General features: G+C 36.0%; 1 long non-coding RNA gene across 1 annotated transcript; it reads right to left on the reverse strand.

The window, feature by feature from the left end:
* Positions 1–13,711: 13,711 nt before the first annotated feature.
* On the reverse strand, positions 13,712–28,724 carry LOC149783946 (uncharacterized). Its single transcript, XR_016414078.1, has 3 exons — positions 27,389–28,724; positions 25,548–25,576; positions 13,712–14,694 (listed from the first exon to the last, which is right to left on the reverse strand). It is a non-coding gene; the product is annotated as an uncharacterized LOC149783946 (long non-coding RNA).
* Positions 28,725–72,089: the final 43,365 nt, after the last annotated feature.

The following is a 72,089-nucleotide window of genomic DNA, read 5'->3' on the forward strand; positions in this document are numbered from 1 at the left end:
ATATTTGATATCTTAGTACGTCTACTGCTATTACGTACAAAACTCACCGATCTCTCTGTCTTATATCCAGTGCATTAGTGGTTTCACCATTGATTTGTACTTTGGAATATATATCCTTATATAAGGTTTTAAACCATTTCTGTAATGCTTCCCAGAAGCGCATCTTTTCCAACTTAGGGTTATTGACATATCATATCGAAACGTCTCCCTAATCTAAATATGTCAGCTGTGTACGTTTTAACTGTAAACCCATGTGAACAGGTCAAAAGGTACCCAACCTGAAACGTACATAAAGCAAAACGTGCCCAAGTCAAAAGGTACTCAAGTCAAAAGGTACTCAAGTCAAAACGTACTCAAGTCAAAAGGTACCAAAGTTAAAACATGACCCACACTGGCTTTAATTAATGACAATATTTCTTGTATCGTGTTTCATATGACCGTGACCGACCTGACGAGCAATGGAAACCTAACTTGCATGACTGTGAAATTAGGTCTCGTGTTTTATAATTTTGCTTCCAGGAGGAAACAGAACCTGTAATTTTCTAGCATTCAGTTTTAACATTTGTATCACAAGATTTTAAAATACGGCTCCAGATGCTGGGTGACAAAATGCTTCTTTTTGGTTCACGATCTTCGTGTAACTCATTTAACTCATTCATAAACCTTGTACAATGTATATTTTGAGAGGACCACTGCACGCTCGAAATGCGTAGTGAATTGTGGAAGAACAGAATTTAAATAATTTTAATGTAACAAAAATTATTAATAAAAACTGTGCTTTATTATCTTAGTTTTTAGGTAAATAAATTAATTTTCATTTCTTCCAATAATTAGAAATCTGGGAAATTTTCTATCCCATAAAGAGCTTTTAAGAAAATAAAAAAATTCTAAGTTTACAAATATTCTAAATAAATTTAAATATAGAGCGATAATATTCGACACATGCATACAGGCACACGTTTGATTACACGTGAACTTAAATATAAAGAATGCACACATCTATGCTTATATACTTACATAGCGCCATACATTTAGGGATGCCTATGCCATTATGCACTTGTTAGTCTACATACACAGACCTTTGAATAACATGAATATAAAAAAATGCAAAACAAAACTGCCATAATTGCCTTCAGAACTTTACATATATCAACAAAAGCTTTCAAACATTTGTTAATTTTCAGTGTTCGCAATTTAGAATTATGTCTGTATCAAAATTATTCCCTACCATTTACATACATACACACACACACATTGATACATACATACATACATACATACATACATACATGCATACATATATACATACATACGTACGTATGTACATGCGTACATAAGTAAGTACGTATGTATGTACGTACATACGTCCGCACAGACAGACAGACACAAAATCAAACGTAGAATGTATGACTTGAGACATTCCTTTGCAACTGTATGTATTACATCATCCAGTTATCACTCCCGTGAACAACGTAACTCCTATAAAAAGGAAGAAAAGGTTCAATCTTTCTACATATCTGGGCGGTTGCCATTCAATAGTCATGATCTGATAGGGACTCTGTCATTTCGTAGTACCTTTACACCCACCACAAAGCTAGTATGTTCTAATCCTATTAGCTTTTTCAGAACCTTCATATTCTTTGACTTCGATATCGCTTTCACATCGCTTCCTGTTTACCTTGATGGCGTATCTTAGAACAGAATCCACCATCATATTCTCTGGGGGCAGGATAAAACCAGACATAAGAAATTTGCACGCAAATAATCATTGATTCAATCTGATTCAAACAAGACTGCTGCTGCATGATTGATCACTCAGATGGGAACCCTTCTGCATTTGGTGTTATTTATGTTTAGTATTTGCATAAAGACTCATTAAACATAATACTCATTTCTAACATTATAAAATATTACTCCCATTCATGCCCTATAATAAAGCCATGCACCCATTCATTTTAACAGACAGAAGAGGTCAGTCCTTTTATTTCTAAAAGTAGCATTTATGAATTTTAAGATAAATGATTTGGTACATTTATATACAAATATAATGCAGAGAAAATTACACAAAACATCAGTTATGGGCAGATTTCAGCCTGCGTATGGAGATTAGTTCAATATGTAATTGTGTGCGTATGTGTGTGTGTGTGTGTGCACGCGATTTTGGTTTATAACTTGGCTTTAACAATTGTTTAGTCATATCGCTACGATGTCGGCAGTGTGGCAGCTTATACTGATGTCTAGCACTAGCGTATCATGTCTCAGACATGTAACATCATGTACCACCCATTCACATTATCCTGACACTTGGCCGACCAGTCTTTACATAAACGTCTTAATGTTGAACACCAAGCGAGGCAGCTGCTAGTAACATATTTGTAGGTCTATGGTATGTTTCGGCCGGAGTTCGAACCGCGACCTCCCGCATCCGAGGCAGACGCTCTAACCACTTAGGCTATAAAAATGTCATTGAGAAAAACAATTAAATTGAGTCTAAGACAACTGTGATATGGCAGAATAGGTTTCTGTAACGACTCAAGAAATACAGATTAAATATTGCCTGATGAAGGAACATGCATATATTTATAAATCGGAGCTCATCACGCCATGAAGAAGTATATTCGAAATTATAAATAAAGGTCTAATTAAATCTACTGTGATACGTTGGGGTGTCGGGACACAACGTATTGGGGGCCATTGCAAATTAACAAGTACACTCTGAAAGCAATCCATAAACTGTCCTTTACATGTGTTGTTATGGATATTGAGTTTACAGTGTTTGTTAGTTTTTATATTTCATTATATGCTATTGTAGTGTAAAGTTGTATGCTGAACTTGACCTTGTGCATTAACGTTCTGCGCTGATTACGTCACCAAAATATTGATTCCACCAGGGGTCCATATAAATCGGAGTAGAGTCCATTTTCATAATTACCCACTTCAGACTTGTCGGCGCGCACGTTTATATAGTCAACTATTTTTTTTTTTTTTTTACCTTATGCTGTAGAAATGCCAAATTCAGTCTCTATAGGGAAAAAAGATTTAATCCAAACTTGAAACATGCAAACAACTGATTATGTGTATTCGTGCAGAAATCCACGATTGATGTATGTTGATTAGAAATGATCGCATTTCAATTTGCAATGAGCATAAGCGTGATATTTAAAACAGAATTTCAGTAACGTAAGAGTGGCATATTCAAACGCGGTATAATGTGGACACAAACAAATCCCATTAATTCCGGCTAATGAATAAAATAATATAGCACACCATCTAATGCCGATAATGAAATCTTTAACTCTCGTTCTATAACAAAATTGTTATTTGCATTATATTAAATCGTACTCTCATTAAATAAAAACAAGTACTCTCATTAAATGAAAGCAGTTAATCTCACTAATGGAAAGCAAGTACTCTCATTAGATAAAAATGTATACTCATATTAAATGAAAACAAGTACTCTCATTAGATAAAAATTAGTATCCTCCGCAAATGAAACTTAGTAGTACAATCATTAAATAACAACTTTTTCTCTCCTTCAATTAAAACTTGTACTTTCTCATCGAATGACTAACAGTACTCTTATACTAGTTTTCTCATATAAAAGATTTTTGCTCTCATGAAATGAAAGATAGCACTCCCATCAAATTAAAAATTGAACTCTCATTAAATTAAAACTATTACTCCCCTCAAATTAAAATGTTTACTCTCATTAAATGAAAACTAATTCTCTCGTACTACAGCTACACATAAGTGATCCTTTGTATAAAAAAAGCTAGAAACCTTAGACAGTACATGCATCTAGTGCAAACGACCCATTTCGAACGCTGAGTTGAGCTAATGGCGCCATTGAAAACAATTAGCAACCCGTATCCTCGTTACAGCGATAATGTAGAATAAGTGCCACTCTTTGGAGCCGCCACTAGAGTACATTTTTATCACTGGCAGATTTAGATGACAATACAGCGTAATAATAATGATAACAGTCACGTGCAAATATATATACATATATATATATATATATATATATATATATATATATATATATAATATATATATATATATATATAATACACACTTAATTCCTAAGATTTATCACATATAACTGAACGTGCAGAGGATAATCGGTCTAGTGTACACGTATGATTGCACTTTGTTAAGTATCCATCGTGTCATGTACAATAGGTTATATTAATGTAGCACCTTAGATAGATATTGGTAATTAAGTAAATCCACACAGAAAAAATAAACACATTTATTTGATTGGTCTGATATACAATAGTTACGACTAGAATGATAAGGCTGATATGGTCTATTTTTAACCTATGGTCAGAGCCGATTAAAGGAACACAACAAAATAGCAGTAAATCCATATTTAGAATCTTAGCAAAAAGATTGAAAAAATGTATAAAAGAAATCGCTAATATCAATCAAACATGCGGGGTAAATATTTATTCTGATTCAGATTTATTTTTATTCGGATTATAATAATTATTCTGGTAATAATATTGTGTATTAGTTAGATTTATTTTATTCAGTTTATAATATGTATCATGTAAGTTTGTTTTCAGTAAGATTTTCATATTTGTGATTACTATTTACCCCGTCAAATTATAAAATATGACTGCTTTTCACTATTTTGACTTTGTTAATATTCAGTATCATTTACCTGAACTCTGACTAATGATCCGTGAAAAATTGCGTCATAATATATGCATTTGTTCCTTGACAAAGTCAAGGGTGAAATCATTATGATTTTTATTATATAATTTTTTCTTGTTTCTGTTTTCGATGAGATTAATATTTTTAAAGTACCATTTACCCCATTAATGTTATGAAATATGTTGATAATCTGACAAATTATGGACAATATATCCGTAAAATCTGTAAAATTAACAAGCAATCTGAAATAATAATAATAACGATAAAATCCCTATAAAATCATTGGATATTAAACTGTGACTGCATTTGACAAATAATCTGAATTAATTTGGGTAATATACCCAACAATAATAAGGAATTGTTTGATATTCTGAAAAATTATGAGTAATTAACCCATCAAATTATAAAATCTGACTGATTTTTACAATTTCTAGTAACATATGCCCCATCAAATTATAAAATCCAACTGCCTTGACTTTGCCATGGTTGAGTACCACATGCCTAAAAACTAACCCATGATCAAAAAAAAAAAAAAAATATTGAAAAAAATTATTAAAATATGTTAATGAAATTGTAATGTTTTATTTTTCTGTTTTCAGTAGGATTTTAACACTTTTGAATGTCATTTAAGTAAAATCTGAAAGAGAATAAGTAAAAACTAAATTCTGTTATAATATATTTTGTTTCCCCTGATTAAGAATCAAGATTAAAAATCAATCACGAACGTGAGGATCTATAATCTTACATATAGATTTATATTCAAATTTTCATGTGCAAATCAGGCTACTGTATGGTCTGGTTGGTACGTTTGAAATGATAATAACGGATTATGACATTGCAAATAGACCGTATTAATGGATTCTTGTACGATCAAATATCCTTGAAGTAAATGAGGTGTAAATGTATATAAAATACGTTCCTGCTGAATCTGACTGTATCTACTTGACAAGTGCCATCAGTTGCATCACATACAAGATTGACAGCGATCGTTGACGTGATATTTACAACACCTGGTGATATATGACGAACTCCACTGTATGGATCATTAATGTGTTTGAAAATATTCGGAGGATGTTTTTTTCTCTCCATACTTCAAGTACTTTGGGAAACTAATCATCGATGATATCGTTGACCGATCCATGAACTTTAAATGTCGGTAGATCTGCCTCTGACAGTTGATTTATTGCAGTCGAATATTTGTCGATTAAATATTGTTCATATGTGTAAATTGTTCTTGTGAACATCATGTCAAAACGATACTCGGTGAATAACTGGTGCAATATGTCGCGATAACGTTTTTGATCGAAACTAATATCATCAAATGTAATCTTGATATCATTGGCAATATATGGCCTTTTGAGTGTCCCATACATCCACCACTTTTCACTGGCGATAAGTAATTCACCACTGTTGGTTTTAGCTTTTTTAGCTCGTCACAGAGGAATATTCTTATAATTTGAAGTATTTTCCCAATATAAGCGTTTGTCTAAACATAATCAGATCGTTTCGACTGAGATATTGCTGTAAGTACCTTTGGTTGTACTTCTGGTCATCGTAACACAGTTCTAATCGATGAAGAATATATATAAACGGCATAATCTAGCAACTTTATTTCCATTGCGAATGATGTTGGTTCGTAAAGAATAATAGCGATTTTAGATTCTTTCATATATTTAATTCTGCGCTGGAATTCATCATTGATTTGTTCAATTTGATAACTCCTTGTGGGAATACTGATAACTTGCCAGTCGGGAGTTCCTTTGGGTATATTTTTATGTGCAAATATCAGTTAAGTGTTTGCTTACAAACCACCAAATGAATTGATCTAATATTTGGCCGACTACGACATAATGTTACTCTAGATGCTACCGTATTTGCTACACTATCGGTATTTTCTTTTATGCCAGAGAGCTTAATGTCGATACTGACTGACTCAAAAAAATTAATTAATTGATCTATTTATGTTGCTACGAAAATTTAAAATCGTTTGTACGTGATCAGAATATTCAGAACTAAATGTGGTCATTCCATCAGTAATTGCAATTAAAGAGTTCATCATTGGAATGTTGCTATCATCGATAAATTTCTTCGTTGCAGAGTCATCACTTGCTTCTGGTTCTCCAAGACCAGTATTTGTATTATTAATAATACTGAGAGAACCAGTCATTGTATCACCTGCAGTTAATAAGCGATCATTGATCTCATTTCTGGTCGTGATGTTGTTGCTGTCTACATATCTTTTTGCTACTACATCATCATCTAATTTTGTTTCTCTGACATTAATAATTGTATTTTTGTTCATATTGAGAAAACAATACATAGTATCTCCCAATTCTTCCGATACGTTTAGCAATTTCTCCCAAAAGATTAGCGAGTAAATCCTTGACCTCGTCAAGGGTTGCATATTTAGATAATTAGCCTTGCTGAGTTTTATTCTAGGTAAGACTCAGAGAAGCACTTCCATAAATATATACCACAATACTTTAAGATCTGTTTAAAACGACGGTGGATGGTTATACCGTCTATTTGTATACTCGTGCACATCTTTATGAGGTGGTATTGTTGACGATGGCACAGCGTCGATTACATCAATTACTTCACGGCCACATATTGGCAAATCGGTTACTGTCTGTGTTGGTAATGTTGAATAACAGACTGGAGTGTTTTAAAGATGAGTTCTTTGCACTCTGCCGACATATTTTAAAAATTCTTTTCTTGGCACCAACCCATAGGAATCGAATTAAAAAATTCCAGGTCGATCAAACGCGTATGCATTCCAATGGGTATCTGGACCAGAACTCATATCCAGATTAATTATATCGGTTTCAAAATGGTTTGTTTATTTTGGCAATTGATCATGCATAAAAACACCTCTGACGTTCTTGATGTTTAATCGCTTAGCAGCATCAAGTAAATCAAAATTTGACATAGGAAGGAGACATATTGTGTTCAACGAAGTGTCCCGAGAAGTCTCAGAACTTTTCCGAAAGACTTAGGCCCTTCCCCAGTTTTTGGAAGTCTTTATTTCGTGACCTGCTGCTTTCTTTAGATTCATCCCAGCATCAGTTTCAACAGCGCCAAGTGCATCTGCTTTTTCAACAGCTGGGACTGCAGCGGTATTAAGGCTAATATAGCTGCAAGAAGTGGAAATATACCACCCGTCTTGACTGCGTCTTTCATGGCATCCGCTAAAAGATCAGATCCAACACAGATATATGATCGTTTGCCGTTATTGAAGGGCTTGAGTTGACGTTCAGTCAGTGACAGATTATTTTGACCACCTCTGATCTGACCTTTTTTTAGTTTTAATTTTGTTCCCGAATTTTGTTTTGATACTGATTGTATTTTTTTTTTAAAAATCTGACCAGGAGTCAGACTGATACTAACAGAATGACATGACAGTATAATATCACAAGCGATTAAATTACATGTTTTCTACTGGGACATCAATGAGTCTCATTTGTCTTCCAAAACTTTCAAGTAACATCGCTGTATCTGAAAGCATGACAGCGATTGATCTATAATCAGTAAACCAGCTGATAGTGCACTTATTCGAGCTCGAAAATATAATTCAACGACTGACTGTCTAGACAGGTCTAAATGTTCTAGCGAGACTTAGTTGATCGGATACAACGTCGAGAAATTCTACTAAAATATTTGCAAACCAGAATCCAGATTCCGATCACGCGCCATGAATGTCATCTAATGATGATAAGCACATGCAACGTGATTATTTTCAAAATCCAGGAACACTTCTTTAGACGATTCTTGATGTCCATTTTTTCTTAAGGAAGCTTCATTAACTCCAAGTTTGTCAAATGCCATGTGATTTCATATTTGAGAATCTGTCGTCGGATATCTTGAAAAAGCTATAAGTACATGTCGTGGTGCTGGAACTCTCTTCTGTGATGCGATCTGCCATGCAAATGCGATAACATTTGTACTCGTGATCGAGTCTATAGTCATTGTCAATCATGCTAGAGTTTATTTACTGCCGCTGTCTATAAAAGAGAGCAGCTGTTGTTCTTCAGCGCGTGATGGTGACATTACTGGTATCTACAACGACAGTTTTGTCAGTGTTACATTTCCATAAAGTGCCACGGTTCCAGCTTGATCAATCCATTCAGCGTGCCAGATAGCATCGTCGTCCGTGGATTTTCGAACGAGAACATATGTATGTTTTGCCCCGAAGATAAACTTTCTAACATTTCTGCTGACACCAAAGATATGTGACAGTAGCATTGCACAACTAAATCTTCCCTGAGCATTAATTTGAATTTTACGTGCTGCGAATCCCAGATTAAAGTTCGCATTTACAAATCATAAATCTTCAACGTTGATGTTGGCAGCCGCATCGTGATTTATCCGAAGAATATAAGGTCTGCCATCGGCGCTATCAACAGTATCTTTCTCAAACATCATCGACAGACCAGCAGATCGTAAATAATCACCTCTGTATCGGGATAGCTCCAATATTGTCGTAGCAACATCATCACTATTATGACAAACCCCAATCTTCCGACCATCAATAATATATCGTGCACTGTTAAATAATGCCACAATTCCGTTATTAACAAACCCACCCTGCGCACCACTATAATGATTACCATCTGATTGTACAAGTCTACCCTGAAATTCAGTAAATGCTTCAGCAGGTAAGAAATATCTCCTTGTATCCTGAACTTGTAGTTCGATTCGTCCAATTTGGTTTGGTTCTCGAGCGTCAGAATAATATTGATAATCGCACACAGATTCATCTTTTATAAATGGCGTATCCATGTCAAATGCTTGATCAGATATACGTTTAAACACTTTATTATAATTGTTATTGTCTAAAAGGAAGACCACTTCCTGCTATTAGACTAGTAGTTATATCTTCTTTTTGTTATACACCAGCCAACTGTTTTATTTGCTGCTTGAATTATCATTTTACTAACATTGGAAGGCATGAATTCAGTGCTGGGTTTTTTTACTGGTTGTGTTTTTGATCGTATTAATCGTACTAGTATGTCCTTGAATACTGAGAATGCTTTACCAGCAATACCACTAATCATGAGTGTCTATGAAACCACCTGCAAATAATCATTGACAAAAATCGGCTGCTTCATTAATATGTCCTGGGGAATTATTATCGGCTCGTCTTCCGCTAATCAAAATTTCAAATCATTCAACATCTGCAAGGCGTTATTGGGACACGTAGTAATACGACCACTTCCTCGAGTAGCAAGACCACTTCCAGTTGCTCCTATTCCTCACTTTTGTTTTATCCGCTTTTTTCTTCCATGCTCTTGAGGCTGATATCCTTTCTACTTTTGCTTTTTCCAGTTGCTTTCTTCATTTCTTCTTCTTTTAGTCTCATTTCTTGCTTTACTTGTTCAATATACTCATATCTTTTATCTTTAAAGCTGTCAAAATCATTAATATCTTCCTTAGATTTGACTTGAGAAATATCATTATTTATGCGATATACATCCCTAATCCAATCGGCAGCTTTTAGAGTTTAAACATATTCGGGTTTTACATACTTATCTCTATCACGATATCCTCACGGGGCAATATTAAATATTTGTATTGTCCTTCGATATCGGTGATACCTTCAGGTTTGAATTTATATGTAATCTTAGTTCTAACTCTTGGCAGAGGTTGAACTTCCTGTGATTAAGGTGGATGCTGGGGTGGTGGTTGAGTTGCTTGAAGACGGCCGACAATATGAACAGGTAATGTCTCAAGAGCTTTTCGAGCCGCCTCAGTTGATGTAACATTTTATTTTTTGGTTCGACAATTGGTTTAAATACCTATTCTGTACCTTCTGTAAATTCCGTCTGAGACACCTGGCGCGCTTGTAATTTTTGTCTGACAGAATCACGAACTGGAATATATATTTTAATTGTTTCTAATCGCTCTCGAGCTAATCTATCTGGGCGAGATTCCAGTACTGATATAATAATGATTAAATTACGCATACAATGCATCAGTTGTGAGGGTGCGACCAAACATAAATGTCCGAAAAGTAAACAAAACATACATACAAATTTAAAAACACAAACTACAAAAGATAAAGTAACAAAATTAGCCAACCCAATTAAATAAATCTCAGTCGGTTAGATGCTTCGATTTACGTTATTGACCTTGTATTTTTATTCTTTTCGTAAGAATTTTTTTTTTATTTTATAAAAAAGACTTGCTCCAAAATTGGTCTGTTCACCCTCCTTGTTGCTACTTTTATGTACAAAGATGGCTAAATATTATCTTCGTATTTCTCCATATAACCGACAAGCAGTAATAAAATAGAATTCCTTTTTTGTGTCAACGTTACAAATTTGACACAATTTTTTCTCAGAGCAAATAATTTCATATCTTCCTGTGTTACCTCTAATTGGCAAGTTTCCCCACTCTAAGCAAGTTATTGTATAACACAAATCGCTATCTCCAAACAATACTAGAAATCTTTGACAAGAGAATTTTACTTTCAGTATTCTTAGCCATTATCTCAATATACTTTTATATATTTTACACTGCATACTAATACTCGTTATATTAGAATGGATTTGGAGTAGATTCAGATGTACCAAAACTATATTTACAAAATGACAAAAGAGCTTACACCCAAACGTCATCCCCAGTGTTACGTATGGGAGCTATCCGTGCGATAAAAACAGACAAATCAATCCGGTTACGGTAATCTGCCAAAGTTTGAAAGCCTTTTGTAAAATTATGCATAGCCATCAGCATCTGCCAGGAAAGAGTTTTCATTCACATATACTAAGGGTTATTTGTAAAGAAAATATGCATCCTAAATGCTTATAATATGTTTCAATCTTTACTTCTGTATGGCCAAAGTGCCACTTTTCGTAACTTCTGAGATAGACACCTCTCCGAAAAAACAATCACCCTTGTATTTTCATATTCAAGTTTAATATCTACTTTAGACAATATTTATACAGCCAATTGAGCATGTTTTGTAACTGGTGAGCAGTGTCAGCAAATACAATTAAATCGTCTGCATGCAACAGTAAAAACAGTTACAAGGTTTTTATTGATACACCCCTGCGTCTTTGTCACGCTTAAATAATTATAAATCAACTAAAGCATTTGTCGCGCTTGAATAATTCTAAATCCAAGGAAAGACTTTGTCACGCTTAAATAATTATAAATCCACTGAAATCGTTGTCACGCTTGAATAATTCTAAATCCACTAAAGCCTTTGTCACGCTTGAATAATTATAAATCCACTAAAGCCTTTGTCACGTTTAAATAATTCTAAATCCACGAAAGCCCTTGTCACGCTTAATTAATTCTAAATCCACTAAAGCCTTTGTCACGCTAAAATAATTCTAAATCTACGAAAGGCTTTGTCACGCTAAAAAATCTAAATCCACTAAAGCCTTTGTCAAGATTAAATAATTCTAAATCCAATAAAACCTTTGTCACGCTTGAATAATTCTAAATCCACTAAAGCCTTTGTCACGCTTAAATAATTCTCAATTCACGAAAGCCTTTGTTACGCTTAAATAATTCTAAATCCACTAAACCCTTTGGCACGCTTAAATAATTCTAAATTCAATAAAGCCTTTGTCACGCTTAAATAATTCTAAATCCACTAAAGCCGTTGTCACGCGTGAATAATTATAAAAACACTAAAGCCTTTGTCACGCTTGAATAATTCTAAATCCACTAAAGCCTTTGTCACGTTTAAATAATTCTAAATCCAAGAAGCCGTTGTCACGCTTGAATAATTCTAAATCCACTAAAGCCTTTGTCACGCTTAAATAATAATAAATGCACTAAAGTCTTTATCACGCTAAAATAATTCTAAATCAACTAAAGCCTTTGTCACGCTTAAATAATTCTAAATCCACTAAAGCCTTTGTCACGCTTGAATAATTCGAAATCCCCTAAAGCCTTCGCCACGCTAAAATAATTATAAATCCACTAAAGCCTTTTGTCAGGCTAAAATAATTCTAAATCCACTAAAGCTTTTGTCACGCTAAAAAAATATAAATCCAAAAAAGCCTTTGTCACGTTAAAATAATTCGAAATCCACTAAAGCCTTTGTCACGCTTGAATAATTCTTAATCCACTAAAGCCTTTGTCGCGCTAAAATAATTCTAAATCTACAAAAGCCTTTGTCACGCTGATACAATTCTAAATCTAATAAAGCCTTTGTCACGCTTGAATAATTCTAAATACACTAAAGCATTTGTCACGATTGAATAATTCTAAATCCAATAAAGCCTTTGTTATGCTTGAATAATTCTAAATCCACTAAAGCCTTTGTCACGCTAAAATAATTCTAAATCCACTAAAGCCTTTGTCACGCTTGAATAATTCTAAATCCAATAAAGCCTTTGTCACGCTAAAATAATTATAAATCCAATAAAGCATTTGTCACTCTTGAAAAATTATAAATCCACTAAAGCCTCTGCAACGCTAAAATAATTCTAAATCCAATAAAGCATTTGTCACGCTAAAATGATTCTAAATCTAATAAAGCCTTCGTCACGCTTGAATAATTCTAAATCCACTAAAGCCTTTGTCACGCCAAAATAATTATAAATCCAAATATGCCTTTGCTACGCTAAACTAATTCTAAATCCACTAAAGCCTTTGCCACGCTTGAATAATTCTAAATCCACTAAAGCATTTGTCACGCTAAAATGATTCTAAATTTAATAAAGACTTCGTCACGCTTGAATAATTCTAAATACACTAAAGCCTTTGTCAAGATTGAATAATTCTAAATCCACTAAAGCCTTTGTCACGCTTAAAAATTCTAAATCCATGAAAGTCTTTGTCACGCTTAAAAAATTCTAAATCCACGAAAGCCTTTGTCACGTTAAAATAATTCTAAATCCAATGATGCCTTTGTCACGCTAAAATACTTCTAAATCCAATAATGCCTTTGTCACGCTAAAATAATTCTAAATCCAGTAAAGCCTTTGTCACGCAAAGATAATTCTAAATCCACTAAAGCCTTTGTCACGCTTGAATAATTCTAAATGCACTAAAGCCTTTTTCACGCCATTTATTTAATAGAATATGTGATAGTCTCGCAGATAATCCCTTGCATACAAACCAACATAGATCGTCATGTTATGTTTGTCCTATGAAAGGCCCTGGTGTTATTTTGGTGAATATGACACAAATTGCTGTTATTTTGTGCTTATCGCAAAAAAGAACAATTTTTAAGCCCAAATATTATATGAATAACTTGATCGCATAACACAATACTCACCATTAATCATTGCCAAATCACAAAGAAAGTTTCTTCTGATAAACTTTTTATTAGACTGCATACGGGACAATCACGTCAAGCTGTTTTATTGTGCACTACGGTAACAATTTTCTGACATTTGATGAAGCCGTTGTGCAAATAATAGATCAAGTTGCACAAATAATAATAATTGGAATCGGGAATGGGAAGTGTGTGCAAATAACCAAGAGAATCCGAATCTTCGGTCTATTCAATGTTACATAAAAAGAGCTGTGAAAATGCAATGGTTTGAAATACATTAAATTTGAAATAGAACTATTTAAAGTAAGTTGATGTAATTCAAGAAATGATATGCCAGTCTCCATTATAAAATTCCCCGTCATATATTGTGTTTTCCAACTTTTGTCTGTAGTATTCACGATTTGTTTGATACGGCTGAAAACAAAAACCATGTGTGTAAACTTGATCGTATTTACGTTCTTTTGGGATATAATTTTCCACAAATCGCACGCATAACTCATTAGTAATTTTAAACCCTATAAATCAGCATCTCACAGTTGCCAAATATATATCTCCATAAGAGACCTATTGATTAAAATGGGAGTATTTGTGAATAAAAAGCCACGCAAGCATTAGTCTGCCTGTTATAACTCCTTATTGAGCATTGCATTCATCAAGCATGCACTGCGGGGTTTTTCCCTTCTTTTTTTGTAGAAAATCCATCTTCCAGGAATGGTTCTGATGATCTAGAAGCAGTACAGTAGTATATTTCACGGCTGTTAGTAGAACTTATATATAAGTCACTGATATCCATAAGCAATCTGAAAAGAGAAAACTGTCTCGTTAAGAGCTGCTATCATCACTTACGATCATAACTTCCTCACCATTTTCTGAATATATTGCTATTATTATTATTATTATTATTATTATTATTTCTTTAGATCAGTGCCAACACGATTGCAGATATTCTTAACCTTCATTCTGTACCATGTTTGCGTTGTATCATTGTTATTTCTTGTTCAAAAATAAGAGATAATACCAACTAATTAATTTACTTATTTTTTTCCTTAATCACATATTTAATATCGTTCCAATCCACATTATTGTAGTATGCATTGGAAAACATGGCAAGGACAGCACAGTTTAGTATTTATTTGATGATCTACCCACTTATCCTTTTCTTCAGCGCCAACACCTTCAGAATATTTCGTTATAACGCCTTGACATTATATCATTATAACATCTTGAGATCATGTCCGTATAACACATTGGGATCTTATATCCTTATGACACCTTCAGATTATATCACAATATCACTGATTATATCGTTATAACACCTTGAGATTATATCACAATAACGCTGATTATATCGTTATAACACCTTGAGATTATATCACAATAACACTGATTATATCGTTATAACACCTTGAGATTATATCCGTATAACACATAGGGATCTTATATCCTTATGACACCTTCAGATTATACCACAATATCACTTATTATATCGTTATAACACCTTGAGATTATATCCGTATAACACATAGGGATCTTATATCCTTATGACACCTTCAGATTATACCACAATATCACTTATTATATCGTTATAACACCTTGAGATTATATCCGTATAACACATTGGGATCTTATATCCTTATGACACCTTCAGATTATATCACAATATCACTGATTATATCGTTATAACACCTTGAGATTATATCATTACAACACCTTGTGAGTATATCATTACAAAACTTTGAGATTTCATATCCTTATGACACTGTCCGATTATATCACAATAACACTGATTATATCGTTATAACACCTTGAGATTATATCATTACAACACCTTGTGAGTATATCATTATAAAACCTTGAGATTTCATATCATTATGACACCTTCAGATTCTAACACTATAACACTGATTATATTGTTATAACACCTTGAGATTATATCATTACAACACATTGTGAGTATATCATTATAAAACCTTGAGATTTCATATCATTATGACACCTTCAGGTTCTAACACTATAACACTGATTATATTGTTATAACACCTTGAGATTATATCATTACAACACCTTGTGAGTATATCATTATAAAACCTTGAGATTTCATATCATTATGACACCTTCAGATTCTAACACTATAACACTGATTATATTGTTATAACACCTTGAGATTATATCATTACAACACATTGTGAGTATATCATTATAAAACCTTGAGATTTCATATCATTATGACACCTTCAGGTTCTAACACTATAACACTGATTATATCGTTATAACACCTTGAGATTGTATAGATTCTAACACCTTGTGAGTATATAATTATAACACCTAGAAATTATATAAATATAACTTTGAGATTATATCATTATGACGCCGTGAGATTAAATCCTTATAACACCTTGATATTACACCTTGAGATTACATATCCTAACGACACGTTCAGATTAAGGGCACCGAGTGCCCGAGTGGTCTAAAGTGCTCACCGTTACGGATCACTTCCATCTCACCATTGTCTGTGTCACCGTTACGGATCACTTCCATCTCACCATTGTCTGTGTGGGTTCTAAAGCGATTACCGTTACAGATCACAGCCATGTCACCTCTGTCTGCGTGGGTTCGAGTCTTACACTCTGTCAATGTGGGTATTGAGAAAGCTTACCAGTAGCTTCTCGTGTGTTGTTTGTTCTTTCCCAGGTTTTACCTGATTCATCCTCCACCACTTATAATGGCCGCCATGTATAGCCGATCTTGTGCTAATAATTGGAGTTAATGATGATGATGATGATGATGATGATGATGATGATGATGATGATGATGTTCGTCCATCGGTGTCTATGAGGACCATCTAATGTCATCGATTCACCTGGGGTGGGTCCGGAGATGGCTGATCAGTCCAATCCGGGCCCGGAAAAGTCTGTTGCAGTGGGGACATGGATGTGCAGGTTGCTAGCCGGAAGTTGCGGAACTGATGTTCCTGAATTGCTCAGATCACGTTTTTCAGCTGCGTCCACCAGTCTTTTCTGCTCAAAGGCTTCCGCACCAGCGTTGACTTGAATGCGCCAAGCAGATCGGTGAGCAGCCACACTCTCCCAGGTATCAATGCCTAGGTTCTTCAGCGAAATCTTGAGGGTGTCATTGTATCTCTTTTTTTGACCACCGTGAGATCTTTTGCCTTGTTGTAGCTCTCCATAGAAGACCTTCTTAGGTAGGCGTTCTACCGGCATGCGGACAACATGGCCAGCCCATCGGAGTTGTGCCTTGCACAGCATGGTGTGGATGCTTGTCATGCCGGCCTTAGTGAGCACCTCTGTGTTTGGTACTTTGTCCTACCATCTGATTTTCAGTAGTTTCCTCAGGGAGCTCATATGGAAGTGGTTCAGTTTTTTAACATGACGTCTATACACAATGGAGTTAAATCCTATAACAACAAAAGCCTTCAGATTATATCACTATAGCACAGAGTATATCATTATAACACCTTGATATTATATCATTATAACACCTTGAGATTATATCATTATAACACCTTGAGATTATATCATTATAACACCTTGAGATTATATCATTATAACACCTTGATATTTTATCATTATAACACCTTGATATTTTATCATTATAACACCTTGATATTTTATCATTATAACACCTTGAGAGTATATCATTATAACACCTTGAGATTATATCATTATAACACCTTGATATTTTATCATTATAACACAATGAGATTGTATAAATATAACACCCTGAGCTTATATTATTATAACATATTCAGATTATAGTGTTATTATTGATAGCTGATATTTCCTAATATATTTTCTTCGCAATTATTCACTATCACGCGAATAATAGGAGAAAGGCATTTTCACTGAACTTTCGGTTTGCCATGGACTTGCCATGAAATGTCATGATATGATAAGGTATTGTTTGTTTGTTTGTTTTCTTTTGTTTTTGGTTTTTTTCCGGAAGGGATGTCATGAGCTGAAAAGAACTTTTCACAATAATGATGCAAGTGAAATCTATACAGAGAAACAATAACAACAAAATAAACAATAGGCAACACATCAAGCAATAAATTAGGTATATACCTTTATTTTCACGAATATAATTCAAATTAAGTCTTACATATGTAACTAAGTTTTGCGTCCGTCATTATTGTCCCTAAGGAAAACAGTAATATAATATTAATTATTTCCTGGAGATATGCTAGCCAGTGAAGAATGTTACTTGCTTTGAGCAGAAAATAGAATTCAAGCCTAAACAGAAAATATCATGTTTACTGAGTTTATTCTTTAGACTTTTGCGAAGAATATCAAAGAAAACAGAACTGATTCGTCCACTTGCATGCATATCACATGCACTTAAGATGTTAGTAAGATGTTAGTAATTTCATACAAATGCATATTTTCCCAGAAAATGCAATATGACTGATTTATTTTTTTAAAAAATATTTTACATCAAAGTTGACCCAAGTACGATAGCCTATTTGCATCAGTACGTATAACCAGTGTCATTGATATCGTCAACGATACAGAGAAATGAAGAAAGTATGTAAGGAACACAATTATTATTATGGTACGTAAATGCATTCACAGCAAAATTAACGTATACTGTTCAGTGACAGAAGTTCATAGATCATTTATTTGGTGCAGACTTGATGAATGCAATACTGAAAGAATATACTTGTTTCCTTTTCGAAGTTGTGAAGTATTATATTTTGAAAACATTCATATTTAACATATGTACCTATTATGAAAATTAATTTGTCACTCACATTGATGACTAGCTTGAACTGTGTTTAAGACTTCATATATTTTCAAAGAAACTGTAATACACAGTTATATATTTTTCTATAGAAGCGAGTTTAATTAGTTTAATCAGGATGATAGATAGAGCCATGCTAAGGCATAAATCATGGCTCCTGATCTGGTCAAATGTATCAATATGACACAAAAAGCCACGATAAGGCATGAATTGCGGCAACTTATCTGGTCAACTGCGTCAATATGACACATAAAGCTACGAAAAGGCATAAATCGTGGCTCCTGATCAAATGTATCAATACGACACATAAAGTCATGATAAGGCATGAACTATGTATGACTCCTGATCTGCGTTATTATGAAAAATATAGCCATGATAAGTTATGTATTGTTATTCCTGATCTGGTAAGCTGCGAGAAATATAGAATGTTTGTTCTCTAAAAGGCATCACAAATATAACATTATCAACAGCATAAATATAGTCTGGCAATTAAGAGCCAACATAATAATAATAATAATAAAAATGAGGACTTTGTATAGCGCCTAATCTTTAGAAGCTCTAAGAGCTTTACAACATTAGACAACACCTGTAAGATAACAAACATATAATGATATGATTACAAAACCTAACACAATGAAATTAGGAAAAACATTTTTTTTTTTAAAAACATACTGAGAATATTTCAGGTAGGAAACATTATTAGGTCTTTAAGTTTGTCCTTGCAGTCGAAATAAGTGAGTTTTGAGAGCCCTTTTGAATGTGATCACTGTGTGTTTGTGTCTAAGTTCAGTGGGTAATTCATTCCACGTTGCTGGGCCTTGGTATGCAAAAGAACGCTGTCCATATGATTTTGTTTTCAAAGTGGAAATAATGAGTATACGATTGTCGAAAGAGGAGCGTAAGTATATTGCTGGTGTGTACACATGGGTGACGACGGATAGGTATGTTGGACTAGGGTCCGACAGTGAAACGTAGCACAGAGAACACATTTTGTGTTTGATTCTGGATCGAATGGATAGCCAGTGTAGGGTACTTAGCAGCGGGGAGGTGTGCTCTGATCGTGGTACTCTAAGGATGATCCGAACAGCTTTGTCTTGAACTTTTTGAAGTTTCTGGAGTAGATATTGAGATGAACCAGGCATAATTGAGTTACAATAGTCCAGTCTTGAAAGTACTAATGAACACACAAGTGTTTTTGTGGCATCAACTGAAAGATATTTGCGAATTGAGCTGATGCTTATCAGCTCAAGATATTCAGCCTTGCATATGTTCATCACATGTTGGTGCAATGTGAGAGTAATGTCCAGAGTAACACCTAGGTTTTGTACTGATTGTGTGAATTTAATTATGTTGTTGCTGATATTTATTGTTTGAGGTAAAGGATGTGAATGAGAAAGTATTTGTGTTGTGATCAGAATGGCCTCAGTTGTATCATCATTCATCTGCAGCTTGTTACATGTCATCCATGATTTCACATCAGAAATGCACCTCTCTACACCTCAGATGGTAGCATCAACTTCAGTTGGCTGGCTAGATTTGTATATTTGGGTGTCATCTGCGTACAGTTGGTGAAACACTGGATGATGATCTATGACACTTGAGAGCGACTGAGTGTACAGAATGAAGACAACAGGTCCAAGAACAGACCCCTGTGGAACACCACAACATAGATCAACTGGGCTGGAGTATATTCCATTTGCAGATACAATTTGTGTCCTGTTGACCAAGTAGTACTTGAACCGCAGTAAGGCTGTATCATCAATGCAAAATACATGATGGGGACGGTGAAGTAATATATCATGGTCTATTGTGTCAAATGCTGCAGACAATTCAAGGAGGGTGAGGACTGTAATTTTTCCGCTATCCAACGCACAGAGAATGTCATTAACTACTTTTAGAAGAGTAGTTTCAGTACTGTGGCAGGGGCAATATGCAGATTGTACATTGCTAAAAAGACTGTTTGACTTTAGATGAGATACAAGCTGGGATAGAACAACCTTTTCTAAGATTTTATATGAATGGGAGATTAGAAACTGGGCGGTAGTTCTTTAAATCGTTATGGTCTAGTGTTTGTTTCTTCAGCACAGGCTTTACAATGGCAGTTTTGAAAAATGATGGGAATTCCCCGGATGAGAGAGACGTATTAATAACATCGGTTAGTGAAGGCAATACTGGATCTAAGCACTCAAGCAGCAGTGATGTTGGAATTGGATCAATTTCACATGACTTTGGTGAACTCTTCATCAGGATAGTACGTACGAAATCCACAGAGACAGGTTCAAATGCTGCTAATGGTTGCAGTTCTAATTCTGTATCCCAAATGTATGGTGACGACGAGTCAATTGAAATTGTGGTGTCAAGCTTTTCTCTAATGGTTTGTACTTTGTCACGGAAGAAATTTGCAAACATGTCCGGAAGGTCGACTGGAGAGAAGGTAGTTGGAAGTGGTGTAGGTTTGTTCCTTGACATTAGCTTGTTGGTAATCTCGAAGAGCTCTTTGCAGCTAGAACTTTCCATGATCGTAGTAGTGTAGTGGGCTGATTTCGCTGCATGGATTATATATGTGACATTCTTCTTAGCGACTTCATAGATTTGCTTATGAATAGTGAGCCTGTTGGAAAGCCAGAGCCTCTCAGCTTTACGGCGGGTTTGTTTAGCAGTGCGAAGCTGGTCCCTAACACTGCTATACCATGGAGAACACTTTTGAATTTATACTGTGCACTTGGTAGCTGAGGCATGTTTGTCAAGCAATGAACGCAGACAGTTATCGAGTTGTTCTGCGGTAGGAGGTAAGCAAGTTGTTAGATTAGCTTGGATGTCGTGCATTAGTTTGGTGCTATTTATAATACGGAGGTTTCTCTTAGTAGCAGATAAAGGTGGAGGGTTAGGGACTGATACGTCAAGATGGCATATAATGCAGAGGTGATCTGATGCAAGGTCATGCGATACCAGGGACGACCGTAGAATGTTATCATCAGGTCTATGAAGAATCCAGTCTAAAATGTGACCATGTTTATGGGTGTGTTGGTTAACTGACTGTTTGAGGTTGAAAACATATAATGGAATCTATGAGTTTTTATGTATTTGAGTTTCCGGGCAGTCAAAGTGAAAGTTGAAATCTCCAAGAATAATCAGGTTGCCACCTATCGAATTTCCATAATCCAGGAGATTCGGAAACTGCTCCAAAAAGAGTGAGTTAGCGGGGGGGGGGGGGGGGCCGGTATAGGCAGAAAAAAATGGACTGACCTTTCCTCCAGTGTGAATGTGGTTTGGACTAGTTGAAACGATGTGTGGTCGAAATTGAACGTTGTGGTATAGTTAAGACGTTTTATCATGGAGTTCTTTGTGATGACAGCAATTCCACCTCCGCTAGAATTACGGGAGAACGACTTGATGGAGCAACCAGTGGGTGTTAGATCCGCACACTTGGGCTCATCATCTGATGTTTTTAGCCATGTTTCTGTCAGGAAAAATATGTCAACATTCTGGTCGTTGATAAAATTAACATACAAAGAGTTTTTAATATATATATATATATATATATATATATATATATATATATATATATATATATATATATATATATATATATATATATATATATATATATATATATAAATATATATATATATATATATATATATATATATATATATATATATATATATATATATATATATATATATATATATATATATATATATATATATATATATATATATATATATGTATGTATGTATGTATGTAATCAATTATTCCAGACGTGACTTTGGTTTTCAAAACGTCTCATATTTTACATTGGGAGCACACGAGTGATATATATTCTCCAAAAAATGCACTGAGAGAACAAATTAACCTATTAAACAATCTGGAGGCATCATACTTCCAACAGCAGATCTGTGTCACACTTAGTGACATTTGTAATTGTTATAAAATGTTAATTTTTAAATTTTCTCCCATATCAAGTAATATTGGTCTCTACAAACGCGATGATGATATATTTGCAAAACTGTACTCCATATTGTTCAAGCATGTAAAAAGCTTCATATTTTTTTTAACATGGCAAGTTAGTCCTTATGTTTGAATCTTGAATTTGCCACCTATGTCATACCACGACATTCCTTTTAAAACGTTGCAATATGAAACCAGTTATTGTTTTTTGCAAATACAATATACTTATACATTTACGCTTCTGCGTTACTACCGATATAGTAAAGCAAAGTTATTAAATAGGAACAAGTTATTAAATAGGTGGAAGTTATTAAATATGTATCAGCTATTAAATACGTAATAGTTATTAAACATATATATGTTATTAGATATGTCCAAGTTATTAAAATTATGTTATTATACATAAATAATTTATTAAATATGTACAAATTATTAAATAAGTTCAAAATATTAAATGGGTATGAAAGCAATGCATCAGAATCCTGTAATTGTTTATGCCTAGGCAAAACTTCAGTCATTAATCTCACTCTTGTATGATATTGTCCATATACGCCTAACAACATGGTTTCGAACCTAGTTATATAAACTATGTTCTACCGTCTTCACTCTGCTATTTATGTGTAATATGAAAACGTCTAGATGTATATGCATCATATGTTGAAATGGACATTATTATATTCCGTAAAGCAAGATTCACAAATCGTGATTTTGTAAACCAACTTCAAAGCTGCTTGACCAATGTCAAGGTTGTTTGACTAAGATTACAAGTTTATAAACCCCAATAACGTTATGCAGTAAAACGTGGCCGGCAGGGAAAAAAAGGCGTTTCAATCCGATATCTTGTTTTATCCTGTGATTACATAAGAAAATTAATCAGACAGTTATACCACAAGGTAAATATTGCTTCACCTGCGACTATACGCCTTAACCTGGAACAGGGTGTATTGATCAAATGATAAGCCCATCCACTTGGTAAGATGTATTATGGGAAAAGTCAGATCTAATTGAAGCTTTATTGATAGATGTGTGAGTACTAGAGAATGCTTTTTAAAAAAAAAGGAATTGTAATTGAATGTTCGCTTCTTTATTTTCAATCAAATATAATAAATTCCATGAAAAGATTGATTCTAAGTATCAGAAACAGAGAATGTAACTTGTAACATGCCAAAGCTGAAGTGTCAAACTATTATGAAATATTGCATTTTATTGCAAAATAACAAGAACATTACTCTTTACTGAATTTGGATCCAGCTTCGATAATTACACCCAACCGTAACATGTCTTTATTCCTGAACATAGTTTATACGTTTCCCAACTCATACGTTCATGATTTATTCTAAAAGATCGTCAAATTAAACGGATTGTATCATGTGTAAAACAAAGCATTATCTTTAAATGGCAACTTATGAATACAACAGGAAATATAAATATTTTGGTATCCGGCGGAGGGATCAAACAATTGGTTTTGACATCTAAGACTTATTTTGGTGCGCTCGCATTGTTATAGAGAGTTTTCATTGGAATTGAAAGACTCATATTTTTTGGTCTTTTTTCACATTCTTTAAACACGTGGTCTAAATTTGGCTGGGGTTGATAGTGCTTCGTAACTCTAGATATTTTATATATGCTAGGGCAAAGACTGACAGAGGATTCCAACCAAATTTGTACATTCGTTATGTTTGCCGATAGTGATGAAACTGAAAGGCAAATGTAAGTTAAACAAAACCCATTATTCTTGCAAAATCTACCCGGAAATCGTTGAAAATCAAACTGGACTCGCACCAACCTTGGTTTCACTGCAAGGAGTCCTTCAAACATTATTCAGATAAAATAAAGTTTGTGTAAAAGGTAACACGATATGACGGGAGCATGGCTAGAAATGTGACACAGAGTCCTTAAATGTGACGCAATTAAGATGCAAAGGGCTAAATCAGACAAGGGCCATAATCCTAATGTACATTTTACACACACACACACACACACACACACACACACAAAATCAATTTTAGCAAGACGTTGTTAATAAAAAGCCTATATATAAGAAGTCATTCAGAATAATTAATGGAAATGTTCGCAATCAAATATATCGCCCTAGCTCAGTAACAGTTTGGATGAAGACTGTAAAATGGGTCTTCTTTGTAAGATGAATCATGCTAAGTATGAGTTACACATTAAAGTCTTTTAAAGGTTCACGAGAAGAAATAAACTTGAAAGGCAAAGCTCTAAGTTAAACAAGATCTATAACTCCGCTATGCTGGACAACAGTGAAAACAGTAAACAAATGTTGCTCTGGTACCTGTAATCACACAAGACTAGATTGATATTAGGGCTGATCGAGGCAGAAAAAGCTGGCAGTCTAGGGTTCTAACCCATGCAGCATATATGTGTTAAACCTAATTCAAATTCTGAGTTAGAAGATGAACTAAAGCAAGGCTAAAAGTTTTTACAAAAATTAAAAGTAAAAGGGATCTATGAAGCCATATAAATCATACGCATTAACTGATCACTACAGTTTAATTAAGGAAATGAAAAACACGAAAGAAACAAGGTTCTAATTTTGCAAGATCAGCAAAAACTGTACAACAAGCAAAGGTGTTTTTAGTTATAATGCGATAAATATTTTATCCTATTTTATTAATACTCTGCGATTTTATAAAACATTCTTGCGAATGACAAATGCGGTATAAAAAAAAACTGTTCACACAAAAAGCATACACAAACACGTGACAGGAAGTTCCGAGTGTCTAATGTAAACTTGAAAGAAAAACATATATTCCAGAAATCAAACGAGGTCAATAATATGGCAACATAATAATGCTGATAATTATAGCTGCTCATCCAAAGTTCAAGATTAAGCCAACAAAAACGTGATTAAACGAGAATATCACACGAACTATACTTTCATACCAAACAACAAAAATACTTTGCAGTAAAACATAGTTACCTCCCATTGCAGTATTCATTTGCTTCCAACTATATACGATGAAAAGAAAACTTAAGTCAGCATTTCGTTTAATGAATTATATTATGCAGCTGGAGAGCGTAATTTATAGTTTATTTAATAGGTTTTACAAGTTCACGAACATGATCCCTCTTCTAGGCTCAATAAAAGTCGACAGTAATTTGGATTATTTATGTGCAGTGATGTATCAACGTTTGTTGCAATGAAATTCGATTTATGTTCTTCCTTTTTGGAGATGTTTAAATTCGTTTAAAGCATTCAGTGGTGAAATATTATTCAGTGTAATGCAGGATACGTGTTTCCTTTTCTACCTCCCAAAACAACTTTTCAGATATGCCGAAACATTAGTTTTTGGAGAGGTTACTTTCATAAATCAAGTGCAGTAGCGTCATCACGTCTTTAATCTATAATTCTATGCATTTTGGGCTACAACACTTTTATCACGGGTTGATGCCTTTGACGAAAAGTAGTGTGTGTATATGATTTGGATTTTTAGGATAGCTTTAACAAATTTTCAGATATATCGCTACTATGCCTGCAATGTGGCAGTTTATAGTGATGTCTAGCAGTGGTGCGTCATGCCATGGACATTCAGACATATCGCTACTATGCCTGCAATGTGGCAGTTTATAGTGATGTCTAGCAATGGTGCATCATGCCATGGAAATTTAGACATATCGTTATTATGCATGCAATGTGTCAGTTTATAGTGATGTCTAGCAGTGGGGCATCATGCCATGGACATTCAGACATATCGCTACTATGCCTGCAATGTGGCAGTTTATAGTGATGTCTAGCAGTGGTGCATCATGCCATGGACATCCAGCAATATGACGCATCCAGACACATTATCATAACGAGAGGCTGACCAATCCTAACATTAACATCTTAATGCTTGGCTCATTGATATGACTCGGCCGGGGTTCGAACCAGTGATTTCCATCATTCCAGGCGGACGCTCTAACCACTAAGGCTACAGGAGTGATCAACCAAAAATTTAGGAATACATCATATAATTTCAGACACTTATTTTTGCCAAAGAAATAATATTTAAAAACAAGTATTATGAGCATTAGACATTAATTATAAATTACAAAATTAATATTAGTATTATTAATGACATTCAGCGTTGCTTAACAAGAGGTTTCATACCTAATTCTTCTTGTATTATTTCTTCTTTTTTTCTGAACGATGCAGATCACCTGCCAGACGTTGATAGTAATGAAGATGTTATTATGAATAAGATACATTTTTAAACAACATAAATGCATTATGAGAAAAACAGCAAAACTTGAAAGCGAACGTGCAACACACGACTGGATAAAGAATGTTTTTTTTTTCTATGAAACCATATTCCAAGTGGAAAAGCCTCAATGTCCAACAGTATCAACTTGACACTAGCTTTCATAAACGTATGGCAAACTACTCCCCTGTCTTACGAAACTGGAAACACCAACATCTTTAAAATTAAATGTTTTGTAAAGTGAATAGTAAACATATATTTATTCATTTCATACTTTAAAATTAACAAAGGAGAAGAATGTCTGGCGTGTTTTTTCCTAATATAGAACAAACATTATGCAGCCAGTTTTATTTCCAAAAGGTGTGATATTATTATCCCAATGCACTCACGGTTACTTGGACATTTTCTACGTTGGATATATTTCCTTCACTGATTGTGTATTTAAATGCTCATACAGATTATTATATAAAAATATTCTTAGATATGTTAGACAATATAATCAGCATCCCGAGCTGCATACGTCCACCCCTCCATTCATAACATGCATACATGCATGCACTGCTAATTGCAAGACACTTACCTATGGAAGTGTAAATTATAACCGCAACCACTGATATTAACAAGGTAACACCGATCGATAGAAAAGCAATGTTCAAAACTCTCTTTAAGCACTTATACTTTTCCGGGTTTTCACAATCTAGAATTTTGTCCGCATCGCGCCTTCCACTCAGTCTATTATCTTGCAACTTTTCATTAATCTTTTTCCACACAGTATGTTTTCCGACAGATTGCGCCTTGACAGCACCATCCGAATCCGTTACCACAATGTCGATGGCACGCTGATCCATTGTTAACGCAATGATGTCCGTTTTCTTTCTCAACAGCTATAAGATTCTTAGAAAAAAATTCTCCATGTGCACGTAGTCATTTATAAACCATGTGGTAGACAAGCAGCCTTGTATCTTTATCCAAATTGAACGCTATCAATACAAATTACTTAGATTTGAGCATGATTACCAAAATGGTACACGATGATGGACAATGTCTGTCATGAATATTATTTGTCTTTTGAACGCTAGCTTAGGAATAATTTTAAACATTCAGATCTGAGCAATTACATTACTAAATCCAACATCTGCAGTCGCACTGCGAGCAAGCACTACATTGGTTCGACGTCTTTGGAAGCCATCAATATGCCGTGTCATTTACGATTTAGAAATGTTGAATATTTATCGAGCTTGTTACAATCATGGCTGGTTCTCTACATCAGGCAATAATTTGGAATAGGATTTGTTAGGTACTTCGGATGAATAGCGCTTCGTGGGTACGTCGGATGAATAGCAGAACTTTGTGGTACGTTTGGATCAATAGCATTTTATGGTAGGTCGGATAAATAGCAGCACTTTACGGGTACCTCAGATGAATAAAATGTCATGGGTACGTCTGCCTTGAGGTACCTCATGTATACGCTTGATGAAATCAGTTGCGTTATTTAATTCCAATGAGTGACACGTGACAATCATGCCATGAATTACAGTGTTCTAATTGGGTCCGACTTCACACCAGTTTTGTATTTTGTAATATAGAGTTCGAAGATGCTCGACGATGAGATTTTCAGCGCTAGGCTATTGAGATGGTTTTGGAGTACACTGAAATCAAACTGACTACGCCTAACTGAACTGGATTCAAGATGATACAATGCCTCTAGTACCATGTTAACGTGTTGAATCGATCCAACCAGAACAGAATCAAATTGCTGGATAAAAAAAACAAAACACTTGCATATGATCAGTTAACAGTGCTCCGAATGAAATTGTATCTTATCATTTTGAAGGTATAAGCGTACTTCTTTGCTTCATCAGAAAATTGCATGTCTCACAACAGGTAAAATGTATTGATTTTTGTTGAAATGCTTGAAAATAATTCAATTTAGATAAAAGTGAATCTCCGTACAATAGAGACCACGCATAAGGATCATAGATATCCAAATCAAAGCCCTGTAACGAACACAAGCTGTTCACTGTTGTGTTTCAGGCATATGTTTCAATCCTTTGTTTTCTATTTCGGTTTTAGTCCCTTCTGAATCGATAACGTGGCAAGTAAAATAGATCTTCAGCTTGGCCTAACAATTCTAGACAAAAGATCAGACTTTTTCATTCATGTGATGATGATGATGATGCTGATGATGATGATGATGATGATGAATTACTATTATACAAGTCATATTTGGTGTTGTTGTTAATGAAGCCAACGATGATATTGTTGATTTTGATGTGAGTTATTCCTAACGTCATGCACACTTTTGGGATACATCGAGAGTGAAGTATGTCTAAATGTTTTAAATCTGCCAGGATCCGTGCGCTAATCAGCACATATATAATTTATTCTATGTAATTAGAATTAATTATGCAGTATTAATGAAAATACATCCGGAGAACATCTATAGTCAAATCTACAGACGGTTTTCTACAGATTTCAAAATCAAGAGTAAAGGAAACGCAATGTGTTTTATAATATAAGTGTGTGTGCGTGCGTGTGTGAGTCTGTGAGTGCACGTGTGTGAGCGTTTGCTAAAGTGTTTGTGAAAGATATAATCTAATGATATAGTAAGCTCTGATACAGGTACAGATGCGTTCATCATCTTCACTTCTCATCAAGAATGCCTTATAAGGCAATGAAATGGAGAAAGGTGAGATTGAATCCATACAAGGTCAAAAGATTTACCACAATGAAATTATTTTACAAAAAAATGTTGTTATAAGGAATCAAGATAAAATATCAGTATCAACACCTAAACTTTCTTTTAAAAGCAAACAGAATGGAAAATTTCATTTTCAGGAGCACAATGAAATATATGTGTGTGTACTAAAGTCATGATTCCTACATTACTTATTTACGCTATCCTTTTTTAATTTGGTTTGGATGAAGATTTTTTTTTTTTACAGAAGCGCTGCCTCTATTAATGCCAAACAACACAGCGGTTGTCACATCTGTCAAATTATGGCACCAAGGGTGTACCATAAACCTGTCTTTGGACTGAAGAATCATCTACTCAATACGTATAAATATTTACACCTTTGCGCACCTGAATGTTTTAGCCAAACGGATTTATATCCAAACTTCAACGTTGTATTCCAATGGAAAGAAATGTTAAATTATTTGTTTCATTAGAATCATCTTCTTTACTTAATGAAAATATGATGGAGGTAAAATGGTCTGCCATCATTGTCTTATTTCTTTCGTAAACATACGCGCTTTTTTATTATTAACTGAAGCACTCTAATTCTAATCGCAAACACCCTTATATACACTCTTACATACATACATACATACATACATACATGCATACATACATATATACATACAAACATGCATACATAAATACATAAATAAATACACACACACTCATTGATACATGCATACATACATACATACATACATTCGTACGTAAGTACATAAGTACGTACGTACATACATACATACATACATACATACATACATACATACATACATACATACATGCATACATACGTATGTACGTACGTACGTAAGTACGTATGTATGTACGTACGTACGTACGTACGCACAGACAGACATACACAAAATCAAACGGTTTAATCTTTCTACATATCTGGGCGGTTGCCATTCAGTATTCATGATCTGCTAGGGACTCTGTCATTTCGAAGTACCTTTACACCCACTACAAAGCTAGTATGTTCTAACCCTACTAGCTTTCACAGCACCTTCATATTCTTTGACTTCGATATAGCTTTCACAACGCTTCCTGTTTACCTTGATGGCGTATCTTAGAATAGAATCCACCATCATATTCTCTGGGGACAGGATAAAACCAGACATAAGAAATTTGCACGCAAATAATCATTGATTCAATCTGATTCAAACAATGCTGCTGCATGATTGATCACTCAGATGGGAACCCTTCTGCATTTGGTGTTATTTATGTTTAGTATTTGCATAAACGACTCATTAAATATAATACTCATTTCTAACATTATAAAATATTACTCCCATTCATGCCCTATAATAAAGCCATGCACCCATTCATTTTAACAGACAGAAGAGGTCAGTCCTTTTATTTCTAAAAGCAGCATTTATGAATTTTAAGATAAATGATTTGGTACATTTATATACAAATATAATGCAGAGAAAATTACGCAAAACATCAGTTATGGGCAGATTTCAGCCTGCGTATGGAGATTAGTTCAATATGTAATTGTTTGTGTGTGTGTGTGTGTGTGTGTGTGCGCGCGCGCGCACGCGATTTTGGTTTATAACGTGGCTTTAACAATTGTTAAGTCATATCGCTACGATGTCGGCAGTGTGGCAACTTATACTGATGTCTAGCACTAGCATATCATGCCGCAGACATGTAACATCATGTACCACCCATTCACATTATCCTGACACTTGGCCGACCAGTCTTTACATAAACCTCTTAATGTTGAGCGCCAAGCGAGGCAGCTGCTAGTAACATATTTGTAATTCTTTGATATGGTTCGGCCGGGGTTCGAACCCGCGACCTCCCGCATCCAAGGCAGACGCTTTAACCACTTTGGCCACCGGAGCGGTAAAGATGTCATTGAGAAAAACAATTAAATTAAGTCTAAGACAATTGTGATATGGCAGAATAGGTTTCTGGAACGACTCAAGAAATACAGATTAAATACTGCCTGATGAAGGTACATGCATATATTTATAAATCGGAGCTCATCACGCCATGAAGAAGTATATTCAAAATGATAAATAAAGGTCTAATTAAATCTACTGTGATACGTTGGGGTGTCGGGACACAACATATTGGGGGCCATTGCAAATTAACAAGTACACTCTGAAAGCAATCCATAAACTGTCCTTTAAAAGTGTTGTTATGCATATTGAGTTTACAGCGTTTGTTAGTTTTTATATTTCATTATATGCTATTGTAGTGTAACATTGTATGTTGAACTTGACCTTGTCTAAAATCAAGTATATTTTCTACTTGACTTGAACAACTGATTTGTTTGATTTTGTTTTGTAAGATTAATACATAGCTACATTATTCTCTCTGTGTATGGGTTTATTATCAGGATCAATATTAATAGAAGTAAATATGTTTATTTGGGTCTGAGTCTAGGCTGTTGGGATTCCTATACAATTTACCTGATGTACATGACATTGTCCAAGTTATATATTACTATTTTAGCAAGCGAATTTCTAATAATGTCTAACATTTTATTTCCTAAAGATTAAGAACTTTCAATAGGGATATTTTCTATTAGGTAATGGGTTTTTATGGCTTTCTTTTAAAATAGAAAACGTTGATTGTGACCTGAGGTCAAGTAAAGGACTATATAATATTGTCACTGAAAATAGTATTCATTCGTGCTTAAGCTATAGCGGAATCATTGTATTATTGTTGCGTTCAGTATTCATTTGAGCTGGAATTTATTTCTTCAAATTATTTAATTCATTGATTATTTTCTGTGGAAATAAATAGTGCTTGTAAACAAAAGATATTCTTGGACAGATACATTCACTTAGATTAATAGTAAATTCAAACCTGGAATAACATGTATCAGCATTATACAGGTCATCACAGACACATCAACACTTCAGCGTTGGACTTAACTTGGATTTCTATTAAAGCTATCCAAGCTGGGAGAGCTGAGGGAGAAACAATGATTAGCGGCCTCACAAACATCTGCAACAAGATCTGGCAAACAGGAGTATTGCCATCGCTATGGACACAATCACTGATCATCACCCTCCCCAAGAAAGGCAACTTGCAACAGTGTCAAAACCACCGTCCAATCAGTCTTAATAGCAATCCAAGCAAAGTCATGTTAATGATACTGCTGAACAGACTAAAACATTAAGCTGAAAAGGTCATTGCCGAGGAGCAAGCGGGATTCAGAGTAGAACGCAGCACAACAGAGCAGATCTTCAACATCAGGATGTTTTTTTAAAAGTACCTCCAGCACCAGCAAGATTTGTACCACGTCTTCGTGGATTTCAAGAAGGCATTTTACAGGGTAGGGCATGTGGGCGACCATGAGACTGTACAACATCAATGCCAACCTATCACAGTAATAGATATGACAAGGCCACCAGTGCAGTATACTTCAACGGCAACATAAGGGACTGGCTCAGAACGACTGTAGGAGTCAGACAAGGCTGAATGCCCTCTCCCACACAAATCAACATATGTGTGGAGAGAATCATGGCAAACGCGCTTGATAAGCATACATGGACCGTCAGCAACGTACGGTTTGCTGACGACATTGATGGACTAGCAGGAAATGAGCAAGATTTAGCTAGTTTAGTAGAGAGCCTTGACAAAACCTGTTCAGCCTATGCCAAGGCAATTAGTGCAGAGAAGACCACAATGATGACCAACAACATCAAGGGCATCAGCACTGATATCAGGGTCCAAAATACAAAGCTTGAAACCGTCCACAGCTTCAAGTGTTTTGGGGCAACTGTAATAGATGAAGGATCGAAGCCTGAAATACTCTCCGGGATTGCACAGACAACAGCAGCGCTGACAAAACTGAAGCCCATCTGGAAGGACAAGAACATCGCACTCAGCTCAGAAGTCAGACTGATGCACTCACTGGTGATCTTCATATTTCTCTATGCCTGCGAATCATACAATATAACAGCGGACTTGGAGAAAAGGATACAGGCGACAGATATGAGATGTTTCTGAAAGGTCCTTGGCGTCACATACAAAGACCATATCACCAATGAAGAAATATGGCAAAGGATACGTCAAGCTAGTGGGCCTCACGATGACCTCGTGATCATAGTGAAAAAACGGAAACTGCAGTGGTATGGGCATGTCTCATGATCATCAGGACTTGCCAAGACAATCCTACAAGGCAGGCATAGAAAGAGGTGGGGAGATAACATTCGAGAGTGGACAGGCTTGACACTGAGCGATTCACTGAGAATGATGGAAAATCGAGAGGAATGGAGGAAGCTGGTTGTTAGGTCGTGTACGGTGCCCCAACGGTCTTCCAGACTACGAGGCTGATGATAATTATGAGTCAAGTTTATTCATTACTGTAAATTATTAAGACTTGTGTCTGTAATTCTGTGATCATTTTGGGATTTAATTCGCAATAACGTAAGTTCTTTTCTGTCATTTTTACTTTGTTTTCACGAGAAATAAATTATTTGTAGAGTTTTACATAGCTTGTTGCTTTTCACTCTTTTCTGTTACTTATTTTCAGAGCATAGGCTCGTAACAGTGTATGTATAGTTATTATAGTATATTAAGCTAAGTATTATATGTTTTTTAGATTTATATATGGTTTACTTAACAAAATGTAATTTTATCCACGAGTAACAGGGTTATCCCATGACTAATGGGAATACGGGGCAGGGGACCCCTTTGCCTCTTCCTAACCCGACCCTGATAATAAAGTATGCTTTTGACAATACAAGAAGTATATTGTCATGCTTTTAGTTGATCAGCTTCATTTTAAGATTTAATATCTGCGACAAGCATTACAGCTTCTTAACTTTATTATTGTTTGGACTGTCATCGAAAAACTCTGAATTAACTGATATTTCTTTCTTTAGTCAAATACTTATGTATTTCGAAATTCAAAATCCAAAATTAAGAATGCCTCATATTATGAAATATCGTGGCCATATCTGAAAGTGGATACATTTTCTGCTAAAGTCCTTACCCATTTCTTCGTGTTTCATTACAGAAAGTAGCGTACAAAATTTGAATTGCATTATTCACTGATTTCAGTCACAAAAATGAAAAACAGCCGAACTTCCGGTGGTATGCAGCGTGTAATTCAGCAACTCGCAGTCTATATATCACGACAAAACGCAGTAAGAAACCAAACTTTGGTAACTGCTGTTTATTTCAATTTTTATTAATTCTTGTATTTTCTCTATGCGGAACAACGACCTCTGTATGGCAGCATTCCCACATGACATCGCGCACAAATCTGCATCAACGACGGCTTAAAAAGTTTACTAATGTCCAATCTACACACCAGTTTCCAAGAAGGCGTGGAAGTGTTAACATAGGAAAGGCAGCGTCTTCAAATCTGCGGTGGATGCATGGCCAAGAAACGTGTTAGTTAGAGACTACTATCAAAGTTGGAATTGAATCATCATATCCACAAACTGGACTCAAATATACATAATGGACACTTTACGTATTTCTTTTTATAACTGTCGTTCATTAACAAGACATATACAAAATGTAAGAACTTTATTGGATATTTCCGATGTTTGTTTCTTACAAGAATTGTGGCTTTTCGACAGTGAGTTAGACTGTCTCTCGTCCGTACACGACAAGTTCTATGGATTAGGGGAATCGCCGATTGAATCTTCTAACGATATTCATACAAGTAGACCTTACAGAGGTGTCGGGGTACTATACCGTAGATCTCTTGCAAGTATTATAGAAGTACAACACCTTGATGATTCCAAATTAGTAGGTAGTACTATCCGTACGGGGGATTCCTCCTTGCTTTTTGTCAATATCTATTTACCTTGTGATCTTGCGGAACATGTTGGGGAATTCGTACATTATTTGGGCAAAATTAATTATATCGCAGAAAAAGCTAATACTCTAAATGCTTATGTAGTAGGAGATCGGAATGTTAATACGCTCAAGTCCACTCCATTTGGAGATGAACTTCGCCTATTTTGTGACGCATATGGTTATATCATATCGGACTTAAAACTAATAGTAGATCACACAACAAATTTTACGCACGTCATTGATTCACACAGTAGTGTCTTGGTTGGATCATTGTGTCTTTACACAGTCGGCTCATTCCGCATTTAATGACTATCAAGACTGATTTGCTTCCCAGATTTAATTCTTGCCTCAGTGAACTCTTAGTCTTGAAATACAACATCAACATTGATCAGACCTTACTTCGGACGAAAAACTGAATTATACTCAGACATCTGCATTCTTATTAAACACATTTGAGATCCCCCATTGTGTTGCAATCTGTAATGACCACGGCTGCACTAACCAGGTGCATATGATCCATATAAATGGATTATACACTGATATAGTAAAAGCTTTGTCGAACTCCGGTAATAGTTTGAATGGTAAATCCAAACGTGGTCACCGGGTTATACCAGGCTGGAATGACTGTGTCAAAGAACTACACGACTCTGCACGAAATACTTACCTTCTGTGGGGTGAAAACGGTAAAACTCATCACGACCATCTCAGTAACCAAATGCGCCAAACAAGAGCACACTTTAAGTATGCTCTTAGATTATGCAAGAAGGAGGAAGTAAAACATAGAGCAGAGTCGCCAGCACAAAAATTTGTAAAAGTCGATCAACGTGAATTCAGGAAAGCAGGTTAAACAAAATATAAGACAACTTTAAATAAACTACCAATTTGCATTGATGTGAACCATTGTCAGAATAATATATGCAACATGTGGAAAAATCACTTTGAAGACTTACTCAAAAAATGAATCGAATAAGAAGCATGTGCTCTCAGCATTGAATACCCCTTCTGCTCGTATTGAGGTGATCACATTATCTGAGATCCAAAGTGCGGTAACAAGACAGAAAGGTGGTAAATGTCCAGGATCAGATTTCTTATATGTGGAACATTTTAAATTTTCAGATACTAGATTTCATGTGCTACTGATGATTATATTTAATTGGATATTTTGCATAATTTTGTACCAGATGATTTCACAAAACTTACAATTATACCTCTACTAAAGAGCGAAATTGGTAACCTTGCGGACAAAAATAACTACAGACCTATATCTCTTACGACTATTATTTCAAAAATATTTGAATGCATCATACTGCAAAGATGTGAAGTCACAATCACCGATAATCTGTTTGGTTTTAAAAAGCAGCATTCAACATATTTGTGCATATATGCCTTTAAGGAAACTGTCAGCTAGTATGTAGAATATGACAGCCCAGTGTTGGCATGCCTTTTAGACGCTAACAAGGCATTTGATAGGGTCCATCACTGAATACTCTTTAAAAAGTTGATTGATATCAAATTACCTGTCTACATAGTTCATACTTTAGTTAACTGGTATGGCAAACAGCTGTATTGTGCGCGATGGGGAAATGTACTATACAGCACTTTCCATGTAACCAATGGGGTGAGGCAGGGTTTTTTTCTCCCCCTTTTATATGTAATATATATATATATATATATATATATATACGAGTTAAATCGTAAGCTCGGTCAGTGTTACGTGGGGGTTACTTCTGCCACCAAATGCGTTGTTTCTTAACAATTTTAGCTTTGCTGATGATATGTCATTGATAAGTCCTTCTATCACAGGTTTTAGGAAATTCTTAAAGATATGCGAACAATACGCATTTGAGATTGATAGCATCTATAATACAAAAAAAAAAAAAAAAAACGAACAACAACAACATTATGCATGGTTTTTGAGCCAACTTCGCTGAAACTACCATATCCTCCCCTTGTACATCTTAACGGCAATGCTCTTAGGTATGTCAACAGTTACACGTACTTGAGTCATATTTTGAAATCCAATCGCACAGATAATGAAGATATGAGACATTGCCGATTTTTGTGTACTCGAACAAACATGATTCTACGTAAATTTAAGAATTGTTTATTGAATATCAAAATTAGAATATTCAAATCTTATTGCTACCCTGTGTATTGTGTTCCTCTGTTTACAAACATTAGTGAATGTATGTATCTTATCTTATCTTATGCTTTCATTATAATCGTTAGTATCATTTTTAGTTATAAACGTTGTTTTCCTATTTGTTTCATTTAATGATCTCTGTTAGAGGTATAAGTTAACATTTTCTTTTTTCGTATCGTTTCCAGACAAATTGTTAAATAATAAAATTATGCATTTTCTGTTGTGACTATAGCCTCTCCGTATTCTAGTCAGTCGTTATTTGTGTACCCTAATAAGCACTTCGTTGTTTATTTTTAATGCAATAGACCGTATCGTCTTTTCAGTACATAGATTTACAATGGTGGACAAAGCTTACGAGTCGTATGTTACCAAAGGTCTTTCATCTCTAGTGGTTTGCAACAAAAGGTAAAGAATTACGTAAACCATTAAATCGCGATTTAAGCTTTTCTTTTTTCAGTAGGAAAAAAGTAAAGATTGACTTTTTCTAAATTCAATTATTGATTTACGGGTGAGTTATAATTAAAATAAATTCCAACAAATTTGTATCGTTTCCATACAAACATTTATGTAGAACTCGACATATCAATACGACGCAATTAGTAAAGGTCCTTAGATTTGCACTAAACATATAAACAGTATCAGTTAAGCATTAGACGGGATCACAGCTTTGCTTTTTCCAGTAGTAAACTAAAGTAAACGTACATTGACCAGATCAATAGAATATTTATCACAATCTATTCTAGGTTTTTGTATAATTTGATTTTATCTGCTGAGATCATTCAATTGGTCGGGTCGCAATCTTATTATTAAAATCATTTTACTAGAATGTAATGAAATAATTGAAAAGGGATTTGCGGCTGAAAATGTGTCAATGACAATAAAAGGGACAACCGGATGTTATTTCGAGGATATCCGAATGATTGTCTTTTCTAATAGCGATGTAAGCCTATTGGTATCTATATAAAAAGCAACATATTTTTGCCAATGATGTACGTTCGGTTTCGTGTTGTCTTCCTTGGGTTTGCGGAGACAGTCAATTGTTTTCGTTGTCCAAATGATATAAATCATTCATTGCAAGGAACACTAACGTTCAATCGATTAGAAATACAGACAATAAAACTAAGCTGTACAATAAAACTATCATCTAAGCTTGTAGTATCTTCGCTAGTTAAGGTTCCGATGCGATAACCCTATCTGCACATTGGCGTATCGAGCAGATATTTCTGTGCTTCGGGTCTGTGAATCTGATTGTATGCGGCGGCAGTTAACTTGTTCAAATTTGAACACTGTTCCTACATGATCGAGACAAAAAAAGCAGACAACTTCAATGGACTGATAAATAAGCAATTTTCCAGTGTCGGTACGTGTTTGCAAAAATTCATTTCACTCATATGAACTTGCAATGGCTTCCCTCTGGTACATAGTCATACTTGCGATGTTAAACTTACAGAGTATCCGTTTTATTTCACTTGCCCCCCACCATCTTCGGCCGATGTACAATGCACCAAGTTATTGGTTACTTGGCATTAGATACTAAGAGCGACAACTCGTGAAATTCAATAGATGTCGCTAGATCAAAGCACCATTATATCTGTTCGATCCGCCAAGGTGTAGATAGGGTTATCACGTCTGAACCTTGGCTAACGAAGAATGGCTTGTAGTAGAAATATAAGTTTTAAATTGTGGCAAATCACCACAGGGTATGACGAAAGTTTGTTCTTTTAACCAGGTTGCCACATTATAAGGAAGGAACAATAACCAGATTGCAACATGTATGTGCTAGACCCTGAGGCTAATTATTCGCTTCATAAATGTTGCGAGTGTAAGCCGACATCAAAAAGAAGGAGGGGAAGCAAGTTGTATATAACATGGCCATAGGAACTTGTTACTGGCGCCTTATTCTGCTGAGTGCGATTCACAGGTACGTAGCATGAATTGCCGGTGTTGGCTCAAAGAAATGTCAAGTGGGGGTCGTAAATCCACCCTTGACACATTGCCGGGGAGGGGGCAATGTCTGCTAATTATGTAGACCATGGGAGAATCGACATCCACTCGGAATTGAGCAAGGCGTGACCACTATTGGAATCGCAAGTTTAAATCTAGTGTTTTGAAACTGAACGTCAGTAGGCGCTAAACCATCTTGCGGGAATTATATAAGGAAGTTATAAGCTACTCCGACGTCATTCGAAATTGGCGGGAAACATTGTTATTCTGGGAATTACAAAGGAGCTTCGGAAAGGAAGCTTTTAGAGACCGGAGGAGCTGTAGGAGACAAAGAAGGGAAATATCCTGGTACAGTTGGTCCCGAGCTTCTGGGAGACAAGAAAAGGAGATAACGAAAGTGGAGGAAGTGGAAGGGTGAAGGACGTGGTTGCTGGGCTGAAGGGGTACTGGGTACCAGTCAAGAAATACTACAGATGAGTAGAAACACAGGACAGGAGGAAAATCTATCACACTAAGTCAGATGATGAAATAGGCCGTCACTCGGTCAAGTGAAACACGAATGATAGGGTTTTGAATATTGAATTTTATTTGAGGAAGGACTATCTGTAATTGAATGGCATTCAATTTGTTGTTTATTTGAATTTCACCTTTGTGTATTCAGTAATTTAACTGTCGGCATCGCTGACTGGGGGCTCGGAGCTTTGCATCTCTATCACTACTTGAATTTCTAACAAACAACGAGCCAGGGTGTGTCTTCTGTAATAATTAAAGATAATACTGGGAGCACCCCATCCCAACCTAAGGTAGTCTACGACGAGCCCTTTTACAATGGGCGCTTCGTCCGGGATCTGGATTAGACATAAATATTATCTTTACTATCTAAAGTTTATTTGTTAGGAAGTAGTAGTGAACAGTGTGAGATATTTTCCATCCTGTGTATTTGAATTTGTTCGATTTTTCATCTTGTGTATGTTACATTTTGATATTTGCATGCTTGGTAGATTTTGATTACTTGCTGTAATTGAGGAGCAAATATCGAGCAAATATCTTACCTGACAGAACTTAGTTGGGTCGCAAGGTAAGTATTTGGTTAGAAACGTTAACGTCTGTCAATTGTTTAGTAAGCTGAGACAAGGTATCACTTATTGTTAGTATAATAATAACATGGCTACTGAAAGACAGATGGTTAGGGAATTCCGTGTCATGGGCACGGAAGATCTCGGCTACGAGGGAGATCGCCTGACGTCGTTCATAGAAGAACGCATATAAGAATGGAAGGCTGGAAAAGCCGCCGAAAGAGAAACCCAGAAAGAGCTGAAGCTGGCCCGGATATCCGGCGAAAGAGAAACCCAGAAAGAGCTCGTGGTGCCCAGGATATAAGCGGCTACAAAAGAACGAGTGCTCGCTCACGCTCTCGAAATGGAAAAGGTAAGGTTAGAAGCTAAGGCTAACGATAGGGACGACTCCCGTACGATCCCTGGGGGAAGCGTACGACCATTCATCGATCACCGAATGGTGCAGATAAGTATGCCGCGATTCAATGACAAAGGCGAGTCCATTGATGATTTTCTCGTGCAATTTGAGAAACTCGCGGCCGCTCACAAAATTTCTCCTTAACATTGGGCGATCAACGCCTCAGCCTTTTTGCAAGGTTACGCTCGCAAAGTTTACCACAACTTAGCTGCCGACGAGGCTGATGACTACGATGCGCTCAAGAAGGCCCTTCTTTGCCATCATCGGCTGTCTGCCGAAACATACAGTAAACTTTTTCGGGACTCGGCGGAAAAGACAACGGAGTCCCACTCTCAATTCCACACCCGCGTTCGAGAGTTATTTGAGAAGTGGATGAAGACGGCCGACGTCGAACGATCGGACGACGGGATATGCGAGGTCATACTCAAGGAGCATGTCCTGAGGACGTACCGTCGCGAGATGACAGTCTTTCTAGCAGAGAGGGAGAACACCGGACGCTCAAAGAAATATCTAGCATGGCGGAGAGGTATGAGCAGGCACACTCGAAGGGTGAAGGTTCCTTGGCCGCGGACCGACCCCGACCCACTGCTTTACACCGTGTGGGGGAGGGAGAGCCGGCTATCCGTAATCGTCAGGGCCACGGTAAGATCAGAGGGGGATCCTCAGGTAAGGATGCTACCCACAAACCTGGACAGGCCTCACCCACGAAAACCAGACTTGCAGGTCGGCGAGGGCCACCGACGTGTTTCAGCTGCAAGTGCCCGGGGAATTTTGCCAGGAACTGTCCCAAGGGCAGGCAGACCCAGGTGAATGCCGTTGCTAGAAAGGAGTGCGAGCCGGAGGCAAACTGTAAACCAGCAAATCTGGTGTCCACGACTGTCAACGGAGAAGGTGCCACCATCTTGTACGACACTGAAATACGTGAAGCCTGAGGACTATACAGGGGAGGTAATTGAAGTCCAGTACGCGAACAGCACGCGTGACTCGTTGCCAGTGGATGTCATTGACCTCGAGTCACCATATGTGAAGGGGACAATTGAAGCTGTGAGCTTGGCTAGACTGTCACATGACGTCATCATGGGATGTCGTTATGTGTTGCCACAACCGAACCCCGAAACCTGCACACCGATGCCGGTGAGTACTGTTTAAACCAGGTTCAAGGATCGACAGACGAAACCGACTCCGATTTAAGTTACGTCGACACCGGTCAGTAACGAAATTCCGGTCGAATTGAGGCAGCTTCAGCAAGAGGACGCAACTCTGGCGCAGTTTCACAAATACGCTGCAGTGGAAACGGAGAAGGAAACTCCGAATGGCAAGGTGAAGTTCGCATACAACAGGGGGATCTTGTATCGCCACGCTCGGAAATGCAGCAAGTGGTCGTGCCAAAAGAGAAGCTAGGCGAAGTGTTAAAACTCGCGCACGAAAGTCTCATGAGAGGACACATGGGAATTGCCAAGACACATGCGACACGGGACTGGGAGCTGTACTGTTACAGGAACACGAAGGGACGCTTTTCCCTGTCGCGTACGGTAGTCGGAAATTGTCTGCTGCCGAGAAGAACTACTCCATATCGGAGAGGGAATGCCTCGGAATCGTGTTTGAAATATCACGGTTCGAGCGGTATTTGTACGGGCGCAAGTTCATATTTGAAACTGACCACCAACCCCTCGCCTATCCCACGCAGGCGAAATTGTCGAATATACGCTTGATGCGACGGTCGCTGTTCTTACAGCAGTACCAGATGCAGATCAGATACGTGATTTCATGAGTAGGAGCGCTGAAATGCATTAAATCACTCTATAAATAACCGTATTTTGTGTGTATATTCGTGTCCGTAGTCAGCGTGTAGCGTCGCTATGATTTTTTCTTTTATTGCGTGTGTAACGCACATTTGCATTTGGAGCAAATTTGGGGGAATAGATTCCCGATTTTATTCTCAAGCGTGAGGGGTTGGGTTGTCACGTTATAAGGCAGGAACAATAGCCAGATTGCAACATGTATATGCTAGACCTTGAGGCTAATTATTTGCTTCATAAATGTTGCGAGTGTAAGCCGACATCAAAAAGACGGAGTGGAAGCCAGTTGTATATAACTGACTGGGGGCTCCAAGCTTTGTATCTCTATCACTACTTCAATTTCTAACAAAAATGAGCCAGGGTGGGTTTTCTGTAATAATTAAAGATAATACTGGGAGCAACCCACCCCAACCTAAGGCAGTCTACGACGAGCCCCTTTGCAGGTATACATGTGAAGATGACAAAATCATACAGGAACTATGGAACCAAAGCCTCCAATGTCGAGCATATATGTGAATCTGTATTGTATAACATTAGAACGGATGAACGATAAATGTTTGTATACGTACCATTACAACTTAAACTTTGTTTGTGGATAGTGGCTCCAAACTTAAAATCTCTCTTTTAATTTTATGTCAACTTTTCAACGAGGTACAAATAAAATTCTCATTAAATGCAAAACATCTTATTTAGAGTGTATGTTACCCATTGATGTTTTATCAACGCCAAAGCAACACGATTTTCCTAATCAGAATATTTTAAATCCTGTTTTGATTAAGCTGGGTTAGCTTTGGGTTCTACAAAGCAAAATACAAAATTATTGCCAACAAATAGTGAAATACACTATAATGATAGTTGACATTTTGTTTGGTGAAATCAATAGTGCCAGTGATATATGAAACTTTCTGAAAGCGACTTTGTTTCTTAATTGCACTGATTACGAACTATCTGAGAACATATTTTCCGTTTATAACCCACAATAATATCAGGTTTCCTGCTTCCAAGAATCCTAAGACAAGCTAAACATGTTACGTTTTAACTGTCTTTGAACGTTTATCTTAAAGGAATATGACATTCAACTAATAAAAATATTTTCTCCCTTTTAAGTATAAAGATGACAGCTAAATCAATATGCTTGAAAGTAGAAAACCAAACAACGTAAATATTTTACTCTCTCTCTCTCTCCCTATATATATATATATATATATATATATATATATATATATATATATATATATATATATATATAGTCACTTTGACGCTCTAAAATTAAAATACGGGATATGTTTAAGCATGTTTATATCGTGCTCCAATCCGACATGTTGCATTTAAGCACACCCAAATATTTAAAACATATAAACGTTTATAACAGACATACATACATACATACATACATACATACATACATACATACGTACGTACATACGTGCGTGCGTGCGTACGTACGTACATACATACATACATACGCACACATTCACATACATACATACATACATACGCACGCACGCACGCACACACACATTCACATATATACTGTGTAGATTGATTAAAAATTCTTTTCGAGAAGTTAGAACCCTTGTTCTGCTCAACGGGCATCATTCGAAACCATACTCAGTCAATCAAGGGGTAGGACAAGGAAGAACGCTATCAACATGGCTATTCTTAGTCATGATAAATGACCTAATATCCATGCTGGAGTCAACAAAATCTGGAATACAAGTTGGTACCTTAAGTATCTCCTGTGTTTTACTAGCGGATGACACGTACTTGCTATCTTCGTCATTTAATGGTATGTGTGTTTTACTTCGCAACCTCCATGACTATGCATCGAAGTGGAGACTCCGGTATAATGCTGATAAAAGCAATACAGTCATATTATCGAAGAAAAAAATCATACAAAAATATATGTTCATGCTAGGAGATAAAAGATTCCTATAGTCTCTTCTAGAACCTATGCTGGGGTTACTCTCTCCACAGATCTTTCTAATAATGCTGCAGTGAAAAATGCTTGTGATAAAGGAAGATCAGTATTTCATTCCATTGTTGGGACTGGCATTGGAAAGGATGGAATGAATCCAATTAATAGTACTAAAATATGGTCAAAAATAGTACTACCTGCAGTGACATATGGATGTGAATTATGGTGCAACTTGAGCCAGTCACAGGTATATGATCTAGAAGTATGTCAAAGAAAAGCTGGAAGAAGAATTATAGGGCTTGATCAGCGCTCTTCTACAGAAACAATAATTAGTAGTCTTGGACTTTGGTCAGTTGAGGGATATGTAGATAAAATCAAATTAGGTTTCTTCAAGAAAGTCTGCAGAGCTAATGGTTCACTAGCATGGATAATTATATTCGACAGAAGAATTCTTGACTTCCTGATGCACGAGAGCGAGAGCGTAGGTTTTGGTAAAGATATATATCGTGTTCTTTTGAAATACCAGCTATACGTGAACACCCTATATTCTGTCCCGAAACCAGTCTGGAGGAGGAATATTGAAACGTCAGTTTACTGCTGCGAAGAATCATTGTTGAGATCTAAACTTGAAATGAGACCTGAACTTTTACATTATGCAAGTGTCCATACTAGTCTTCAACCACTTGCTGCCTGGAAGCTTGGTAATTGTTTTCCTAATAAAACTTGGACTTTCGCTAGCATTGCCTATTTAACTATGTGTTCAGTTTCAACAGAGAATGAATATAACTGTAAACTCTGCAAGAGATTGACTAAAGACAGAGCCAAGCATATGTTACTATACTGCCAAGCCCTAATAGACGAACGTAATACTATGTTTGAAAAAATAATAGATGCAATAGACATTCTAGACTCGCACTGGATTTTATGTCAGGACAATGACTCATTACTTCATATCCTTTTGGGCAAGATAGTGGACATCTTTCATTCTATGGATGATCAATCATGGCAGGCATTCATGTGTGTGGTGGCTGATGGAATAGACACAATGTACAGAAGAACAAATGAACTTGAAAACGATGTATGATATTATGCTTGTTCAGTAAATTAGGGAAATGGACTCATTTCATTTTCATCTTATAAATTATCTATATGTGTTCTAAGTGAGAGAGAACATGATAATCCATTTAAATCGTTACAGTCGAATGTAAATAATTCCAATTCCTTTATTTTCCTCTCTTAATCTATGATGCGTATATATCTCGTTTGCAATGAGTTCTCTCACTCAAGTGTTTAGATATTGCGTTTTCTTTACGTTTCTTGATATATATATATATATATATATATATATATATATATATATATATATATATATATATATATATATATGTGTGTGTGTGTGTGTGTGTGTGCATGTGTATATATATATGTATGTATATGTATATATGTGTATATATGTGTTTATGTACATGTATGCATATGTTTATATGTGTGTATATATATATATATTTGTGTATATGTGTATGTATATGTGTGTATGTATATATATGTCTATATATATGTATATATGTATGAATATATGTATATATATATATATATATATATATATATATATATATATATATATATATACATATAGATATATGTGTGTGTATATATGCATATATGTGTGTATATGTGTGCATATGTACATATGTATGTATGTATGCATGCATTCATGCATGTATGTATATATATATATATATATATATATATATATATATATATATATATATATATATATATATATATATATATAAGTCCATTAATGTCAAGCTATGTTCCTATCTTTTCTGTATTAACGAAAAATTACCTGAATGAAATCTCTTCTGAAGAGGAGATAAAGAAAGTCAGTCAGTCAGTCATACATACGTACGTACGTACGAACATACACGTACATACATACATACATACATACATACATACGCACGCATACATTCACATACATACATACATACATACATGCATACGCACGCACGCACACACACATTCACATACATACATACATGCATACGCACGCACGCACACACACATTCACATACATACATACATACATACATACATACATACATACATACATACATACCCCTATAGCAAAATTTAATATTTCATAAGCAAACGAATGTTTCTGGCATTGGTTGTATATAAGTTTCCCCATTTGTTTAACTTCTACAATATGTTCATGGTTAAGTAAATATGCAGGGAACATCTTGTAACGGTTAACCAATATTTCGTTTTCCAAAAATAAATATAACGAAATTTATTTTTTCAACGGTTTTCAGATATACTGCCTTTAAAATGCAATGTTCGATGTCAGTGTGCTGGAGGACGGCAAAGATCTTTGCACCAACCTTATCGAAACGCTTTTATAACTGGAGCTGATGCACCACATGAACAAACCAATTCATAAGTCAATACATAAATCCATAGCATAGTTACTGAAAAATTTTTAATCATGTTGTGCACACGGGAAATATAATTACTCTGTTTTTCTGTCCCACCACCCTCAAACCTCACATTGATTTAGAAATACCAGTAATTCACTCGGACTTAATAAAGCAAAAGAGCTAAATTCTAACTTGACCGCCATTGTGCTTATTGATTATATCATAAGTCTATTCTTATTGTATGGTATGATTCTTATGTGCATACATTCAGCAGAATATATAAATGTCACACCTGTAATTAAGATTCAGGTGATGTACAAAGGCTTAAGCGTTGTATTTTGTTCGTTAATTTCAGCGAATGTTTTGAAAACAATGGGGTGAAAACAATAGCAATATGTGTTGACAATGGCATCTCGGTAGGCGTGTAAGTGCTATGTGGGCTACAGTTTGCTAATAAAATGTAATTTAAAAAGTTCCTGTTCCTTCTGAATGGAGTAACTTCCCCGAAGAAAATCACTTAAATGATGATCACTTCAGTTAATCAAACATAATTCTTCCCATACTCAGCACTACAATATATGTATTTGACACGTTTTTGAGCACGTGTTTCTGCCATAACCAATATCTTCGCATTAAATTGACAAATATGTCATTTTCAACAACGAAACGATGCAATAGTCTGATACTTAAAAGTGGACATTGTTATCTCAAACAATAAATACAGGAAGATTCATCAGATTGTTGGAAAAAAGAAATAAGGAATATGTCGTTTTGTTTCAAAGCATCTTATTTCGTAAATGACGTGGGTGTTCTTAAGACGTGTTGTTTCCGAGAATGAAACATGCTATTCGTTTGTATTACTCCTCTCAACATCCCCTCTTAAGCATCTGTTTTGTTGATCTGACTTTTTTAATATATATATATATATATATATATATATATATATATATATATATATATATATATATATATATATGGTATGTTGATTGTTCATCGAAGGTGCTCAAAATCTTTATTTTTCAATGTTGTTTTTTTTATCGAATGTGCTTGAGGTTGTTTTTTTTTTGTATGTTTTCTGTTGATCAAATAATCACAAAGTCTTATTTATTGGCTAGGCTTGATTTGTTTGGCACTTGCTTTTACCAGAAATTGTGCTTTTAACTAACATGACGAGCTGTTTAGTTTTTATAATGGATTCGATGGTACTATTGATTTTTGTCACTGCACTGCTTTGTCTTTAATCAACTTGACAGGAATGCTGGCTCCCAAACGCCATAGTCTAAACAGTACTTTGTGGATTGCGTGATCTTGTTTGTGTGAGTGATAAAGCAGAGATAAAATATCTTGATAGGCGAGATAAGTAAATCAAATTCACATATAGATTCATTTATTTTTTATGTTAAAACTTAATATTCCCTAAGAGAACCAGAAAATATGAAATTCGTTTTTTATTTAAGAAAAAGAGTTTAATAGCAAATTGTTCGAGACCTTGTAGCAACAAGAAATAACTAAAACAAAGTAGCAAATATTTCTATCCAGCGAATGTTGTCAATTGTAAATATTCAAAAAATGTTCATCTAAAGCAATCCCTAAACAGAGTGTGTCACTTACAATTACCGAGTAACAACATTGACAGTGCATGACTGGAAATACGCATGCAAAAATTTGTTTACTATTTTTAATTGTTGGGTAATTGTACTTTATAAAAGGAACACATGCACAGAAATGTCATGCCAGATTGCTACTCAAAAATTAAAACGAAAGAAAAAAAGGACACGAGAGAATCTAAGAGTAAAGACGGTGGACTATATGCAACAAACAAAAACATTTAGCAATTTTACTCGCTAACTTGGGTATCTTCTTCTTAGAGAGATAACAAATTCAGCTTGTTTAGAAAGAGAAAAAATTCGGCCACTGTCAAAATGTCTCTGCGCAATTAATTTTCCTCTTACTTCGTGAAAGACGTGACATACAGTAAACACATTTGTGCCATCCCTCGACAACGTCGACTTTAAACATTGTGGGAAACTCTCTTACGTACTTATTTTACCTCATGAAGAGCTTTGTCACCTTTGAATTAATATGGCATGTGCTTTTTCTTGCGTCCCAAATCAACTAGTATTTTAGCAACGTTTTAATGCCAGATGTTAAAACTAGATAAATGGAATAACGCAGAATAATACGATTTTTCAGAGTACGGTGTCGGTAAACCAATCTAAAAAGAGATGATGACTTCTGTCTGGATTCGATAAAGTTTTTATTTAAGAATTGCGAATAAAGGAAAAAGAGAGATATCTAGAAAAAAATGCATGAAAACAACGGTCTAACAAATACTGAAAGAATCATGTTATATTAATGAATTCAGTAATTCACCTGCAAAATTAATTATTTTGACCGAGTTTTTTTTTATATGAATGGATCTTTACCAGATGGCATTATCATCATGCGATCAAACATGGACGTTTTCAAACTGCGTGTAGGGAAAATATTCTCGGAGGATTTTATATATATTTATATAACATCATATTCTTCACTCGCGGAAATCTCTCTCTCTCTCTCTCTCTCTCTCTCTACTGTGTCATTCTTCAGACTATTCTGTTAAATATATTATTGGCACTGTTTAAAATAATCTGCGAGTGCAGGTGCACTACCAACTGTTTCTTCTTGACTCTGTGATTAAGACGTTTCCACAATAACTTAGATTTCTTACTGGCCGACGCCAAAACAAAGCTTACCGCTCAAAGCTGCTAGCTATGTAGAAATTTGTAAAAATTATCGTTTCTTCATACTTATTTTATATTAAAAAAAAACGTGTTACTGAGCAGATCCGAAACGTTGAGTGTACCAATATAAAGGTTGTGTTGGGTTGACTTTGTGTAGGGCTGCTTTTCCATTACGTAACCGTTATCGATCTAATAGAAGATGTATTATTGTGCCACCGTGCTACTATTAGGATGCCATAAGAAATATTGCAAGGTTTTGCATAATCACAATTAAATTGGGATAGGAACCGTTTCCTTTACTTCAGTTATTAATTTTTGATTCATACTTTAAAAAACAATTTTCAATTTGCACATACTAGAGCTGCATAGAGTGATGTAGCCTTCAAAAGCAATCAATTACTAGTTTTTGTTGAAATAACAAACTGAACAGATCCAGTTCTACCAACGCAATATGCAGAGTACTGTTTTACCCGACTTAAAAGACATTATGTACGGAAATCTGAATGAGCCAGATGTCCTTCGGAATTATACAGTCAGATGCTTAAAACTATATATATATATATATATATATATATATATATATATATATATATATATATATATATATATATTATACTCTAAACATAAATAGTTTTCAATATGGCAGGAATGAGTTTAGTGCCAACCCAGGCCACACTGATTAGACTGCCATTGTGTGCACTTTGCATGATATGGCCACACCATCAGGACCAATAAGAACCCTTTAATCTGCATGACGTAAGCACACCATAACGGTCAAATCTGCCCATTTTATCGGCAAGATATGGCCACATTATTGTATAAGCATGATATAGCTTATAATGTGTTAATAGTGCTGATAAAACCATTAAAAACAGAAAGGAAATATATATTGTATATCAATCAATCCAGTCAATGATTATCAACCAATTACTAACCCAACACTTATTGCGTGGCGACAAGAGGCCGATATATGCAGCATATCTGAGCAATTAATTCTCTAAAATACAAATGTATACCTTTGCTATAAATGAACAGTTATATAAACTAAGTGAGCTAGATATTACCAGGGGTTTGAGCGGATATAAATAGAATTCATTCTCTTATCAAGGTTAGTTAATGCGGATTTAGGGTTTTCCCAATTTTTTTCTTGTCTGATTGGTTTATTTTGTACTAGGCCCATAATATATAATATTTTTTAACGTATCATCATTATCATCACCGTCGTCGTCATCATCATCGTCGTCATCGTCGTCATCATCGTCATCATCATCGTCGTCGTCATCATTATCATCATTTTTTCCAATTATTGTTGGCAATGATATTTATTTTTGTCATTTCTCTCTCATCATTTTCTTTTTGTTGTTATTGTTTTATGATGGTGCTAGAGCACCAATATAAAAATTTAGCCAACAAAATTAAATACGGGAATACATTTTCGTTGTTTTCTTTTTTTTGTCTTCCGTATTAAGACCTTTTCTGATTGTCTGCATTCACTGCTTGACGCCTTAACCGTTGCTTTCCAAATCTGTCAATATACCATTCCCCACTACAATTCGATCTAAACGTCTTGAAGGCGCGAACTCTTTTGTAAAATAGGTATCAAAAAGCTTATATAAATGTTGCTCTCGTGTTTGGCACCCTTGTTACAAGACCGACTGTTTACAGCCATAGTGACCATAAGGTTAACAACATTTTAACTTAACACAAGATTAGAAACTGATACAGTTATAATGGCTTCTTTTTAGAGGTCTTGAATTCACTGCACCGACTTAACTGCATACTGAAGCATAAAAAGAGACCGATAATTCAGTCAAAATAATAAATATTGTACCGAAAGACCCGATCATACTGCAACCGACATTTCAATGACAATTTGAAAGGCCGCATATCACGTGACCCTTCCTACACTACGGAACAAGCATCGCTCATCTCACAATAATGTAGAAACGGTATTCGTATAGATTTATTGGAAAACTACAACAATTGTGTTTGGACATTGATGGAGGGTTGTTGTGTGTTCCCAAAACATTAAAATCGACTGGAAAATGCCTTCCAATCGGTTACTGAATTTTCTGTGCGATAATAAACCACAACAAACACCGCTCTTCCTCGTTATACGTGTATTGTAATGATACTTCACGAAAAGAATGTAAAATTATTAATTTTACGACGAACATTTAATCCATGTTGCTAAAGGTATAAGCTAAAAATGACATCACTCTTTCAAAGTTGTATCAACATACTATGCTGGATGACCCAGGTAATATATCAATCACAAAATCATAATTTAGATCCAATGTTAGACGCGCAGAGTGTTTGCTACATACGCTATATCGGGAAATGATGCCAGAGAGTTTGGCCTGCAAAACGCTTCCTCCCATAAGCATTTATGATTCATATTGGTTATGAACTGGATTCAGAACGTATCGATGAATGCCTTCAACTAAGTAAATATCCAAACGTGCAACAACCTTACCCAACATTGTCTGCTTAAAATCAATGTTGCATTCGAACAGTACAGCGGCCATCGGTATAATAAATTTATGTGCCGTGGTCATTCCGACTAAAGCGTTCTTGAGAAGTCTGATTGTTTTAAATATTGGCGCTTATTGCTTGGACTAATGGTGTTCCAAAAAAGTTGTATCGAATGATTCTTATAAAGCAGTCATAAATATGTCTGAACCTAAACGCATTTTCAATCCACTTAATGGAAAAATCCTTGTTTTGTCTGATTATTTCCAATCTTCCGTTTCTCTACGTCTATACACTGACGCAACCAATACCATAAGTTATGCGGAAATATCCTGCTTTGAGTGTCCACCTGGCATTATAAGGCTTCCATACTGCTGTCGTCCGATAGACTGGTAGGTTGGTATTATACCAATCTTTAACCCAAATGCGACGGAAAGAATTCCATTTGACTTCACACTATTAACGTATGTTTGTGTCCTTGATCCATCCTACCTTAGACCGCAGACTTTTAGGTGCAAGTAGTTAAGTGTGGCACCCTGGCCTCAATGGGAACATACATTACAGACCCGCTGGGCAACTCTAGCCTCAAGACTTTTCAGATGACCCTGGGAGAATTTAGCCTCAGCAGGAGTTAACACAATATCTACTATCCACACAAGTGTACATGAACGCATACAAACACACACTCTACTATCCACACAGAAGGGAAGGGTAAAACAAACCAATACATAATATCCACACAAACGTAAGCGAACGCATACAAACACACACTTTACTATCCACACAAACGTACGCGAACGCATACAAACACAAAATTATACACACATATCAGTAAGAGAGTGAGTGTTTATAGTCACAATAATCCAAACTAATACCAACTGGAAAATTTGAATAGTCTCTTTTCTAGAGTATTGGGGTAGCCCTGAAAAGGGCTTTATGTGGACGGGGAGTTATGACAATCCTTTATAATCTAAGATTGCGTCCCCGTCTGGCGGCAGGCTTTCCCACAAGATATGGTCTGCTTCTTCGGAAAGAGAAGGATAACTCTTTCGTGTCTGCACGGCAGTCGACAAATCCTCTGTCTGGTTCCTGCTGTTGATGCTGCTGATCTCTCTGTTTCTGAAGCCTGTACTTCTCCGTTCACTCTTTGTTCTCCTTCTTGATTTCCTCTCTTAGGTCTTCGGCTACTTTCAGCATCCTGATATTTTCTATCTCTTCATGTCTGGGTATGAGGCTTTGCCTGACACGATGCAAACCAACGTAGACTTTGTTTAGTTTAGTTAATTTAGAAAGCATCTTCATAGGTGAACGCGTCATCAATGGATGGTGAGACTGGAGACTGCATTGCTTTATATGGTTCAAGCACGGACGTGATAGAAAACATGTCTACGAAGTTTTGTTGGATCGGATTACTAAAGAGTTGATTTTAGGGTGAGAGATAGAGAAAAGTCAAAGAGCGTGTATAATGATACAAATTGAAAACAAACGACAGACACAATATTTTCAAAACACAACATTTTTATTCAAACAACTAACAACCAACAATTAAACAAAAAACTTTTTTTCTCCAAAAAAAACAAACAAACAAATTGTCAAACAAATAAACTATTTTGGCAAGGTTGACAACGTTGTGAAGTGAAGTGGGATCGCCACTGTTGGAAGTCACTGGGCCATTCATGAAAACTACATTTCCTTGCTAAAGACAATAGATGACAATAATGGTCACAAAACCATCGATCTACATTGTCATCGTTTCTAGAAGAGTGACGATCAAAGTAAGTCACTAAATATCTTAAGAATATCCAAGACTGGAGTTGATGAAGAAAATATGCACAATATTGTCCACACACTATGGAATCTGTGCCTTATAATTTCACGTTATTGAATCGTGTCGACTGGGCATTTCCTCCCATAAAGTCGAAGATGTCGTCTCCAAAGGTGGCAATCCATACGAATCAAAATACTCCACACAACCCTCTTTAGGGAAGTAGAAGTGGGTTCCGCGAAGATGACAGTCACCCGTGTTGATGACATGAGCTTGATGGTCTCGGGGGTTGTGATGAGGCAGTTCAACTTTAACACACACCACTAGATTCCAAGCAGCAGTGTACGAACTGTGCTTCAAAAGGTAATAAAGTTCCCAGGTATCGATTTTTTGTGTTGTCTTGTTTTTCGTGTTTATGTTTCCACGGGTAATGATAAGTCACCAATCTAATCATTACTGTTTGCTTGAAAATCTCTGAAAAGTAACCTTTTCTTCTCTTCGTCTCCGGACTATGGGCCAAGAGAGCTTTGATACGATGGATCTCTAGAGCCATCAGTGGAGGAGAGGGATGATCACGCAAGTCTATATACCACTGATGCAACACGACTTCTTCCGAGATGAGACTCCAAGCTTCGTCCAGATACTCGTCCAATTGTTCTTCGTGACTCAGCATCAGACATTTATCGTGTTGAATTTGTCTGGGATGATCATTGTGACATCCATAGCAATCTTTCTTGATCGATTCCGTAATTGTTTCTGACAGGTGTTTGGCAAAATAGGAGGCTAAATGTTGTTCGTGTTCTGGCATTCTGGACTTCATCACTATGTCCGTTTCGTGTTTGTCTTGTGGTTCTACTTTTATGGTATCCACCCATTCCATTTCCATAGTTTATAATAGTCTAGAATGACGTTTCTTAAACTATTGATTTCTATCGTATTATCGAATTCGGCATACAAGATGAAGTTCACCGTGTTGTTTACGGTTATACGGTTTACGGCTGTAATAGGCAGATTAATCTTTCAAATATGAAAGCGGCACTGATACTAATCAGTCTCAGGCGTATGTCCACTTCGTTCAGCAAATACTTCTCTTGCAACCACATGTCTAAATGCAAACAATCCATCAGTTCTATAAATTTGTTGGGTCTGTTGATTTTGTTTCTTCGACTGTTGAATCCCCCATTGTGGTTTGGTTTTTATCTCTAATCAAATCGATATCTTTGTATTTGCCTGCTGTGTCAGGTTTCTATACCACACAAGCATCTATATGGATGTTCTTGGCTTCTTTTTCGTACGTTAACAGATTTTCCATATACGCACGGTAAGGGTAAGTGTCCATGCTGCTACTCACCAGTTTGATATTCAAGTACAAATCCACTCCACTGACCAAGAAATGCATGAAATTTTTGATGGGGGCTAGTTTTTCATCGTCCTTTATATCGGGACCGACCGTCGATGTATCGATCATTTTCACTTTCAAGTACAAGCAACTGCTATTCAGATCGATGTAATCTTCTGGCAGTCCTTTCATTTCAAACTCGATGGAAGCTGATCCTGAGTCCTTGATAGAGAAGACGGAATGTAATTCGACCCATTTTGATTCTTGCATCGCCATCATGGTGGGTGGCATGGCAAACAGATCCAGTTCCGACGTGGAGCAGGTGCAAGGCTCTCGGTCCATCATTTCTTTCGGGTCTTTTTCTCCTGTATTTTAGTAATCAAAAACGTATAAATCTTAGACGGTTCTTCTTTTCTTGGTCTTTCTAGCTCTAGGGTTGTGAAGTCCTCTGGAAGGGTGTCTTCGTCGTCTCTTTCTGTCTAGTCCTTGCTGTGTCGTCAGGGGAGCAGGAATGCTTGACTCGGCAGCGACCATGGCACTTATAGGAGTTTCACATCGGTCATAAGTGTCTTTGCTGTTTCAAGCAAGACATTACTGCGTGCTCTCAAGAAAGTTTCTTTGGAGTTTTGATCGTCGATGACTACATTTTGGAGAAATTCTTTGCCTTCCGTCAATGCGGCATTTTTCAAATCGTGCAATCCTCGTGTCATTATTGGTTTAAAAACCGGGGCACCGAACGAAAGGCCAATTTCAGCATATCTCCTAAACAATGTCCTCACTGTCAAGCGACGAATCAGTACACTGGAAACATGACTTGCAACTCGTTAGAGAATCGTTTTCGAAAATGGAGTTTCACCGTGAATTTCCCTTTGGAGAAGGGAATATTCTGTCTCAGATCTCCTTTGACAGCAATGTTGACAGTGTCAAAACACGACTTACTTATGGGTAAATAGTGAGGATGTACAATTTTTGTGAACGTGATAGGTGTTTCCACCTTCCTGGTCATTTGTCGTGGTAGAATCCACTTTGAAAGGAATGACACATAGTAACGGTACGGAGATGTGTCCCACTACGTTGTACTCCATCACATCGGAATGCACAAAGATCAAATTGGGTCTCTGGTTCAGTTCTACAGGGAATCCAAAAGCCCTGTAAAATTCCATATTACTGTTGATCGTCGGGCTCAGATTATGTGCTACTATCTGTGGATGTCCACCCAAAAGTTCAAACAAACTACCATTAGACCGGATGGACAACGCTTTGGTATCCTGCAATTTCATTAGTAGTCGACGACTCACTTTATGGTACTCAATCTTAATACTTTTTAATACTCTGTTCAGGGCTTTGCCAAACGCTTCCTCGATCCTGTTAGCAATCGTGTTCACCAAATGTTCACAGCTAAAATAATAGCCTGGTGACATTTTCAACGTGTAGATGATGAATGATGTATTGCTTGCTGACTTTGTGTCACCTGAAACCCCGATTTTATTCATTTCTTCTTGCAATTGGCCGTCCAGGATTTCGGCCTGGAAAGTATTTTGAGTTTCAGTGATGTTTTTGATTTGTGTAGGGTAAATCATTTCCACCAAAGCCACTTCCCAATGGGTTTCTTGATCTAACTGGATGGCCTGGGGTAATTTGGCTGTGTAACAACACAAATTAATTTTGGGAAACACCTCCAAGAAACTGTCACTGGGTAACGTTAAGTAAAATTGGTTGTTGTTGTTAATAATTCCAGAGATCTGCTGCTGTCCGAGAGGTCACTCGACGTCAGAAGATACTCTAAAAGAGGATTGATGTTGAGATTTTTTTGAAGTGGTGGCTGACGTTGGACACAAGACTCCCGTTTTTCCCGTTCGAAGAGTATTTCAAGGAAAGATTGGAGTGAAGGTAACCGATGCAACTACTCAGTGCAATGGTCCACATTTGTGTGTCTCCTTGTTGCAAACTCAAATTAGCAATGGCCACACCGATGACACTATACACCACAAAGATTTGGCAGAAATAGACGATTTGCGTTTTAGGCACACGTTCTCCACACCACACCCACAAGGGTTGCTATTGCAGATATTGCAGAGAAGAACTAGGTGAAGGAGTGTTCACTACGGTGGTAGTGGTGGAAGGGCTTGATGGTCACTTCTTTGAATAGTTGATGACTTGCGAAGCGTCGATCCAAGAATAAAAACTGGGATAATAAACTTTCCAACGCGCTTTAACTTCTTTGACACGACGTTTTTCCACTCTACTGGTTCTTCGTTCGCGAATGCATTCGATATCGTAGACTTCGTCTTATTTTTTGGTCGCGCGTTGTAACTCTGGCAAATAAACCGTTCCTTTTAACACTTTCCCGTTCATGCCTTTCAATTTATAGACGGCAGGATGACAGCCATGCACTCGTCCAGTGACACTAAACAATTCGGTCGTCCAGTTGGGCAAGTAACCTTTGTCGAAAGTGCGTTTGGTTTTGCCAATGCGCACCCAATCTCCTGCTTCCAACACTCTACCTTTCCTGGGAACAGCCACCATCGGAGACGTACCAAACAGGCGCTCCAAAACAGTCACTTCGTTGTCGGGAGTCACTTATGGGGGGCACATCCAATGTTCTGATGATAAGATTGGTTGTACACTTGGACCAGGTGCGGTAAGACGTCGATGTACTTGAGAGTGTATTGGTGAGTAAGATATTTCCAAATGCGTTCCTTCAAGGAGCTTTGAAAACGTTCCATGATGCTGGTTTTGAAAGTCGCGTTTCTTTAATTCATTTTGGAAAGCTTGGTTCAGAAATTCTGAGCTTTTGTCAGTTTGCCATCGAAGAGTGTGATAACCACTTTGTTTCAACACAAGTTTGAGGGCTCGCACTAACTCGCTGAACGATTTGGAAATCAATGGTACCACTCAGGCAAATTTTGAAAGACGTCGATGACACAAAACAAATATTGTAGCCACAATTGTAGGTGGCCAAATGAGGGACATCGGCTTAATCGGCTTGCCATTGATGATCGATGACCTCCACTCGTGTGCGACGTCTGGAAAAGTTTCGTCGAATGGCTTGTGTAAAGTGTACACAAGTTCTTGTAACCATCGTTGCACTTGAGGTAAACGGAGACATTTCGGACGGATTTTGTAAACACGATACAATTTCAGGATGAGATGGATCGTAGTAAATGCTGGTTAACACCCTCTCCATTTTTTAATAAGTCACCCACTCTTCGCTGATGCTACTTTGGATGGGGCACAATGGTGGTTTGGAAACGGCTTTACGTGTCTGATTTGCCACGGGAGTAGAAGTCGATGGTAATGGTGGCAGTGGTGGTGATGGTAATGGGATGGCTTTGGTCTTCTTTTCTTTTTTCACTTCTGGTTTCCATTCTTTCTTTTTGACTTCTGTCGAAAGAGGAGTGGACATCAACATTTTTTCTCAACCTTTAAGTTCTACCCGTTGGGAGTGGGGGATGTAATCATCGAGGACGCTGCAATCTTACTAGGAATTCGAACTGCCGACGATGTTTGAAAGACTTCTCGTACCTCTTCTTCCTAAGACTATCGTGGCACTGCGTCTGTCTTGACCACTGGCGTGGTGACAGTGGTCATGGTGGTGATGGACTTTTCATCAGGGTCTTAAAATCTTTCAGCGTTGGCAGAGCTGTTTCGTCTAAAGCTCTCTGGTGAAAGAATTGCAGTCGTTGCAACAGTTGAACGTACCCTTGAGATTTTTCTGTTTCGGACAAATCGTTGCGATCCATCAACGATTGCAATTCGTGTTGTAACTGGGACATCTAGGTCAAACGAGGATTGAGAGGCAAATGCGGGGTTCGTCGTTCCTGCTAACGATGGCATTCCATCTATCGTTTGTAAGGCACTAGAGCCAGATTTTGTCCCTCCATTGGATTTCAATGGTCACGTCTGAGATCTGTTTCCTCTAGAGGTCCCTTTAATATTTTTGGTCATTTTTTTTATCCTGCTCCCATGAGTCCTCCTATCATTGTTCCCAATACTAATTTTAGCGCGAAAACCACATTTTAATTTCTTCTTCGTCTTCTCCTAACATGTCATCAAAGATGTACCAGATGCGTTTGACATACTCTATGTACTGTACCTGTTGAAATACGTGGAATGGAAACCCTATAAACAACTAAAACTACATCAAACACATCTTTCGAGAGTAGCCTGCCAGCCATATAACAAATCGCAGATACTAAGTAGTAGTACTGTGCCGCTCAAATGCATGAAGCAAACTCCTGACGTTTGCATTACTCCTGATGGCTTCATTTCCGCCAGGGAGCATATCTTTTAGGTATCTGCTGACAGAGGAATATCCTGCCATAGACTGTATCTACTCCTAACCTGTAAGATATACTTTTTGTTTAAAAGTAGCTATTCATTTCGTTTTAGAGTTAACAAAGGGAAAAAAATCCTTCTGGTTTTATACTTACAGAAAACAGCTGTAACTTTTGCAAAAGTCATATTCTGAACCTTTATTAACCTTTTATGAAAATTTCTTCTATTTCAAATTCATATTTTGTCTTGCTCTACTAAATTTATGCAATGATTTGGAATGGCTTTCCTCCCACTGGTATTTTGCTTCATTTTTGCCATTATAGCTTTAGTCCTTAAGTTTTAATCAGGATATACTAATGAGATTGTGCTGATATACCTTTAAAATCTTTGAATAATTATATAGATTCATATAGCCTTGTCGACATTCAATGTAAACATTTTCTACGGATTGCTTAATGACGCAAACATCGTTCTCTGTACGTCATGTTACCTACTTTGAAGAAAGTGTAAGCGGCTGTTTAAACCGTAATAATAATAATAATAATAATAATAATAATAAAATTAATAATACTAATAATAATATACGCTGCCCATATAATTCAATGTGTACATGCCATGTGGTATATATTCCTTTATTACTCCATTGATCAAAATAGTAGGAAACAAAGACTAATAGTGTGTATAATAATTTATACTAGCCTACAGTATAATGAAACAATAGGGTATTATATTAGTGCATACTAACATACAGTATAATGAAACAATAGGGAATTATATTTGTGCATACTAGCATACAGTATAATGGAACAATAAGGAATTATATTAGTGCATACTAGCATACAGTATAATGGAACAATAAGGAATTATATTAGTGCATACTAGCATACAGTATACTGGAAAAAACTAATTATATTAGTGCATACTAATATACAGTATAATGGAACAATAAAGAATTATATTAGTGCATATTAGCATACAGTATAATGGAACAATACGGAATTATATTAGTGCAAACTAGCAAACAGTATAATGGAACAATAAGGTAATTTATTATATGCTCATTTCTTTTCTCCGTTAACTTTATAGTGTTAGAATCGTGCAATATTTTACGATATTGAACTCGCGACAATTCATGTTGCATTCACGTGCATAACGGAACTACTTACTATTGTAAACAAACAATGGACGCAGACGCCAGCACTTTTGATTTGTAAACAAATCATGTACACTCGCGTAGTATGCGTTTTACATTTTGATTGATTAAATTTGTTTCTGAATGAACTAAAGCAGATGTTTCGTGGACTGCCACATACTAGCTGCTTTGGTACATTCCGCGTTAACGTTTTTGAAACAACGTTTTGGATTTAGGCTAGCTATAAAGTAGACGCCAGGCAGAGTCCTTACAAATAATATGCAAGTGACAATGCATAAATTTGTCTTCTTTAGCTGGTAATAAGAATAGTAAAACATATACTTACAGTTTTACATCCTGAATTTCCTCAAAATGTACGTTCTCAGTTCTGCAAATCCGAATTACATGAGCCATGTCATAGGTTCTCAATCTTGATTAAACATTTCGAAATTGTACTGTAATTTCGAATAAATTCCAAGTACAACTGCATTCTACTTACTGCACTGGAAACGAAATAAGCATTACATTCCATAGCGTCTTTTTGATAATTGCAATTGAAAGACTTCATATTTTTCCCACAGAATGATTTCAAACATTCAATGACAGAAACAGAAACACATTTGCAGATGTCAACACGCTTCTCCCTCGCTTCTTCAATCCGATGTATTTCATTTGGAATTGTCGCATATAAATCCAGTTCATAATCACGAAAATTCGTAGAATCGACAAAACTATCAAACTCTATTCATTCCAGATCAAATGGAAAAGGTGTTGCAATTCACATTCATTCACGATATGACTCAAATTTAAATTTTAACTAGACACGCCATTTTCTTTTGAATGTTGTGTCTAGCGCGCGACTAAGTTCAAATTTATCTGGGCGGAGTCATGTGCGTATTAATAATGTTGTTGTAGTGTAATAATGAATCTGCGGTTGTGTATTTAGTTTGGAATACGGCATACATTTTGTTGCATTGTTTCATGTAGTGTATATCGTTTATGTAATTAGGCCTTAGGTAGAATAAGAAAATGACCATATAGTAATAGATTACTGCATTTATATGGGAAAATAGGAACTCGTTTTGTCGGATGAATGTTTGCACTCCCAAGGTCGTGTAGTATTTCCATCTGAAAAACTCTTTCATATTTTCCCGTACAAATGCAGTAACCTATAAATATTAGTGCATACTAGCATACAGTATACTGGAACAATAAGGCATTATATTAGTGCATACTAGCTTGCAGTATAATGGACCGAATATGGCTATTATTGTATATTAATATGCATAATGGTGGACCAAAATAGGGGTTATAATAATGAATACTAACATACAGTGTTCAGGGTTAGGGTAAAACATAAATGAACTGTAAAAGAAATGCATTGCGTTGAACACAAATGCAAGTACTGTACATAGAAATTAAAATATACCTCCCACTACCTCCTTCATTGACCAACTGAAAAGAAAAGGAGATAAATAAGTTGACAAATTTGTGCCTATCAGAGACACATAATGCTTTAACAGAGTTTGTTAAATTTTAACTTAAGTTCTGGTTTATAATCATGATTCACATGTTGGTTTTATACAAATCGCTTTATTAAGTTATTTGCTCTTAAATACGATAAACTTAGAAAACGCCATGTACTGTAATGTAATCCTTATAATCGTTTTCGTCAGTGCATGTTTTTTTGTGTAATATAAAGATCAGGATGGGAATTTGCATATATATTCACTTTTAATTAACCTATCCAAAATGTGCCAAAAAATGTAGCTGTCATTTATACCTGACTTTCGAAAACAAAATAACGCTAGAAGATGACTACAGTCTGTATGGTTTTTTTGTTTGATCACTGGCGCATCTGTCTCTGTCTGTCTGTCTGTATGTATGTCTGTCTGTCTGTCTGTCTGTCTGTCTCTCTCGCAAATTCACACACAAATTAACACACACAAAGAATGTCAGAAATAATCTCCGAATAAATTATAATATAAAATTATAAGTAAATGATTATTACCGTTAGGGTCCCATGTGCATAGCATTGCATTAAATCACGTGAATAACGTTGAAAAAAGATTGTTATATTTGTAATTCATTTGGCAATTATCCAATCAACCGACTTATCATACATAAATACATAAATACACATACACACATACATACATACATACATACATACATACATACATACATACATACATACATACATGAGAATAAACTTACCAATGCTAGAATAAATTATAGCCGCAATGACTGATACTAATAATGTAACACCAATTGACAAAAACAAAATGTTCAAAACTGTCTTTAAACCTTTGTACTTTTCCTGGCGTTCACCATTTGAAGGTCTGTCCGCGCCAGTCCTTCCACTCAATCTATTATCAAGTAACTTTATGTATATATTTTTCCAGAACGTTTGTTTTCTGGCAGCATGCACTTTGACTGTACCGTCTGAACCCGTCACCACGATGTCGATAGTACCCGGATCCATGATAACCAGTTTGGTGTATATTTCCCGTCCGAGACCCTACATCTTCGTTGTAACTAACCTCTCCCGTGTTCAACTACTTTTTAAAAATATTCTTGTGGAAAAATCGAATTGTATCTATGCACAGAAGACAAAGATCCAGTTCCAACGTAAAGGATATATATATAAATATATTTCATCAGTAGACTGACAGGAATCGTTTGCATAAGACACTATCCGATGCAAATTGATACGCAGCACGACAATTGGCAATATTTCATTGCCATTCATAAATAAAGTAGAATGAGATAGGCTAGATTAGTTGCGAAACTTTGACGCTTGAAACACAACCGTTTCGATTCAGAAAAGAAAAAAGCAGGCTCTGCTTCTCTTACACCATACGGAATACATTTCGAAAGCAAACGTTTTGAGCTGCAGGCTAATGATAAGTCTGATAGCATCTACATGAACTTGCAAATCCTACTGGTGTCAGGTAAGCTTACAGAGATGAGATAATGCCATGCTATGGGAAGCAATTAACAAAATCGATCCAATTCAGTACTGATAAAATAATCATCCATGCAACCCTTAAAAAGTTGCATATGACTACTTAATTGAGATGAGTACACATCACCGTTGAGCGTACCTGTCCGTGCCTGACAGGATTAAATTTCCGATGACATAAATGCCGTATCACCCAATAAATCTCATATATAATTAAGATGTGGACTGGTACCATATATAATTAAGATGTGGACTGGTACCATCTTATAGTTAACCTGCAATTTATAACGCAATGGTTATGCGTCATTTGTTTTTCACATAAAACAGCTGAAGTCAACACTGGTAAAAAGTTCTTGCTTTCAAAAGCATGCATTCACAGCTCCGGCGCCAAGAAAAATAGTGTAGACTTAATGCTTCTGATTTTCCATGTTTGCACAAAGCACCACCTTAACGAAATAGTTTGGTTAAATAACATGTTTAGTTTTCGATAATGTACCGTACTCTTTACTGCGGAAAGTGTCTTGTATCACTTTCCGCAAGTCAATTTCAATGTGTTTCCTCTACATGCTTAAAATTATAAAATACATGTGCAAAATTAGGCTTGTTATATCCTGTGACGATAGGAGGCACATGTATCCAACACATGCAAGCCAATTTGTCAACAACAAAAACCTACACGGTAGACCTTATTTTCATTTTCCATAGGACAGATATATTGACTAATGGTTAAACCAGATATTACAAGGGGTTTGAAGTGATATAAGCTAGAATTCAACCTCTTATTAAGGAACATTTTGTACCAAGTCATATATATATTTGAGTGGCAATATATATATATATATATATATATATATATATATATATATATATATATATATATATATATATATATATATATATATATTGCAACTCATTACCATCATCATTTTTCTTTATTAGTATTTTCAGCAGGAGTTATTTTTTGAGTCATTCGCTGTCTGTTTTTCTTCTTGTTACTTGTCCATGCTGGCGCTAGCATTTGTAATAAAAGAACACAAAACAATGCAGGAACCATTTTCTTACATTTTGTTCCCTTCCGTCAGAGGACCATTTTCACTGTCTGCATTCGCAGCTTGAGGCCTTGACATTTGACCTCCACATCATTCACAATACCAATACTTATGACTACAGTGCAATCTTCACGTCTTGAAGGCGCGATCTGTTCTGTAAAATTGGTACCATAAACCTTATTTATCTATGTTGTCTTCGTGCTTTGGCACCCTAATTACACGACAGACTGTTTACAGCCTTAGGGAATGTAACAACATTTTAACATAACACAAAATTAGAGACTGATTCAATAAAATGGCGTATTAATAGAGGTCTTAGATTCAATGCAACCAAAAAAATTGCATAATGAAACACGTGAAATAGATAATTCAGTCAAAACAATAACGCTTTTGTCTGCTTGAGCCACTGTATTCGAACCAGTCCACATCTTAATTATATATGAGATATTTTCAAAGGCATTAAAATGGCTGATGCCATCGAAAATATAATTCTGTAAGTCATGGCCAGTTTAACACGATGGTGTTGTGTAATTGTATCAATCAGGTAGTTTTATACCGCTTCTTTTCGGATCACGTGGCTAGTTATGTTATCGGTACAGAATTGGATCGATTCTGTTAATTACGTTTCATTGCAGGCATTATATTATCTCTTGAAGCTTACATGACATGTAGTATAGCATTTACTTTCGAAACATATTCGGTATGATATAACATAAGTAGTGAACTAGACTGTTTTCTAAATCATAATGCTCGTGTTTCTAGTGTCAAATGCTCTCAAATAAATTAGTTTATCTCATTCTATTTTATTCACGATTCATCAATGAAACAGAGCCAATTTACACGTTGCGTATTAATTTGGATCGAATACACACATTTCACACATTTGCTTGTATGTGTTGGATACGTGGGACACTTATCATCACGGGATTTAACAAGCTTAATGTTGCACATATACTTAACAAATTTTACATGAAGAGGAAACACGGTGAAACTGACTGGTGGAAAGTGATACAGGGCACCTTTCCGCAGTATTGAGGACAGCACATTTTGGCAAATAAAACAAATTCTCTAACAAAAGAATTTTGTTAGGAAGGTCACTTTGCATAAATATAGAAAACCAGCATCATTAAATCTACACCATACCTATTTTTATTTTCGCCTTCCTTTTGAATATATACATTTAGAAGCAATCGCTTTTCTCCAACGTTGACTTCAACTCTATTTAATTTTTAAAACAAATGACGTATAAACATTTCAATGGAAGTTGCAATTTAAATGTGTGAAATAATAAAACATAAGGTATACCATGCTATCCATAAGAACCAGGACAACTAACAGATAACGAGATATTACAAGGGTTTAGAAGTGATGCAAAATATAATTCAGTCTCTTATCAAGATAAGCGAATGTAGATTTAGGGATTGTATTCTTGTCTGATTGATACATTTTACACCAAGTCAAATATATATAATTATTGCAACTCATCATCATCATAATCATCATCATCATTTTTCTTTATTATTATTATCAGGAGGTTTGTTCAGTTTATTCCCTGCATGCTTTTTCTCGTTTCGTTATTCGTCTATGCTGGCACAAGCGATTGTAAAACATAAAGCAAAACATACGGGAGCCATTTTCTTTGTTTTTCTTTCAATCCCTCTGCGGATCATACCCACTGCCTACATTCGTAGCTTGACGCCTGGACCTTAGCATCCAAATCAGTCAATATACCATTCCCTATCACTACAGTGCAATTTAAACGTCTTGAAAGCGAGCGCTATCTCATTTGTAAAATAGGTACCTTAAAGCTTATATACAAATGTTGTCCTCGTTCTTTTGCAACCTAATCACCCAACAGATTGTTGAGGGCGGTAACGAGTGTGAAATTAACAACATTTTAACAAAACACAAATTTAGAAACTGATTCAATAAAATGAAGTCTCAATAGCGGTCTTAGATTCAATGCACCGAAAGAATTGCATAATGAAACACTTAAAAGAGACAGATAAGTGAATCAAAACAATAACTCTTTTGTAGAAATACCTGATCGAAATATCCATTATCTGCAACAGACATCTAGATTAAGTTTAAATACCACGGCCATGTGAGTATCACCGCCTATCTCACTGTAATGTATTAATGGTATTCGTTCACATCTATCGAAAATCTATTTACGCTTTCTTTGGGACTTGAATGGTGAGTTGTCATAAGTACCGAAATCGTTAAAATCTAGTCTTCCTATAAACCAATAAATAATGCCTTAGAACCAGTATGCCAAACTTCTGGAGATTATAATGTCGGTTTATGACAAAAAATGGTAAATTCATAAAGATCTTTCGCAACCACACTGAAGTGGATATACTGCCAGATGGCTTGGTCTGCAATTTCCAGGATATGTGCTTTAACAGCCTATGTATGCATTCATTCAGCAGGTGGAAACGATCGGTTCGTTTGTCCTTTAAAGCGCTGGCAAGCTACACACATACTCACGTGCAACATCGATCGCCATGGAAGAATCTTTTTCACGATCACTCTAAGCCTAATAGCGACTCAAGGACCGATCATTTTCTCCGTCCCTCAAACCCTAATAAAGACTCCCGAGGATCAGTTTCATATAATAACAAACAGAACTCCCGATGCGAAGCCAAGCCAAGTAAACGTGAACGTATTAACAGAATGGCTACAAGGTTATGACTCTATACTACGACAGCTGCTTCACAAGAACTCGAAAAAGAATTAGTGGTAGTCGACAAAATGGCCTTTGCAAGGAGCAACCTTTCCTGATATTTCAAATTACTCCATTTGACTTCTCTAGAAAAGAAAACAGCTGACACTGTTCGTAACAGGTATTACCTGTTTTATCTACTTGGAGCTTTATTTAATGATATAATTCCTTAAGGTATACGTTTTTCAGTAACATACAAGAGACACTACAACTGCAAAGGTAGAGGATGTTTTTATGTTGATGACAGTCGATGCCAGGGCATTTCCATTCATGTCCCTGTGGCAATTTCAACCTTCTCTATTGAGTTTCAATTGAAAAGACAAACTCTACTACGATATGCACCTGTAAAAGGAATGAAGTTTAAGTTGAAAAAGTTTTCAAACCTTTAGCACAAATTTACAATTAATAGCCAATAATAAGCTTTACTTCGCTCGAATGGTCCAAGTTCATTAAGATTTTATAAACCGCAGATACGTAGATGAAAGTATATTTAAAAAATTCCAGATATCTTACCCTTTATATCGACATAGGCAATCCAATTCCTGGCTACAAAACATTTGTTCCTATAAGCACCATGAATTGTCTTACTTTTGAACTAGATTTAGAAAGTATAGACGAACGAATCCACTAAGAAAATTATCCACGTGGAACAGTCTTAATTAACATTGTCTGCTTCAACCAAATATTACAATGAAACAGCTACATCCAGCCATGGTACATTAACTTTGCATGTGATGTAGACGTTTCCAGTAAAAGCTTTTTTGAGACATCTGATTGAAATGACTATTTTGGTTTCAAGACTTACAAAAGAGGTTCATGATATTCAAACGAAGAGCGCATTTTAATTGCTTCAGTGGAAATGTCATTGTTTATGTCTGTTCAGTTTCAAAATTTAGTTTCTCTTCACTTGTACACTGATGCCTCCATTGCCATGGGCTACAAGGAGGTATTCCAGTTTTAGTGGCTTCGTGGCATTTCGATTACTGAATGGGGAGCTTCGGTATTACATTGTTCACATTCTACTCTGTTGTACTGTTTCTGCAAATATGGGGTCCGTATCTTTCCACTCGTTACATCTAGTTTGACAAAGATAAAAAAGACTGTAGAAATTATAGGCAACGAAACCTCTTCAAATCCCTTAATTATGCTCTTGGTCTGCAGATTGGTTCTTTCATGCGTTAAATACAATATTTTGTTTCTCGTTGTCTGTATTCCAAACAATATTATGCTTTGTCCGGTCAACAGGTGCTCAGCAACATTTGGAACTGGTTACCCATTCAGATTCTCAACTTTTTCAAGATCTTCCAAAACTGTCCACTTCAGGTAACCCTTTCCAAATAGTTTAATTGCTCCTGATCTCATTCAACGAAGCAAATGTTAAGACATAGTTAGCTATTCTATCATCGGTTTAGACGGGATGCAGGTATTGACCTTTTCATCAATAAACGTGACTCATTTTATAGTATATGTGATTGAGAAATTATTTTCTCTATCAACAATAACCACCGATGTTTCTGCAATACGATATGTCCTAAACCTTAATGGTTTCTCACATCAAACAGCTTTCATGGTTCGAAAACTTCGAGAAACTTTAATCAAGACTTGTAGCCAACTTAATCCTTACATTCATACTGACAAATCTATGGAAAATTGATCGGTCACGGTAATAAAAAGTACAGTAGACATCCCGTGGAGGAAACACGTTTTAGGCTATATCTAGGTTGAGTTTTTCATTAATTGGTATTGGTAAATTGTGTGGCTCGTACAACAACAGATCCCAACCTATATCTTACCCTGTGTTCTCAACTTAGATTAACATCATGCTAAGCGGTTTAAGGCTGTAAACATTCTACTCGATCGTTCCTCTTTGATAATACATTATTCGACAAAAAGCCTATATCGATGCCCTGTTTTTTGCTTACAAGCATATAATGGTGCCACCAGATATATATGTTTTTGGAGTTATACGACCTGACACCACATCTGCCGATCATCCTATTTGTGTCTGAATCTAACAATACTTCATCTGCACGACTTCTGCCGCATTGCTACAAACTTAACCTAATTCAGAGAAACTAGGCGGCGCGTGTGAATCTACTGCATCAGGATTCTCTACTTGTGGGCTTCTGGTTCCACTCTGCGTGGCAACCATTTCGTTTACCATTTAGGTGCACCAGGCTTTACTCGGATCCTGCTGAGATTTGCACAACAGTGATGCTTCGAATGCACTGTGGTTCCCTCATAACTAAATCATATTCATGGACATAACAGATTTTTATGTGATATGAGATTGCATAGGAACCGGACAATAATGTGCTTATAGTTTATTTTTAAACTACTTGCTTATTAAATGATCCATACATTATTGCTAAAACGAACAGATCAACTAATCCAATTTGGAACCACGTCGATTCTGCCCTTATTTAAAATTAGGTTGCTCAGAAATCTTGCTCTCTCCGAGTCCATGTGTTGTGGCGATTCAATCCGAATTTGGTATTAACGATGTGGTAGATAGTACTTAGAAATGTGTATAACAAACGTTTTACTTCTGAATCATTGTTTTCCCTGTATACAAAATGATATGGCCTATATATGTATAGAACGACAAGAACAATACGTCCAAGATGCCAAGCCTGTCCTGCATTGACAAGACCAATGGTTGACCTTTGTCAAGTCAGAACATACTCTGCTCATTCTCTAGTTTTTAGAGTAAATTATATGAAATTATTACCAGCTGTCGTTGCCAAACGTCACTGCATGTATACGCGATGAAAGATGATAAACCCGTTACCACAATCGACGGCATCATCTCTAGTCGTTCACAAAAAAAAACTTCTAATTTTACCGCAGGAAGTACAACCAAGCCCTTATATGTCTGAACTGCATCTAGATATCTCACAATTAAATATCTTTTCTGGTTGCTATTTTGCGATAAATTCAATACTATGCATTTGAGAAACCTTTAATCTCCCAAATCTGACAATACGTTATTTTACTCATAACAGGTGGAGAACTGTATTCTTTGTTTTAGACTGGCTAGTAACAATGAAACGTTTAGCACAAAAGGGCTGTCATTTATTTTTAAGTTGCAGACTTCACGCAATGACTTAAAATACTATTACAATTGGCTTGTTCTATGTACTGTACTTGGTAAATTATGTGGGATGAAAACACTACAAACAAATTTAGTGACATCAAACATATCACAGAAAAGTGGCATCCCAAATATAGGACAAATCGCAGAGATAAACTAGTACTGTGCCACTGGAGTACATGACACAAACTTCCTGACCAATGCATAACTCCGGATAGGTTCATTTATACGAAAGAGCATGCCTTGTCTGGGTAGCATGGCAATGACATATCTTGTTGTAGAGTTTATTGACTTCCACCCTCTAGGACACAATTTTAAGTTTTATTAATTTCTAATTATTTTGTTTTTAGGGTTTACTCAATTAAGAAGCATTTTGACTATACACTTCCAGTGAACATCTTCAACTGTATCGTTTACTTTATGTTCCTTTTCCAGAATTTGTGCATTTTTATTTTTCCTACTTTTTCCTGTAGGACTAAATGCCTGTCTTAATTTGGAGTGACTCTCTTCCTACAGTGCATTCCAGTTTTACCATTATATTCTTGGTCCTCAACTTTTAATCGGCACTACATAACAGGGGTTGTGCTGATGTACCTCACCTAAGCATACTTCAAAATTCTAACAGAGCATCCCTTGTCCTCGTGCGCTGACAGTGGACTATTATGTTATAGAGCGTATCTACTTCCACACTGTAATACATAATTTATATGTATTTATGTACTAATTGTTTTCTTTTTTGACTATACACTTCCATAGAATATATTTTACTTCTGCAGAAGAAATATGTATAGTTAACACATTAAGATCCTATATTGTAAAGTGTATAATACGTTGTACTTTTTTGGCTTACCTTAGGTACCTTTTCCAGAATTTATGCAGATTTACCTTTCAAATTTTATCTTGTAAGACTTCATGCTTAGCAAGATTTGTAGTGGCTACCTTCCTACTATTATATTGTTGGTCATTAACTTTTAATCGGCACTATATAACACGGATTGTGTTGATGTACTGTTAACATCACTCCATACATGCATAGATTTATACAGCATCTTGATCATTCAAATTAAATATATTCTACAGCTTGGTTCAAGACGCAAAGTCGGTACACTTTGCGTACAGTGTGTGCAGTTTCATATTTTTTATATTAAACATGTGAACATATCGCTTTATGCTATTCTGATTAGTCTAAATAAACCCATGAAATTATTGTGCAGTATTTTCTTTACTGATTGGCTGCGATCGTGGGAAAACCTTTTTAACCCTGCCTTCTGGATTGTTTTGTTTTCATTGATCATTTTTGGCCGCCATCTTTTTTATTCGACTTGCGAAAGGGAATTGGGAGAAAATGGTCACGTCTATTTCCATATTGCCAATTTACCCCTACAGAGGTTAATTATGTCATGTAACACATATCATAACATGAAAAATGGCAAAATCCCGAAGACAAGAACAATAACAAGTAAAACAACCGGTATTGCGCTGATAATAACGAGGGTGGGAGGGGGGATGGATGAGAGGTATATC

The sequence above is a fragment of the Sinohyriopsis cumingii genome, chromosome 14 (assembly GCF_028554795.1).
Source record: "Sinohyriopsis cumingii isolate HCF-2022 chromosome 14, ASM2855479v2, whole genome shotgun sequence".
Taxonomy (NCBI): Eukaryota; Metazoa; Mollusca; class Bivalvia; order Unionida; family Unionidae; genus Sinohyriopsis; species Sinohyriopsis cumingii.